The sequence below is a fragment of the Ptychodera flava genome, chromosome 3 (genome assembly GCF_041260155.1).
Source record: "Ptychodera flava strain L36383 chromosome 3, AS_Pfla_20210202, whole genome shotgun sequence".
In the NCBI taxonomy this organism is placed as follows: domain Eukaryota; kingdom Metazoa; phylum Hemichordata; class Enteropneusta; family Ptychoderidae; genus Ptychodera; species Ptychodera flava.
The window spans coordinates 24,847,189-24,908,136 of NC_091930.1; the positions used below are offsets into that span (position 1 = coordinate 24,847,189).

At 39.3% G+C, this 60,948-nt stretch overlaps 1 protein-coding gene and 2 long non-coding RNA genes across 5 annotated transcripts; 2 read left to right on the plus strand and 1 right to left on the minus strand.

Annotated features, from left to right (window-relative positions):
• The first annotated feature begins 3,533 nt into the window (after positions 1 to 3,533).
• On the plus strand, positions 3,534 to 4,969 carry LOC139129787 (uncharacterized). Its single transcript, XR_011551674.1, has 4 exons — positions 3,534 to 3,882; positions 4,037 to 4,296; positions 4,680 to 4,774; positions 4,896 to 4,969. It is a non-coding gene; the product is annotated as an uncharacterized lncRNA (long non-coding RNA).
• A 7,823-nt stretch (positions 4,970 to 12,792) lies between these two features.
• LOC139125812 (uncharacterized) lies at positions 12,793 to 17,769 on the minus strand. Its single transcript, XR_011550360.1, has 3 exons — positions 17,607 to 17,769; positions 14,152 to 14,445; positions 12,793 to 13,195 (listed from the first exon to the last, which is right to left on the minus strand). It is a non-coding gene; the product is annotated as an uncharacterized lncRNA (long non-coding RNA).
• A 3,312-nt stretch (positions 17,770 to 21,081) lies between these two features.
• Positions 21,082 to 46,449, plus strand: LOC139129788 (kin of IRRE-like protein 3). 3 transcript variants are annotated; one of them, XM_070695478.1, is made up of 9 exons: positions 21,082 to 21,217; positions 41,095 to 41,409; positions 42,018 to 42,302; positions 42,936 to 43,214; positions 43,627 to 43,932; positions 44,223 to 44,354; positions 44,997 to 45,100; positions 45,414 to 45,517; positions 46,035 to 46,449. In XM_070695478.1, the coding sequence occupies exons 1-8, from the start codon at positions 21,175 to 21,177 to the stop codon at positions 45,417 to 45,419; spliced, it is 1,470 nt and encodes a 489-aa protein (XP_070551579.1). In that variant the 5' UTR covers positions 21,082 to 21,174; the 3' UTR covers positions 45,420 to 45,517; positions 46,035 to 46,449. The 3 variants fall into 3 exon arrangements, with proteins under 3 accessions (XP_070551579.1, XP_070551577.1, XP_070551578.1); XM_070695476.1 differs by lacking the exon at positions 21,082 to 21,217 and adding an exon at positions 39,641 to 39,726; XM_070695477.1 differs by lacking the exon at positions 21,082 to 21,217 and adding an exon at positions 39,641 to 39,726 and having other exon boundaries at positions 44,226 to 44,354.
• Positions 46,450 to 60,948: the final 14,499 nt, after the last annotated feature.

Below are 60,948 nucleotides of genomic sequence, written 5' to 3' on the forward strand. Positions count from 1 at the left end.
GCTGTAGGGTGGAGGGACGGTGTACAAACATTTTCCTGGAACCATCAGACCACGGAATCAAATATACATTTAGACATAATTGAGAAATAGGAAGGGATAAATTCTTTTGAATGTCGTCAGAAAGAAAAGCAATATGTGAAAATCATTGTAAATTTAGAATACTGGGGGCTATTTTGAATATTTAATGAGGTCATGTGACCAGTATTTGCATATTTTTGAGGCAATTGTAATACTACAATTCCAAAAATATCTTGTGATTGTGGACAAAGTTTGATAAATTCAATAGTCAGAAAATATAAAATAGGATACCTTGAACTGTCTGTTCCCATATTCAAGGGCGCTGTGTGTAATTCTTCACTTATGAGTGAAGACAAAAAAATTTGTGTAAGTTTTATCAAATCTGTGTAAAGTTTTTCATAATATGTAAAGTTTACATCAAAGTCCATGGTCATGGCACTATAAATAGTGATTAAGCATTGGGATATGATACAATATCGATTATCTTTTACTGGAAAATTGGAAAACATGTAAAAATAATGATAAATTTATATTGTTGGCGGCCATTTTGAATACATAATCAGGTCACATGACCATTATTAGCATATTTTGGGACAAGTGTGTCATTGTCATTCAAAATATACATACTTACTGTGGGAAATATTTCATAATATTAGTTGCTGGATGTTATGTTACGTTATGCTTTGACCGACCTAACACTTAATATACAGAGCCTTTGTTTACATTACACTTAGCAGGTCAAAATGATACAAAATATCAGTGTTTTTTGAAAATTTTTGTCACTGTTTCATTTCAGTCCATACTGACGTGATAGAAAACAGGTTTCGTGATGAAAAATGATGAATAAATGAGGAATTCCTATGAAAATAAAGAAATATATTTAAAAAAATACAATATTTTATATATTGGCGGCCATTTTGAATACTTAATGATGTCACGTGACCATAATTTGGATATTTTTGGGACAAGTATTTTATGGTGATTCAAAAATTATAATGGTATGGTGGACAGTCTTTGTTAATTTAAGAAGTCAGACGTCATGCTAGATGGTACTTCCAAATGTCAACTCCACCACAGGGCCTTGGTGTGCAAAGGGTTAAAGTGGAAAATAACGTACGAAAGATTGCAGTATTCTAGGCAACTTCTATACGTATGATATGTGATTCTCTAAAGTTGATTGTCGATAATTTACGGTAATAAGATGGGAGGGGCACGTTAATATGTCAATGCTGACAGCTGATATTTTCAAAATATACTGAAATAAACACTGACGTGAAGCAGTCAATTAAAATACTGAATGATCATTTATTTTAATCATGCCATAAACAAGTACAAAATAAAGCTCTATCGACAGACCAGCCACTTTTCCTTGTATGTAAAAGGTGACAATTCATATCTACTGAGCCATTGGTTGTTTTCATAGATCTATTTCTTTCCCGTTGTCTTCCTCCTTTGAATCTACGCTATCGCCCAATGGTAAAATTTGTCTAGCCAACGAGCTAGGATAAGCTGCCCTGCGATACTAAGATTAAGGTAAATTTGATTCGCTATCCTACTGGTTATACCTGCCATCTGCCATTATCATTAAATGATAACAGCCATAGAAAGATAGATAGACAGACAGACAGACGGATGGATAGATAGATAGATAGATACATACATACATACATACATACATACATACATACATAGACAGGCATACTCAGGCACTCTTTCCTCTCTCCCTCCCTTCCTCCCTCCCTACCAACGTAGATGCATGCATACATACATACACACATACATACATACATACATACATACATACATACATACATACATACATACATACATACATACATACATACATACATACATACATACATACATACATACATACATACATACATACATACATACATACATACATACATACATACATACATACATACTCAACAGGTCACATATACTTCCGCTTTAGTAGCTAAACAAGTCATCGTTGATGACACAGTCCCCGCTTGTCCATTTTGTTATAATCTTTGGTGTCTAGTAGTCTGTGGGCCGACCTGGGCTATCGTTTCAAAAAGTTCTCTGAACTCTCAAGTTTAATCCCAGTCAGCCGAAATGTTGAATTCCCACCATAAAGAAATAGAAAATCGATAGTTTTACTAACTCAATTTGTGCGGTTTCGTGAAATTAGGCGGAAAAGTTAAAAATATATAATATATGCTAATAAGTGTCAAAGGTCATCATCGATGTTAAAGCTTGTGAGCAACAAGCGTTTTCATTGGCGGCTTTGTCAATAAGCCAATCACGTAGTCCGATACATACAAATCCAAAATGGCTACCTCCACAAGTAGGGAGTGCGTGTGTCACGTCAGTGACATACAAGACGAGCCGATCAAGGCTTTTACTGACCGCTCTTGGGCAAAATTAATGGAATGCGCGAAGATTTGGAAAAGCTCCGATGGGTTGGAGCAGGAAATTGCACTGCAATTGGATCCTGAAGCAAGAGATCAGACCGGCTATCACCTTGTATGCTATCAGCGTTTCACTAGTAAACGCCGGCTTGCACAGGCAGAGAAACGCAGAGAGAAAGGTAAGCTACGTAAAACGCTTGCCACAAGTGAACCGACGGAACTGAATGATGACAGTGAACAACAAGTGTCTCCCGTAAAACGATACTTAAGGTCAAACCCTAGTTCAAGATCCATTTCTTCAGCCAAGCGGAGAAGTATACACGTACTGCCACCGATGTGTATATTATGCAAGGGTGAGAAACGAAGGGTTGACCCGATTTCAAGAAAGAGGTCAAATGAAAGACTTGTCACTTGTGAAACCGACGGACGTACATTACTTAAAGCTGCCGAATTTAGGAAAGACGAGAAACTTCTACTGCAGTTGAGAGGTCAAGACTTGGTCAGTATTGAAGTGAAGTATCACAAATCATGCTATCAAAGTTATGTCAGATGTGTCACTTATTCATACCAGAAGAAAACAGAGGAAGAAAGTGGTATCATGTATGCACCATCCTTCAAAAAATTTTGTGATGAAGTAGTGCAGAGGAGACTAATAGATAATAATGAAGTTGTTCCAATCAACGTGTTGAGAAATATCTTCGTTAAAATGATCAATGACATTGAAGATATTGATGCATCATCATACAAAAAAGTGTATTTAAAAAAGAGACTCAAACGACGATTTGGTGATAAAATCAAGTTTCTTCGACCACACATGCACAAATGTGAACTGGTAATGGCTCACAAAGAATCAGATTCAGCTGGCCGGATCCTGAACATTACTCATACAGATTCTGAAAGCGAAGAAGATGAAGCAGAGTCACAGTCACTAACAGCACACTCTAACAGTCAGCAGCATGAAATGCTTGAGATGATTCACTCTGCCATGAATATTCATGCCACTCTAGAGAAAGCTCAAGGTGTTGCAGAGTGGCCTCCTCGGGCAGAAGATCTAACAATCCAGAGAAGTAGAGATATTGTACCTACCAAACTTTTTAATTTCCTGGCATGGTGTACTGGCTTATCACAGGACTTCCATTCACAAGAACGTGTTGATGTCCAAGCTGATGTTGAGAACAAATTGTTATCAATTTGTCAGGACATGATGTTCTTGTCTTCTCAAGGACGGAAACTCACCCCTAAACACTTGTCACTTGGTATGGCAGTTCGTCATGTGACTGGATCTTCATCATTGATAGGATTGCTCAATGGTTTAGGGCACTGCGTTTCACACTCAAAGGTGTTAGAGCCTGACACAGCACTAGCTATCCAACAACTCCATGGCGATGGTTTGCCACCAGGTTTTTGTCAAGAAGTCTTTACAACATTGGTATGGGATAATAATGATTTGGTGAAGAGACACTCAGTGGTAAGTACAGCTGATTACTCAGGTCTCAAATATCACTGTGACAGTAGTTCTGCATTTGTTTATGTATTTGGTAATCTGCTACTGTTAATGTTATCTTTTTTTTCAAGTAGATCATAAGTGTTAACAACATCTTCTGATACAATTTCTTTTTCAGGGAAAGGAACAACTCACAATACAAATGGAATTATAATTCAGAGGAGTCTTGGAGATGATACAGATGACAATGACAGCAACCTTTTGATATCAGTAACAGTCACCAAGTCAAAGCAAAGGACGCTTCAAGTTCCACCCACCAATATTATTGAATACCATGGCAGACCACGCCATGGCCCTGCACCGTCAGGTTGTACATTATGAACTATAAAATCATCACAGTCATTGTCTTCAATGCAGGCATGGTCAAACATTATCGTTGTAAGTAGCACAATTAAATGCACAACTCATTTTACATATCAAACTTTTACATGCACAGTCCCATACATTCAATGTGTTTTAAACCCTTCCCCTTCATTAAACAATTTGAAAAGGTGTGTAAACAGTAAACAAGATATTTTGCACATGTCCATCATAGTATCAGTACTCCTTTTTATATATCCCCTCTATTTACACATTAAATTTTCCCTTTGTTAAATAACTTAAGATTAAATGCACTGTGACATTCATACTTGCATTTCCCAAGCATTATACAAATAGTGCTGACATATGGGACAAGAACTGTTGTAGTTTTACAATATTGTTACGTCACTATAATGTTACACTGCCCTAGAGTAAAGCAATATTTTTCAATGTACCTGTAGGTTCTAATGTGGATGAAATTTTCCTGAATCAGGGCAGAGAAAAAGAAATCCCATTGAACAAAGACTTGGCATTCTGGTTATGCAAGACTGTACAGGTTTGTATACTTTGTAACTATATTGAGTATTTTCAGAAAACATGTCAATTGTATGAATTTGATAAATTGTTTTGTATATTTGCCAGTCATACTGTGTTACTTTTATTTTTTTACTTTGAAGGTTGAGGGAGAGGAATGTAACCTTTTACCCTCATGGACTGGATTTAATCAGAAACTTTCAGGCAGTGTCACCCCACCTGTCGGCAAAATTGGTTATCTGCCGGTGATTGACGCCAGTCCAACGGACAAGTCTACCGTAAACACAATACTCAGTAGAAGTGTTGACACCACCAATAAGCTCAGCCTGCAAAGTATTGTTGTCACCATGGATCAAGCAATTTACTCGAAAGCACAAGAGATACGCTGGCAGAATGAAGAGTATACACAACGTCTAATTCTACGTCTTGGAGAGTTTCACACAGCTATGTCATTTCTGTCTACAATAGGAAAGCGCTTCAGAGATGCTGGATTAGAAGATATAATGATAGAATCCGGTATTTTAGCCCAAGGCTCTGCAAATGGTGTTATGAGTGGCCATCATTACAACAGAAGTGTTCGCTGCCATAAACTGGTCGCTGAAGCTATGCACCGTATCCGCTTCAATGAATTCCTTGACAGCTTGACTGAAGAGGAACATTTAAGAGTGATCACCAGCCTTATCCAACTTCGTGAAAGCTACCCCCATTCGCTAATCGATGAAGTGGAGACGGAAGAAATTAAGCAATTACTACAGAATTACACAGACCATGTACAGAAGTGCTGTGAAAGTAACATCAATTATGCTTTCTGGAATTCCTATTTGGAAATGGTACAGCTTCTACTCCTCTTCATTCGAGCAACACGTGAGGGGAACTGGCATTTACATCTATCCACACTAAGAAAGATGTTACCGTGGTACTTTGCGTATGGTAGAGTTAACTATTCGCGCTATCTTCCAGTTTATCTACAAGAATTGTCAGCCTTGCCTCAAACACACCCAAATGTATATGAGAAATTTTGTGAAGGTGAGTTTGCTGTGCAGCGATCTGACGACCATCCATTCTCAATGACGCCATGTGATCAAATTATTGAGCAAACACTCAATCGTGAGTCAAAGACAAAGGGTGGTCTGGTTGGTTTCACACGAAACAAGGGTGCACTCCACCGATGGATTCTCAGTCATCCAGCACGTTCAGCTATTGCAGCAGGTTGCTTCACCCAAGCTGGTAAGACAGACAAGCAGTCAGATCACAAAGACCTGACACAGTCTAGAATGAAGAAAGATGAGTCTGATGTACAAGAGGTGATATCCACCTTGCTGTCGATGGGGTCACCATTTACTGGTGATAGTGATGACCTGCTTGTTCATCTTACAGCTGGTACATTGGCTGGTGAAGAAATCACAACAGATCTCACCACTGCATATTTCAAAGGTGAAGAGGCTTACCAACAATTTAATAAGATCACACACTTGAATGGATTTCCCTCCTTTCAGGAAAAACATGCGAAAAAGCATACTTTTTGGTCAAAAATCTCACTTGTAACCGCATATTTTTGGGAATTTTTTTTTCCGTGTACACACACTATTAACAAATATTTGAAGCTCATACCAAAGTATTTCAAAGACCATAAACAACTCAATGCTATTTCTAGAGCCTTTTTCAAGGTTTGGCCCACAGACTATAGGTAGCTGTGGTCTACGTAGCTGTTGAATGATATTGATGCGGGGTGCATCAGGCTTGTGACTTGCATAATAAAGTAATCTGAGGAACGTTCAATAAAATTGACCCCTCTCTGCCGGTAATGACCATTGAAGGAACTTTTGATTATATCACACATAACGATGCCCTCACTGCCTCTAGTGTCATGATGGCACATACTATACGCATGTTTTGGTGGAATTTTTGAAATGGTATAGGATCGGGTATGCTGTTGTAATTAGCCATTTCGGATCATATAATGAAACAAATTAATGTGCACAAGAATGCAGCCATATCACGTTCAAACAAAATCAGTCCATCGAAGGACAGTGACCTATGTTTATGTTTTAAAGACATAAAAAAATCACACCAAAATTGAAATCAAATGGCTGTCTATTGACCATATGGATCATAGCACAAAATTAGTAGACATGCATATGTATGCCATAGTACTTAAGTTTTGTACCAAGTCTCAACAACATTGGATAAGGAATAATTGCATATGATTAAGCCTCAAAGACAAGAAGAAATCCAAAAATGACCATCTAGCAGCGATATTGGGGAAAATGACAATCTGGCAACCATATTGGAACATGTCACGAAGTACATTGACATGTACATGCATGCCATAGTGCATGATCTTTGTGCCAAGTTTGGACAAAATCGGTGTAATGACCTTTGAATTAAGCTTCAAAGACATGCAAAATTCCAACAAAATGGCAGTTCTGCAGCCATATTGGCTCCTATCGCAAGGTTAATTGATACATGCATATGTATGCCATAGTTCTTTGCCTTTGTGCAATATTTGAACAAATTCGGTTCAAGGATGTTTGAGTTATGGTTCAAAGACATGAAAAAATCGCAACAAAATAGCCGCCTCACGCCCATATTGGATCGTATCGCAATATAATTCTACATGCATATGTAGGTTATAGTGTTATGCCTTTGTGCCGAGTTTGAACAGAATCGGTTCAAGGATGTTTGTGTTAATTGTTCAAAGACATGAAAAATCGCAAACAAAATGGCCGTCTCACGCCCATTTTGGATCGTATCGCAATATAATTCTACATGCATATGTAGGCCATAGAGTTATGCCTTTGTGCCAAGTTTGAATAGAATCGGTTCAAGGATGTTTGAGTTATGGCTCAAAGACATGAAAAATCGCAAAAATATGGCCACCTTGCGGCCATATTGAATCGTATCGAAAAATAAATCGATGTGCATCTGTAGGTCATACTGCTATGCCTTTGTGCCAAGTTTTAATACCAGATATGAACTGAATATGCTCACGTGTTTTACACCAGGTTCATTAATAGTAATACGCTTCACAGAACAATGAGATATATGTTATCACTATATGTAGCAGGTTTTTTTAAACTTCGCACAGTACACTCAGAGTTTAATCACTAATTACAAAAAATTATTTAATATGCAAATGAGTTGTTAATTAACTTGACACTGCTCAATGCTTTATGGGAAAATAAGATATCCATCAGATCAACATTTGTAGCACGTTTTATTTAATTTAAGGCTGTTATTTTAGAGTAATGTCACTAATTACAAAGTTCATTAAATATGCAAATAAACCCTAAATTAACTTGACACTGTTCAATGATTCATAGCACAATTAAATATTTATCAAATCAATATCTGTAGCACGTTTCACAAAATTTTGGTGCCGAAATTTCAGAGTTATATACCTAATTACAAAGTTTATTAAATATGCAAATGAACCCTTAATTAACTTTACACTACTAAATGCTTTACAACACAGTTAGATATCTGTCGTATCAGTATGTGCAGCAGTTTTCATCACATTTGATGCAGTTATTTCGGAGTTATATGACTAATTATAAGACTTCATGAAATATGCAAATGAGCTAATTATTAACTTGACATTGCTCAGTGCTTCTCAGTACAATAAGATATTTATCAGGTCAACATCTGTAGCAAGTTTCATCAAATTTAACGCTGTAATTTTGGAGTAATATCACTAATTACAAAGTTCATTTAATATGCAAATGCCCCTTTAATTAACTTCACACAACTAAATGCTCTACACCATAATTAGATATCTGTCGGATCGGTATCTGCAGCAGATTTCATCACATTTTGTGCAGTTATTTTGGAGTTATATCACTAATTACTAAACTTCATAAAATATGCAAATGACCTATTGTTAACTTGACACTGCCAAATGCTTCTATGTACAATTAGATATTTATCAAAACAATATCTGTACCCAATTTCACTGACTTGGGTGCCGTAATTTAAGAGTTATATACCTAATTACAAAGTTCATTAAATATGCAAATGAACCCTTAATTAATTTCACACTACTAAATGCTTTGCACAAAAGTTAGATATCAGTCGGATCAGTATCTGCAGCAGATTTCATCACAATTGGTGAAGTTATATCGGAGTTATATGACTAATTACAAACCTTCATAAAATATGCAAATGAGCTATTTATTAACTTGCCACTGCCTAATGCTTCTAAGTATAATTAGATATATATCAGATCAATATTTGTTGCCAGTATCATCAAGTTTGGTGCAGGAATTTCACAGTTATGACACTAATAACAAAAGTTCATTAAATATGCAAATGAGAAGATAATTGACATGACACTCGCAGTATCATCATAATGTTCTTAGATTGTCATCTGTGAAAAGTTTCATGAAATTTTGTGCAGTATTTCTTGATATATGTCTACACTGTCATTACCGTCTCCATAGGGAAACCATTGTACGGAAAAAAACGATATTGCATAACTTCATTAATATGCAAACCACACTAACCAAAATCTAATCAGTTCTTGCAAGTAGCATATGGTACCAGTGTACAAAATCTGACTTGAATCCGTTCAGGCGTTTTTGAGTTATCGTGTAAACAGACAGACAGACAGACAGACACACACACACACACACTAACACACACACACACACACACACGGACAGACAGACAGACATCGCTATGACAATAGCCCACGTGTTTACACACGTGAGCTAAAAATTGGTGCTGCAGTGTCTGAGAAACGGCTGCGGACGAAGGACGGACGCACGGACGGACGCACGGACGGACGGGACCCAATCTGTAAGTCCCCGCAGGACTTCGTCCGCGGGGACTAACAAGTCAAATCACTAACACATCAGATTATTCTGACTATTTAGCTTAGTTTAGTTTAGTTTTGTTTAGTTTAGTTTAGTTTTAATTTTGTTTACTTTAGAATACTTCAGTATAGCTAAGGTTATTATGAAAATAACGCAAAGAATGTATATCGACACATAGATTTAGTCATAAGCGCGCGTTTAGCGCGTCCGGCGATGCGTTGCACTAATGTCTGAATGCTTACTTTGCGGTATTTTCGTAATAGTTATTATTATATTACCATGCCCTGTCCGTCGCATTTTGATTGGTCGAGCTAAACCACGTGACTGACCAAAAATACACAGTAATGGTTAGATTACATGCCCGTGAATATGAATAATAAGATTAACGACTCAAAGTATCGTAATTTTACAGCTCAAACGTAATTCATAATCAATCACAAAATAAAATGGAGCACTTGTAGGTCAATTTAAGTTACTTTTTTTCTGAAAACATCTCCGGCTTTGCCAATTTTTGACAGCGCGCGTGACAGTGCGTCGCGTATTGCTCAGTTTCTGGGGCCCAGTTGTCGTTCGCTTCTGAAATTTTCGGAAATTTTGAAGGTTTCCTTGCGTTCGATGATAATATAATGGAAATAACAGACTCCGATCTGAGCATTAACGTTTATTTGTGGGCATGGACTCGAGGAAAGCCAAATTAACGGGCTCGGCAAGCCTCGCCCGTTAATTTTTGGCTTTCCTGTCGCCCTTGCCCACAAACAAACCTTAATGGTAAGCGCGTCGCACGGTATTTCTATATCATACATCTCCTTTTTTATCAAAAATATATGTACCCATCGTTTCCGATGCATTATTCCATACACTTTAAAGGCATATTCTGCGAGCGGGTTAAGGGTAAGCGCGATCTTTATTTACATCGCGCGCTCATCCAACATCGGATGTACGAGCCGAGCAGCGATGTCGTGCCAGATTTGTACAGTGCCGTCTTGGTGAACTGTCGTTATTACCTCATAATATTTTTCACCTTCAAACATCCGTAATACATTTACTTCTGTTTCTTTTATCAGAAGTTATTTTCAAAGTACAGTATGGAGTTTCAGTATGGAGCCATTCAATGATGCAATGTTTATCATCAAATATGAAAGTAAATGGGTTACTGCATGCCCGTTACGTGCCCGTTTTTACGGAAGCTCGATTCTATTGTTTGCGAAGGCAAATGTATAGTAATTTATTTTATGTTATTATATTTTATTTTATCTGAGTATCTACCTGTTGATTGCTGGTTGTCTGCAATACATGTACATCAGAAAGAATGTTGTTATCCTCTATTTAATAAATCAACTGACCGTGTATGCCAATTATTCTCTCAAATATATGATAATTAACTAGTCAAAATCTAGTAGTTACCTGCCTCAGATGATCAGTTGGTAAAAATACTGATGACAGCTATCTAAAATTAGGTCATTCTAATTTGAAATGGAAGTCAAGGAGCGATCAATTTTTGTACTTAGTTAACGAGTAAACACACACTTTGTAATACCATTCCAAAGTCAAAAAAATATCTGCTAATGCTTTAAAACTGGGAAAAGTTTTTAAATTATTACAAAATGCGGTAACTGTTATTACAAAGTGCGAATTATTACAAAATGCTGATACCCTTGTTACATTTTGCGTAGACAATTTTTTATTACAAAATGCTGATACCCTTGTTACAAAACGCGTAGACTGGTTTATTACAAAATACTGCAAACGTTATTACAAAATGCGTCAGTTATTACAAAATGCTGATACCCCTTATTACATTTTGCGTAAGTTATTACAAAATGCGTCAGTATTACAAAATGCCGCAGTACAGACCGCTATAATTATCGAAACGGTTCGTAGACTCCAATGGAAATAATCTCAATCAGTGACGGGTGATTTCAACGACGATTGTCTGCCAGTGTAGTATTGAGTGAACCATAAGTCGTTGATTGTTAACCAGGGCAGCAGAGCGTACGTTTCGATGACGTCACATAGTAGGCGATCTACTTTCGAAAGGCTGTAGATATGACACCGTAATAATGCAATCTTTACGAACGTCTTTTTAATTGATTTAAAATACCATCTACCTGTGAAATTGCCGATGAAGAATCTGGAGATAGTCCCTGCCTCTGAAATCAGATATCAAAAACCAACACATCGGAAGATCGGTCAATATTTTGTTCGGTTAACAAATAACCTTTAACGTTTAAATCGTTCGTGAAATATTTCGAATTGCAATGAAACTAATTAGCAAAATACGATCAATAGGCAAGGCTGCGTTAAAATAAACGGTGGCGCGCTAGCAATCTTAGGAATGATTTTCCAAACGGCGTCGGCCGTTTGCCTGCAACTCTATTCAACTACTGAATGCTCTTCAGTGAACTGGGTGATCGTTATGAAGTTACAGTGGGAAACTTATATATCACTCAAATATTATTCAATGATTTCATGATAAATTATCAATGGTAGAATTTGCTCCTCTGCTTTTGTTCTGCTAATGCACATTGTACTACAGCTAGCTGGCAGTCGAAGTCTGTGACGTTAGTTGCCGAGCAGTTAACCGAAAGGTCATCTAGCGTGCAGTGACCTCTGACCTCGCTTGAAGTGATAGGTCTCCCGGGATAGCGATAGCCGAAACCGCAAAGATGCCTCAACAAATGCCATTCCGTGGAAGTGGAAGACAATCAGATTAGTATTAATTTAATATTTGCGATTAGTTACTTGATGTCGGACATTCATCTCGTAAGGAAATGGGCGACCTCACAACACTGGGTTCACAGTTCCTCAGATCATCAACTTGTATACTCGTTGTAAAATGTTATATTAAAATCATTGCCAAACCATTGCTGTGGACTCTCACCAAACCAAACATTTTCAAATACAACCAGGACATCAAGCGAGCGATGCATTGATGATGTTCTCTTTTTAATGCTCATCTTACAATTTATAAAACTTGGACTTTTATTTTTACATGATTGCAGGAATGACATCAATTACAAGCAAGTCTATCGTTTACCCTCCCCCCCCCAAAAAAAAAAATGTACCGGAACGACTAACTGAATAAAGAGTTCCACAGTGGTCTAAGGATATTAACAAAAAAACAGTACTATGATATATATTATATATATATATATATATACATATATATATATAATATATATATATATATATATATATATATATATATATATATATACATACCACAATAAGTTAATAAACGGATGAAGTTTACAAATTCTTGTCTAGGCATACTTAGACAAACTCGTATTGTATCGGTGGCGAGTGGCACTAGCTGCAGCCACTGAAGAGTTTAAAAGGAACAGGCGTCTGGAATATTGTAACTATCAACATCCCTTTGCTATAGCAACGGAGTCCGCAACACTTGTTTATTGTCAGTCTAGGATAACGCTATATGACAAATCTCCGTGACTGAGCGTGGAGAGTGGGGGGCGACGTGAGGTGCTGTACAACTCATTCAGGTACTTTGATCTTGAATGGTGCTATTGACACTGTGTATATTTGCTGATGAAATGCTTGCAGTTGGGACAACGATGTGTGACTTCCTGATATTTGGACATCAAAACGGAATGAAACAACAGCACCATAACCTGAGAGAGAGAGAGAGAGAGAGAGAGAGAGAGAGAGAGAGAGAGAGAAGAGAGAGAGAGAGAGAGAGAGAGAGAGAGAGAGAGAGAGAGAGGGGAATTATTTGACGTTTTTGGCTTTTGAGGTGACAAAATTCATAGTAAAGTCCAAGGACAATTGCATCTTTGCATAGTTTTCGAAATGGGTGCCCAGGCTGTTGGAATGGACCGTTGGGTGAAAACTATACTTGCCAATGCTGTTGAAGCAGCGCACTCTCATGACCGAGCTCGATTACTTTGCAGTTAACACTTGCCCATTGTGAGTCAATTCAACTTTTCGAATTTGTTTCTGTTACCATGCCACAGTTCACGTTTCTGTTGCTCAAGTTCGGTTTTCTGATAGTAGGCGTTATGACATGAACAAAATTTAAGTACTTTTCAAACACATTCCAAATTAAGGTAGTGTGCGCCTCGGAAATGAAAGTCGTAAACTTTTGCTCAAACTTGCCTTAAGGAATTTTTCAACCATTCTCTTTACAAATCAAAAGTAAAAACCAGGTGTCACCGTGCATATTTTGTACTAGATATACAAATAACCAAGATTAATTAACCGGAATTTGAAATTCAAAATGGCCGCCATCTCTGTGTTAACTCTATGGAGAAAAATAACATTTTTCAGAATTTAGAAAAACTAAGCCGGCGAAAAGTTTTCTTAAACCAGGAGTTGAAAATAAACCCACTCAAGTGGTAGATCAGAAAACATTTGTAAAAGGTTTAGAGTCCGAATATCTGTCCCTGAGTCGCATTCTACCTTAACTCTTCTCTATACATAATTTGAGGATGTAGGGCTATAGGGCACACAACACTTTTAAATTTTTTCATAAATCGGGACGATTAAAAGGTCTAATTATCCCAATGGTTCAAATCGCGTTCTAGACAAACAAAAAAGATGTCATTTTCTAAGTTAAAACTTTGCTCACCCGCAAAGAAACATGATAATACACCACTTCCACGCCCCTGAGGTGGCAGATCTCTCTCTTTCAGTCAAGATGCTCTGCGCACACTTTGGACATGTCATGGCGACTCGCGACACTCCGAGAGAAGGAACTGCGGAGATCGTTGTGGTCGTCGTTACATCTACGTCTGTGTTGGTGGGTTCTGTGGCAGAAATGCCGGTGGTTGGCAGTACGCATGACCGGAAGAGGGCTGCTGGACCGGCGCGGGGTCGTTGGCGGCCGGCGGAGACGGCTGACTTGGCCCGTCAACTGGGGGTTCTGCAAAACGAACGAAGGCAAAGTTATCGAGTAGACCTTGCTGATTTCAAACGGAGTAAAGCAAAAAATTACCATATTCATCAAAATACTGACTGCAGCTTCAAATCTGTGACAAGCCTCAGTGAATAATGTTAGTTGAGTCATAGTTATTTCAGCTGGAGGTGTCGAAAATATTTGTAGTTATGGAAATTGAAGTCAATTACTTCTTTGCTCATTTCGATATGTGTTATCATTGTCACCCATGACGATGCCAACGTAAAAGTTTGCATCTCCAGTTTTTAGTTCTGTGTTTGTCTCTCTATAGGGTTTTAATTTTAATCGACTAAAGGGCGGTCAAAACACAACCAAACTTTATTTTCAGAATTTTCAGCCGGTTCGCAAATAAATAAAAAAATCTTTAAGAAAAAAGCCCTAGGGTCACTATTAAAAGAATGATCCATCAAGTCTTGGAAATTGCAAATTCTCATTTCAAAGTTACAAGACGGGGGGAATGTACTTAATGTTGACAGCCGATGAAGAAACATAGTTGTCAACGTAGATTTTATGTTCTTAAATATCCTAATTAAGCTAGTAATCAAACTCTATAACTGAACGCTCTCAATTACCTGAATCATGATTTGATTTTGTTGGTAATAGAATGTTTCTGATCATAAATTTATGTTTTGACAAGGAAATGTGAACGCTTGAATACTTAGCGAAAAAAATGGGCTGCAAAACTTTGCATGGAGCCAGGTAAGGTGTTTTAGCGAAACAAAATGATAGTTATCAGTTCATTCGCCCCTTACCCCTTATAGCACAAAATTACAGATTTGACTTCCTTTCAGTTACAAGCTAGCCATGCTTGCTCGTTCATTGTCATAATTTCCGAAAGGGCTCAATATTCGCACGTGACCTCAGACGTTTTCATGTATAGAAGTTCTGTGAGGCAGCAGGTGTGTTTCATTTCACGCGCTATAGTTAATCAAAGACATACGCGAGATTTTGCGAGACCTTTGGTAAAGTATTTCATTTCTCAATATACTGGTCTATTTCTTTTCATTTCCAACAATCTGATTACGTAGTGTAACACCCGCACATGAAGCTTAACGCAAACTAACGGCAGTTGAGCTATCTCTCAATAAATAGCCGACTGCCAAATTTTCCAGCAACAAGGTTTCGTGCGACTTAATTGTCTCCGAAAATGTGTATCTTAACATTCGATCAACGTCATACGATGTTGATGATGCTCAAGTGAATTTCAATTTTCACAGTCTTTGACCCTCCACTTTAAATCACTGTGTACAGTGGATCGCTGCATAATCACAGAATACTCGAGTAATTAGTCCCCACGGACACCGTCCGGGGGGACTTATAGGTTTGGTCATGTCCGTGCGTGCGTGCGTGCGTCCGTGTGTGCGTCCGTCCGTGCGTCCGTCCGTTCACGCAGATATCTCAGAGATGCCTGGAGCGATTTCATTCAAACTTGGTACAAGGATTACTTCATATGTCATACAGATGCACGTCAATTTGTTTTTTGATACGATCCAATATGGCCGCCAGGCGGCCATTTTATTATGATTTTTTCATGTACAGAGCCATAACTCAGACATGTTGCAACCGATTTTATTCAAAGCTGGTACAAGGACATTGACCAATGTCATAGATATGCACATCAATTTGTTTGTGATACGATCCAATATGGCCGCCAGGCGGCCATTTTGTTACGATTTTTTCATGTACAGAGCCATAATTCAGGCATATCTCAACCGATTTTATTCAAACTTTGTACAAGGACATTGACCTATGTCACACATATTCACGTCGATTTATTTTGTGATACAATTCAATATGGCCGCCAGGCGGCCATTTTATTACGATTTTTTCATGTACAAAGCCATTACTCAGGCATTCTTTAACTGATTTTATTCAAAGTTGGTACAAGGACATTGACCAATGTCATAGATATGCACGTCAATTTTTCATGTGATACGATCTAATATGGCCACCGTGCGGCCTTTTTTTAACGATTTTTTTCATGTACAGAGCCATAACTCAGGCATATCTCAACGGATTTTATTCAAACTTAGTACAAGGACATTGACCAATGTCATACATATTCACGTCGATTTGTTTTGTGATACGATTCAATATGGCCGCCAGGCGGCCATATTATTACGATTTTTCATGTCCTGAACTACAACTCAGACTGTATCAAGCGAATTTATTCAAAAGTATTTTTATCACAGACCTAATGAGAGGACTTATCCTCTCTGAGGACCTGTAATCAAAGTACCCATTAACAAGTGGGGACTGTGTCATCAACGATGACTTGTTTTCCTAATAATATGTGACTTGCATTGGATCGAAAGTGCAAGCTTCTCTGTACGTATTATCATGCACTATGTAGGTTGACCCCATTTACAATGTTATATTTTCCTGTGTTCCAGATTTAAGTTTAGCTCGGTCTAACTATAAGTTTTGCTCCATGAAAATACGATCATCCCCCCTGATAAAAACAATCAGCTTACACTGTACATAAACAGATCAGCGATGTCATTGCATTTGTTACATTATCTTGATATTCCTTAAAAATTTGTCTTGCTAAAATGTCACACAGTGTGACCTTATTCTCGGTCTCCGTTACTCAAGGTCTTAGCCACGGTCCCTCTCATTCTGGGTACCCTGACGTGGCTTAACTATATCGTTGCTGGGAGAGATACTCAGGCTCCAACACTTAACCTTGATTGAGACATTGGACTCATCAATTCTCACTTGAATCTCTGTTAGACATATGCTCCGCATTTCCATTGAGTATGTCAAGTTTTTGCTGTTGTTATGGAGGGCCCTGAAAGGGATGTTCTCGATTTTTCTCTCCCAAATGTACATTCGATTTGATCATGAGGACTCTAAAGAGTGTCATGGTGTCAAATACGAAATTCCGGGGGAGGGGCGGGGAGAGGGCGCCAATAGCGTTTACTTCGGGAAGCAACAAACATACCTGCCAAATCGATTGCTTGAAATGACAATCAATTAGACAGGTTCGCTGTCTCCGCATAACGCCTTATACAATCCCTGGTTGGAATTTTCAAAGATGCCGACTTTGGAGGTATCCCATACTGTACCTCATTCCAATGCCAACTTCCTCCCCTCTGACATGTCTTATGTATGCTAGCCGTTCTTACCTATAGACGATGGCTTCTCATCCATCTTGTCGTAAACGTACTTCAGTGTAGCATCAGTGAGGATTTTATGACATTGTGCATATAGGGGTCAAGATATGTGTGCGACTGCGGACTCACTTGCTCTCGGTATTTTTGCACCCGGCGATTCAGTTGACCTCCTACATCGCAGACTAAATGTCAATGTGATTGGAGACATCACGTGGTCACACTTTCCATCGTTAAATATGCAAAACAACGTCGTATCTAGATTTGCAGGAATGTTGACGTCAAGTTCCACATTGTTTTTGTTTCAGTGTGGCAAGTGTTGGTTTCTTTAATATTGCATCTCTACATCACAGTTTCCAGACCGCAAACGCGGCCCCGTATTATTAATATGGCCCTTCCCGTCGCATTGAAAGTCAATTACATAGTTACATACAATGTTCGTATGTCTTCATCACTTGCCACGGAGTTTGACCTTAAAGACTCTTTCATGAACTCATACTCTGCCATTTCTGAGTACATATCGATTACATGGAGGTCAAGACAACATCTAGAACCGTAGTCTCCTGTTCGCATAATCGTTTTATATGGTGATAATAGTCTGGTCAATTCGCTTCAGCGACGCCTTAATTTAGTGAGTGAGCAAAGCGTCGTTGAATCCGCAGACCGACGGTACGCTTGACATCGTATGTGTACTTCTTTGCGCGCCGGCGTAGATGTCCCCTTGAAATATCCACAAGTATTTATCTTAATCTAAGTACATTGTGACTTTAAAATGACAGATGATGGTCTTGAGAATATTGTGAGCCTTTACGATAAGATAGCAAAAAAACAAAAACAAAAAAAAAACAAAACACTAAATCACGAAAAACACAATCGATATTAATTATTGCAATTATTCGATGTCGCAAAAATATGCCAATAAATGCAAACGTTAAGGAATAATATAACTATCCCAAGCTATTAGTATAATCATAAACACAAAGTAAATAGAAGAAACCTGTGCTTCATTTATTAAAGTGCTGTTAGCAGATGAATAGCGCAAGCAACAAGACTTTAAAAAGCCGTTCGGATCATCGTTAGCACGCCACCAACAGGCAAAACGGTTTTTATTAAGAGGTCATTGGACTTCGGAAATGCTAACAAGGTTATCATGTTATGACACGAAACCTAAATATCTCTCAAATATTTGATGCAGTGTCGGGTGAAAGCCGCTTTTGAATTCATGTTTAAGACCAAGGCACGCTGCAAAGTTTCGAAGATACCACTAGAATAGTTTTATCCATTAATTGAAGTAAAAATAATATACATGGTCGCTCTAACTGTATTGATATCTCAACACATTTCTTGTGTAGCGTGTTCAGCATGATAGCTTGTGCAGTCTTACTTCCTCCCCACCCCCAGATTAACAGTTACGCTTGTATATATAAACACAAGTTCCGCTACGCGGTTAGACCAGCTAGCTCGGTGAGCTTCGCTTATCAGCAAGATCGTTGAGGTCGCACTATTTCATTGAAGATAGATTTGCTGGCGAACGAGGAGCTGTGAGACACTCTACAGTGTATGCCAAATGACAAACTTGTAGGTACCGTACCGCACAACTTTGAAAGACTCACTACATTAATTACCAACACGGGGTTTATAATGGGCAGGTTTCCGAACACGCAACCGCTTCGAAAATCTTCGATATTAGTGGGAACTGTAGGTTCCTACCAGACCAAGACAAGACTTCCAGAGGCCGTGATGATTCGAACCTTCGCGAATTACCGAAGGAAGAAAGTATCTCCTCCCCCTCCAGCCCCTCAAATAGTGTATTGTCGGACCTTGAACGCGTTAATTGTGCGTCTTGATACTGCTGTGCATTGAGACTTGGGCATAAACAACAGAAGGAAACAACAGAGACATTAACCTGAGAGAGAGAGAGAGAGAGAGAGAGAGAGAGAGAGAGAAGAGAGAGAGAGAGAGAGAGAGAGAGAGAGAGACGGGCCCTATATATTACAAACTGGCCCGAGTATTACTACACTGTTGAGTCAACCAACGGGTAAGAAACATTTCTTCCTCTTTATAGGCGGTTTTATTTTATTTTTATTTATTTATTTATTTATTTATTTATTTGCACAAAATGATACATAAAACACCACAAAATGAACAAAATTGTGCATGGATTACACAGAAAAGTCGAAAGACTTATTTCCACTGTGGTCCATATTAACAAAAGACTAACAAAAAAATGGAAAAAGTACAAAGTGAGAAATCCGACAACAGAGAGTAAAACAAGCACTTCCAAAAATAAGTTAAACGGACTAAAACCCTCTGCAAATCACACCAAAGATTAAATGAAATCTCTATTTATTGTAAGCCATGCAAATAGAGCCAAGTTATAGTCTTAGCGTAAGGATATGGTCTTATGTTATGGGTCTATATGAAATCTGATAAATCTATTAGAAGCCTTGTTTCGCTATTGCAACTGACAATCGTTTCTGTTGAAAGCACCAATTCAGTCAACAGCAAGAGAGAACATTACGTGTGCATGTGTTCAAAAAATTTGAATTTCGAATTTCACAGAAATGTTGATTCGCTAGAAGGTAACTTTTAAAAAATATTTAAAATACAAAAACTAGCTAAACCTGTCTTTTTATGATTGATTGGCAATTGATATAAATATACATGATGAGAATAAGGTGTTTGAAAGAACAGATGTGAATATCAAATATGATATTGGAATTTCACCCATAATGATTATTTGTAATATTGTAATATTTGTTATGATTCTTTCAAAGTTCAAACTCAAATGAGAAATTACTCGAAAATGTCAATTAAGATATATTATTGATACGGACTGTGACATCAGGGGGGGGCGTCACTGTTTTCTGTGCATGAAAAATGGGGAGGTTCACTCTTTTTCTTCCAAACACTTTTAAAGGGTAACTATTTTTCCCCTCAGGAGCTGAAAGTGCAAAGGGTTAATGAATCAAATCAGATGGGAAAAAATGGTATGGATGGGGTATCACATTTTACTATCGATGAAGTGGGTGGGGTCAAATTTAAGAAATATTAATTTAATTTGGAGGGTATAGCTTTTTGCATTTCAATTGTAGCTTTACGTTCCACCACCTCGAAACAACGAATGCTTCCTTTTATTCATCTACGAATATTTTTCGGCTACGCACTGGTGATCATTCAATTAGATGAGAAATTGTTAATCCATGAACAAGTGAATGTGTAAATGTGTTGTTGCTGATTTTATTGTTTAATTGACGCAATTATGCCCTCTATTCAATTAATTAATAACTGTACAAACACGAATAAGTTGATGATATTGCCTCAGGTAAACACAATTGTACTCGCTGTACGTGTAAAACGTTCATTTTATCAGTACGTATCGCGCCCTCTATAGATATTCGTGTACCGTGTGTTCGATTTTGTTGTCCTTCTGGTCAAGCGTGAGCGATCAGTGTTTTAGTCTGGGAATGGTGTTCGAATGCGACTGTGAGTACTTAAGGACCGCAACGACGTCGACTGTGCCGTCCATGTTACGCAACGTATTATGGTAACTTCAAAATAGCCGATTTGGATAACTTTAAATATGTGTACTGAATATTTATTTGTATTTATTGTCTTAACTTCAGGTAAGTACACAACAATAATTTCATTTTTTTTAATGCCCTTACTTTTCGACGAGCATGACTAATGAAAGACATACTGGTTGGAGAGGAACAGAACATCAATTTAGAGCGGAGAACGCATCGAAGGGACAACAATTACTTATCAGTGTTTTTCACTCTCCCGAATAAATATGTTTGAGTAATTTTGCTAAATTACTTTGCATAAATTACTATTAATGTAATCCGGGTATCATAGGATGATTATAGTGTCAGGTAGGTAGGCTGTTGGAAAATACATAATCGGCAGATACCTCGGGGTTTTTTGTTTTGTTTTTGTTTTTGTTTTTTTAATTATTATCAACGAAATCACAATCGTGAACAGAACTCTGTAACAACATGGTTCATGATTCCTTTCAACATTTTCCCCGTCCATAATGTGTCATTTTATCTATCTCATCACTAATTCCGGATTCGATACTTGTTTATACAGTTCGTAAATTGATACCAGAGGAGACGCTCCAAGCTTGAAGCCTTTCTGTGAAATATCTTATCTTACTACGAATACTGCCGTATATAATTCATATCGGCCTCCTCAAAAACATTAGAGTTCTCAAAAAACTCTAGTGTTCAAAAAGCGTGTTCTTTGAAAATCCATCCTCAAATTTGCTGCACCAAGACAGAAATGGTTAAATGCACGTCTACACTTTTCCAACCACTATCTCACATAAATTATTAACCTCGGCGCATTTTGTGGGACACACGACTTTTATTTTGTAATTGTTCACAGATACGCGTATTACCTTGCGTCGATGCGTGGAAGTAAGCCCTTCATTCATTGTCGATACCCTCTGTCATTTTTTGACCCTTGTTAAGGATGCAATATAAAGTCTCGTCCAACATTGAAATGTGTTGCACTGAAACAAGTCAATAATTCAATGGGTCTTTGAAAACATGTATGGTTTAAAATAAGTCATAAATAATGCAAGAACACACAGCGAATTCCTTGGTTTCGATGACGAGATCTACTTCAATAACTTGGTCTACATATAACCTAGTCACCCGTATCACCACTAGGCAAACGTCATAAACTGCATGCCTTATACACAGATTTGTACGTCAGTGAATTTAATCAGCTTGAGTAATGAATTGCTAGCCACAGGGGCATCCTAATAAAAAAAAACATTTAGAAACGACACCTCCAACTCCCATCCTACCCCACCACTGCTCTGATTAAAATCGGAATGTTTTCAAGAAGGTCGAAGCAGGGCAGGTGAACTGAAACACGCCGGAATTATCAAAATTTTGTCACATTATTTCCTGGTGTGAAATGCACAACAATGTTATTTTAGGTTGCAAAGTTTAAAATTAAGAACATTCTTGTCTGAATGCAGAAAATTGCAAAACGCATACCCCCATGGTGTTTGGAAACGTTCCGACCAATGTACTTCTGAAGAAACTACTTCAGGACAATAGACAGCACTGTAAATTTGGCGTTAGTCAGCCGGGTTACCGAGGAATTTGACCGGCAAAGCACCAACTCCGAACTCAAGTGTCGTAATTCACAGTTTAAAATTGAATCTAGAGTCATAAACGAAGTCTCGACTTGTTTGTTTCAAGTCAAAAGCAAACACGGAACCAGTGCTCACAGCACCGAATGAAATTTACGTATCACCGGCAGCGGCAGTCTACAGCCGCTTATGGAAGCAGTTTATGGCACATTATCTCATGATATTGCTATTTGCCGTTGGAAATATTAAACGTTTTGTGGTAAATACTACATTCGATACAATGACAATGGCGCCATTCATGTACCACATTGCATCACACTTCTTTTTGCTATTTTGTTTGTTTGTTTTCATATCTTTTTCCCTTTTTTGTCGTTCAACTATACTCGTGAAGGAAAATCATTCCGCTTATCCCGAAAAACAGCTACTTTGAGAAGCTTGGCGAATATCAACCAGTTCTGATCAACATTATCTAAGCCTAGTCTACAAGGAGTAAAATGTGCGCCACACTGCAGCTGTCCAACAGTACTGTAACATTAACGAAAGGCGTCAATACATCCAAGATCAGTTTAGAGCCCCTGTGACAAAGTCCAATCTTTCCGAAACAAATTATTTAACGTACTGAACTACATGCCACATAGACACTTTTATATTTTTATTTTTTTCTCAGTTATGGAAGTCCTAAACCCCAATAAAGTATATATTGTCAACACCGACATTATTTGAATAATAGTCACGTGACAAGATGGGGCTTCCAAAAATCGGGGTTTCCTCCCTTTCACGAAAACGCTGCAAGATTCCGATTGAATTTATGCATTGACAAGTCTCACCTGGAGACTTTTCTCAAAGTTCCCATTCAAATTATATGGCGCGACAATTTCAATTGCGTGAAAAGCACCATAGTCTTACACCTTCAATAGTGCATAACAAAAAAAAAAAAAAAAAAAAAAAAACAAAAAAAACAAAACAAGGCATGTATAGGAACTCCAAAACACGGATCTGAAGGGTATTGCTAAGGCTTGTCAATGCACAACCGGAAATCTTGCAGCGTGTTTGCTAAAGGGAGGAAAAATCGATTTTCGGAAGGTTCAAATAATGACTGAGTATTGTGCACGGTCGGATTTCCCAATATCAATGCTTTCTCATTATCAAGCGCAGTGCCCTCCGACCTCGTTTGAAGTAATAGGACTCCTTGGTTAGCGATAACGGATACCACAAAAATGCCTCAACAAATGCCATTCCGTGGAAGTGAAAGACAAGCAGATTAATATTAATTTAATATTTGCGATTAGTTACTTGATGTCGGAAATTCATCGCCTAAGGAAATGGGTTGACTACACAACACTGGGTTCACGGCTGCTTAGATCATCAATTTTTATACCCGTTGTAAAATCATTGTCAAATCATTGTCAAATCATTGTCGTGGGCTCTCTTCAAACCGAGTGTTTTCAAGTACAACTAGAAAATCAAGCGAACGATGCATTTATGATGTTCTCTTTTTAATCTAGTCTTACTAAAGTTTATACGAACTTTTATTTTACATGATTGCAGGAATGACATTAATTACAAGCAAGTCTATTATTTCACCCCAAAAAGTAAATAAACGGATGAAGTTTACAATTCCTTGTCTAGGCATACTTAGACGAACTCGTCTGTAACGGTGGCGAGTGGTACTAGCTGCAGCCACTTAAGAGTTTAAAAGGAACACGCGTCTAGAATATTGTAACTATCACCATCCCTTTAATATAGCAACAGAGTCCGCGTTTGCACGCAACACTTGTTTATTGTCAGTCTAGGATAACACTATAGTAATTAGTGTGTTATCCTAGACTGACAATTATGACGAATCTCTGTGACTGACCGTGGAGAGGGAGGCGGCATGAAGTGCTGTACAACATACCGCTACCTTGATCTTGAATGGCTTTATTGACACTGTGTAGATTTGCCGATGAAATGCTTGCAGTTGGGACAACGATGTGTGACCTCCTGATATTTGGATATCCAAAACGGAATGAAACAACAGCACCATAACCTTGACGATGGCTTGTCATCTTGTCGTAAACGTACTTCAGTGTAGCATCAGTGAAGATTTTATGACATTGTACATATAGGGGTCATGATATGTGTGCGACTGCGGACTCAATTGCTCTCGGTATTTTTGCACCCGGCGATTCAGTTGACCTCCTACATCGCAGACTAAATTTCAATGTGATTGGAGACATCACTTGGTCACACTTTCCATCGCTAAATATGCAAAACTACGTCGTTTCTCATTTGTAGGAACGTTGACGCCCGAACTTCAGTTCCATTTTTTTTTTTCAGTGGCAAGTGTTCGTTTCGTTGCATTGCATCCCTGCATCAAAGTTTCTAGACCGCGAACGCGGCACCGCATTATTAATGTGACCCTTCCCGTCGCAATGAAAGTCAATTACATACATACAATTTACGTCTGCATCACTTGCCACGGAGTTTGACCTTAAAGACTCTTTTTCATGAGCTCATACTCTGCTATTTCTGAGTGCATATAGATTACATCGAGGTCAAGATGACATCTAGAACCGTACACCGTAGTCTCCTTTCTGCATAATCGTTTTATTGGGTGACAATATTTGGGTCAATTAGCCATGGCTTCAGCGACGCTTTACAGCACGACGGAAGCGCAAGCCCCACGGCTAACCAAGGCTACAATTATTGCAGCTATAATAATTAGGGGTTATTACACGAAGTTTGGGCGATACCACGTCGTATTCGAGTGATGTGTCCGTATTTTGACGAGTTGCGCAGCAACGAGTCAAAATACGGACACATCACGAGAATACGACGCGGTATCGCCCTAACTTCGTGTAATAACCCCTTTATCATACATGCATGCTTTGGTTATGACCGTTTTCCTACAGACGCTCCGAAATTAGCGACGAAATCAACTTGAAATCGACCTTGCTTCCTCCAGGCTGTACTTATAAAAAGTTGGTTGCTAAGGAGTGATGACAACCGTATCACTTCTTGATATTATTCCGCTATTGGGCCATTCCACTTCAAAGGAGGGTTAATGGAGCATTTTTAAAGCAAACAATTTAGATATTACGATGTCGACACAGGTTTTCACAATTTGAAGAAGATTTATTTTTAGTTTAAAATGACGGTGGATGTAAAACATAGGCGGGAGTTTGTAAAATGGGTGTGTTTTCGTGTTTTGATACATAACCTCATCCCTGCGTGAAAGTTATGAGGCCGCCAAAATAGGGTCAAAACACTGGCGCCACGCTCAAACTCTATCGAGTATGAACAGCTGAGAGCACAGAGAGCAAGCAGCTCTGCGACATCTATGAATGCACATACAGTGGATATAATACCCGTACCAGTCAGTTTATCTCGAAGAATTATAAATGTTCCCAGACGTCAAATATGCCGAATTTACCATCTCAGTAAGCGGATTAGTGAAAACATGAAGTGAGTACACTGTAAGCTGTAGTGTCGTAACTCGTTCGTGATTTTGTTGCTGTACGAATAAAACATTTCAATGGTATTTCCGTCATCTGCTCGTATATTTTTGTTCCTTGCTTGCCTAAATAGAACTAAACTTCCTTTAACAACCTAAGCGAAAGTTTGACTTTCCCTGGATGGTACATTGTATCTGAAACCCGCACCGCATTGGTGCCACCAGACACGATCATGACCTGTGCACTGACAGGTACAAATCGGAAATATCATGTGCACCTTCAACCTTGTCTGTCGCGAGTATTTTCAGTGCGGTTGGATTTTCGTGGCTCATTTACGACTGTAAACGATGTTAATTCACCGCCCAGATACTTTAAGCTCATCAACAGGAAACTTGTCGTAAAGCGATTCTATCATGATGCTCTGTCAACCGATATCTTACGTGTAATCTTCAGCAGCGTAGCACCGCCACGGGATGGACCGGCCGTGAATTGACAGGTGTCGGCAAATTATACAAATTTTCAATACGTTTGTTTGTATGTTTCTGGTACAACTGTACTTGTGCCTAAGTGCAATGCCCATGAAGTGACTGTAAACAACAGAATTTTGACCATAATCATAATGACGTTTCGGATTGTCATTTGTCTTATTCGCTCAGCTGTTTTATATGTAACGGAGGTCATGCATGCGCATACAGCGAAGGTCACGCGTGCGCGTCGCTGTAAGTAGTTCGGTTACAGTGAAAATATAATTCGTATTTTCACTAGTTAAAATATGGGCTCATATCAGTACCGTCTGAACAATAGAAGAATGGCAATACAGGCACAGCATGTATGATAATAATGTTTATTACCCATTCCAACTTTTCCCCACACAGAAACTGAGCAGTTTGGATTATTCATACCTATCTTAATCCTACTGTTCGTAATGTTTATGTCGTAAACACATCTATCGCACACTTTTAACACCTTTTCCGGGTTCTTGAACCCGGTTGGTCAAAATTGGCTGTTCTGGCCTTTTTGATCACTCCTCTTAAAATACTTGGATAGTTGACTAAGAAAACAAAGAATCGCGATAAACCAGCTTGCAAACAATAGACAAATTACCATAAAAACCCTTGACAAGGGTAGTGGTGTCGTCATCGTCAACACAAAAGATTACGTACACGAATGCAAAAGGCAATTACGAAACATTCAGTATTACACACAACAACACAGTGACGACACAGAACAAACAATAAACAAAGTACATGGACTATTTAACAAAATGTACGACAACAAACACATCGATCATGATACGTAGAAGTGTCTTGATCCATAAAACATAAAAATCCGTACCCGCAGTGGTACTTATTGCCCAAAAAATCACAAACCTTCGCAAAATCTAAAAGACACACTAGTCAAAAACAAATTTTACAGAAGTAAAGAAACATAGAACAAACAAACGGACCACCAAACGGATTCACAACGAGATCCAAAAATTAATATACTTGCCTCGCTACTCGAAGAGCAAGACCACTAAAATGCATTAAAATAAATTTTCACAAATACAAACTGAGGAAAGAAACTACATTGCGACTGATGAGAAACACACTCGGGTTTCGAAACGCAAGCGTCAAAGGGCCACTCTATCAACATTGTAACACCAAAGGTCCGGCTGCGTCTCGCCATAAGCTTTCCCCACACAAACAAAACATTACCGTACACACTAATCCAAACTTCCCTACAAATATCCGAAGCGAAACAAACATTTCATTAACACAAACAATGGTATAAGAATGTAGGAACACATTTTTGCAACGAATCAAACACAAACTCGACACAAAAACATTTTGGATAGTTAGGTGGGGAGCCTCTTTCACATTTTTACACTTTATTCTAGTCATATAGCCAAATTTACTAACATGACAAAAAGAAAATGACATCGAATAATATCAATCATAAGTGTGGTTTTTTCTCCTTATTTACTGTCAAAAAACACTTGAAACATTGAATCTCAAGCAGATTTTTATGTTTTCGTTTCCGGCCTAACGGCCAGTACAGGGCAGATAGGCCTATTCTCTTCCGGACCACCCTGGCCGCTTCCATGAAGGCGCGACTGCACACAATTTTTAAATATCCGATATTTACAATCTAGTATCGAAGTTTGACATATCGACGATTTCGGGACTAGTATCGATACTAGACGATACTAGAACGAACTGCGGTTGTCCCATGGGAAGCCGAATCTGTGAAATCTCCGATATTTACCAATATTTATCGGCGATTGGTGACTCTAATATCGATACTAGACAATACTGGATTCAGTCAAATCGCAAGTAAATATCCGATATATCTCGGAGATTTCACTACCTCACAGTTCTGGCCAAACCCGACTTCCAAGGACTGACTCTAGTATCGATACTAGACGATATTAGAGTCCGTCCAATCGCAAGTAAATATCCGATATACATCCGAGATTTCACGACCTCACAGTTCTGGCCAAACCCGATTTCCAAGGACTGACTCTAGCGACGATACTAGAAGATACTAGATTCAGTCGAACCGCAAGTAAATATCCGATATATATCGGAGATTTCACCACCTCACAGTTCTGGCAAAACCCGATACTGTAAGCCGATACTAGAATGACTACTAGACGATACTAGAATGACTTGACTCGTTCCTCTGCACGCTGCATCTGTGAAATCTCCGATATTTTCCCCATCTTTCTCGGCGATTTGGGGACTCTAATATCTATACTAGACGATACCAGAATGACTTGCCTCGTGCCTCAGCACGCCGGATCTGTGAAATCTCCGATATTTACCCGATATTTATCGGCAATTTCGGGACTCTAATATCGATACTAGACGATACTAGAATTACTTGCCTTGTGTCTCAGCACGCCGGATCTGTGAAATCTCCGATATTTACCCGATATTTATTGGCGATTTCGGGACTCTAATATCGATACTAGACGATACTAGAATGACTTGCCTCGTGCCCCGGCACGCCGGATCTGTGAAATCTCCGATATTTACCCGATATTTATCGGCAATTTGGTGACTCTAATATCGATACTAGACGATACTAGAATTACTTGCCTTGTGTCTCAGCACGCCGGATCTGTGAAATCTCCGATATTTACCCGATATTTATTGGCGATTTCGGGACTCTAATATCGATACTAGAAGATACTAGATTCAGTCAAATCGCAAGTAAATATCCGATATATATCGGAGATTTCACCACCTCACAGTTCTGGCCAAACCCGATTTCCAAGGACTGACTCTAGCTTCGATACTAGACGATACTAGATTCTGTCAAATCGCAAGTAAATATCCGATATATATTGGAGATTTCGTGCTTCACAGTTCTGGCCAACCCGACTTCCAAGGACTGACTCTAGCATCGATACTAGACGATACTAGATTCCGTCAAATCGCAAGTAAATATCCGATATATATCGGAGATTTCACCACCTCAGAGTTCTGGCCAAACCCGACTTCCAAAGACTGACTCTAGCATCGATAATAGACGATACTAGATTCTGTCAAATCGCAAGTAAATATCCGATATATATCGGAGATTTCACCACCTTACAGTTCTGGCCAAACCCCACTTCCAAGGACTGACTCTAGCATCGATACTAGACGATACTAGATTCTGTCAAATCGCAAGTAAATATCCGATATATATCGGAGATTTCACCACCTCACAGTTCTGGCCAAACCCGACTTCCAAGGACTGACTCTAGCATCGATACTAGACGATACTAGATTCCGTCCAATCGCAAGTAAATATCCAATATATATCGGAGATTTCACCACCTCAGAGTTCTGGCCAAGCCCGACTTCCAAGGACTGACTCTAGCATCGATACTAGACGATACTAGATTCCGTCAAATCGCAAGTAAATATCCGATATATATCGGAGATTTCACCACCTCACAGTTCTGGCCAAACCCGACTTCCAAGGACTGACTCTAGCATCGATACTAGACGATACTAGATTCAGTCAAATCGCAAGTAAATATCCGATATATATCGGAGATTTCACCATCTTACAGTTCTGGCCAAGCCCGACTTCAAAGGCATCGATACTAGACGATACTAGATTCCGTCAAATCGCAAGTAAATATCCGATATATATCGGAGATTTCACCAACTCACGGTTCAATCTAAGTTCGATATCGTAGAGTCTAGTAGCCGTTCATATCGGATATCATATAAAAGTGCAATGTCGCGGTGTCCTCGCCGCTTCCGCGGACACACGGTGCCTTGGGGCAGCTTCTTCTACGTTGCACGTTGCACACCCTCTCAAAACCTTGTCACTCACCTATATATTTTTATTGAGTAAATGCGAATGTATTTTCAAAGAGGAGACTCGCAGTCCAGTTGCTGTGATGTACTTTAAGAAAAATTAAGACGTTTACAGGAAAATTCAGTTTAGGCTACCCTCGGCTTTTCCAGTAACCGCGAGTTACTGGTAGTGGTAGCCTGCGGTAACTTATGCACTCAAATACGATCACGGACGTACCACGCACGTACAAATACCACGATAGTAAGCTTACGATGTTGTGTGGGCCGCTGTGTGCATATTTCATTGACAGCGTTACCGACGAACATATCACTGCACACGGGCACGAGCTTTAATAGGCTGCTTCAAATTGTCCCTTTCCAATGAACGTTAGTGTTGTATTTGTAGTGACATGTGTGGAACCAACTAATTTGTCATGCTTTGTAAAGAGTAAGTGACATGTGTGGAACCAACAAATTTGTCCGCATGCTTTGTAAAGATAATTTTAATTCATTGCTCTTGTGTGGGGCGTTGTCAACCTGATGTAATCGCAAATCCTCAGATTTCCATCTGATATAAGTATGTACGTAAACAAGAAAAGTAAACTCATGAATTTTAATAGGCGGGTGGCTATGACCAATTTCAGCCAAGATTGGTCACAGCCACCCGTCTAAGTCTGTGTGGGGAAAAGTTGTCATGCCTAAATCATATTAATATTACAAGTTCAGTAATGAAGTACATCTGAGTTGTGCAGTGATAAAGGGTAAACGGAAACGGAAAATTACAAATGGTAGTCTTGTCCGTTCCCAAAGCCACTTGATGTTCGCAAGAAAAAGAAGAAGAAACAAGAAAAACTGAAGTATATCGAGGGTAGTTTAACACGAAAGTTGCTTGACTACAAAGTAACCTAATGGTAACAAAGTAACTAAGTGAATAAAGAACAACTATATAAATAAATATATAACTTAATAGGTACATTATGAGTAAGTAAGAAATACGTAAAAAGAAAGCCATAAAAAACGTATATAAGAATATATATATATATATATATATATATATATATATATATATATATATATATATATATATATTATATATATATTATATATATATATACTGAGAATCTAGGAACTTGTAGTTGTCACTCTACAGGCTGTTTCATGCGCTAAGCAATCATCAGGAGTGAAGGTTTGGCGGCAATTGAACTGTTTTATATATATATATATATATATATATATATATATATATTTATATATATATATATATATTATATATATATATATATATATATATATATATATTTAAATATGATATACATATATGTAAAGTTGAATATAACTCTTCATCAAAACACTAATCATGTAAGAGTAGACATGAAAGTGCTAAGTAACTAACTAAGTGAATAAGAACAACTAAATTAAAAAATAAATATATAACTAAATAAATACATTACCAGTAAGAAGAAAATACGTAAAAAAACTTACAAAAAATGTATAGAGAAATATATATATTTATATATGATATAAAAATATAACTCTGAATATTACTCTTCATCACTTAAAACACTAACCGTGTATGAGGAGACTTGGAAGGGAGTGTCTGAACAAACTTCTACTAGTTTTTGTTTTAATTTGTTTAGGCTATGTATTCCAATAGATGCAACCTGTAATGATATTGAGAATTTACCCAAGGAAGTGTTGACACTTGGGACATAAAGTTACCATTAATTTTATGACGCGTACTGTAGCAATGAGAAGGCAACTGACAGTATGTTGTAAGACTCTGTGGTAAGTTATTATTTATAAGATCATACATGAATGTACTGATTTGTAATTTATGTATTTGTATATATCGAGAATATTTAGTTGTTTGAACAGAGTAGCTGAGTTTGCTGTGAAGTCACTGAAAGTTATAGCTCTGACTGCTTTTTGCGAAAGAAAGATACTATTGAGATGTGAGGGATATGTTGAACCCCAAACTCCAAGACCATAAGTGATGTGTTGTTGCCGGCTATTTTAACGGTTGAGGACTTCAGCTGGGAAATTAACTCGCTGAGAGGTAACACAAGATGCTACTACACAGAGGGGTTGTAAGTTGAAATGGACGATGTTTATTGCAAACGCTGTCAGCTTGACCGACCAGAAAGTCATCATGCTCTTACATCTCAAAACTTCTCATTAAATAGACAATTTTTCAGGGCGTAACCTGAACATGTAAAATACATTACAGGAAGTAACTGTACATTGGCTAAAAGTATTAAAGATACTTGATTGGATAAAAGATAAAAATCCAAGTACTTGATTGGAAGGAAGTTTCTAAAATATTCAGAATTATTCTGCTGAGTTGGCATCCCAACTAACGCTTTTTAATATTTATAATGTTCTTTTGACAAATGCCGACTTCTAAAAATAATAGTTACTACCGTTCCATGGTCAAGATTTGTGGAGCCAGAATTTGATTATGTATGTATGAACCATTGTTTCATGCCGAAGTCAATTAAATGATGACCACCGCGATGTAGCCATATCGGTGTCATACTTCATTGTTTTAGCTTAATTGTCCATTCGAGTACCAGTATCAATGTCAATGTCAGTAAACATCTTTTGTTCGTATTCATCTCACCGGTAGGGGCATTGTTCGTTAAATAACACATTGGCAATGATACTGAGGTAATAAAAGAACTACCAGTAATAATACTCCAGTAAACAAAAGAAAAGACCCTCCACGTTGTACCGTGTGAAATTGTTTATCCCAGTGAACGTTCGTTATGAGTTCAACAAAATTGTACATATTCCCTGTAATACTTTTACTTTAAAAATTACAGTCGTAACAGTGTGGTATGATGAAAGTTTTGTATAGAAGAATAAGGATATTGCGTGGTAAAAACTGTCTTAATTTGAATAGGATGCCAACCTTTTTTCTGATAATAGAATTAATCATTTTAATGTGCTTTGACCATTTGAGATGTCTGTCCATGTGAATACCTACAAATGATGTCACTTCAACCTCATTGATAACTGTATTATTGAAATGAAGAGTACCATTCAAGGAAATGTTGTTGGTATGATTCCTGAAGACAATGTAATTTGTTTTGATGTGGTAAGTTTTGTTAGCCCTGCACCAGTCAACTACAGTATTGAGGTGAATGTCGATAGTATTTAAATTCATATTAACCTGGTTAGCAGGGAACGTATGAAATAGATTGGTATCGTCAGCAAACAATCTAAAATTGAAGTATGTGGAGGAACGGGCATGTCATTGATAAATAGTAAAAATAGGGTAGGTACAAGGACAGATCCTTGTAATACTCCACATGTTTTTTTTTTTTTTGTTTTGTTTTTTTTTTTTTATTTAGTCCATCATCCAACGGGCGCTAGCCCATTTACAGGATTAGGTACCCATAACCCACTACCCCAATGGAGCACTTAGGAGTAAAGTGCCTTGCTCAAGGGCACAACACCGAGCTAGAGTCTCGAATTCACCGTCCTCCGACAATGAATCCGCTACTCTGGGTCTTCCAGGACTTGAACCGGGTCTCGAACCCACCATCCTCCGATAGTGAGTCCGTTACCCTAACCACTGGTCCACGGTGCCTCCTCTGTAACATTTAGCTAGGTCACATCGTGTGTGTACTTCTTTCGCGCAACAAAGTATAGCGTAGATGTCGTCCCTGACGTTTCCACTAGCATCTATTTTAATTCCAGTGCCTTTAAAATTACAGATGACGGGCTTGGAAATATTTTCGAGCCTTTACGATCTGATAGCAAAACAAAACAAGACAAAAGAACCCCCCCCCCCAAAAAAAAAAAACACGACCAATACTTTATGGTTATTTTGAGTATATGATTACTGATAGCTATTGATAGTTATATTATTCCTTAATTACGCTTGCATGAGTATATTTTTGCGACATCCAAAAATTGCAATAATAGATATTAATTATCCAAACCTGTGCTACATTCACTTATAAGTGCACTTAGCGGTTGGATAGTGCAAGGAAAAAGACTTGGTTCATGTTTTGAACCGTTCGGACCATCAAAGCACGCTACCAATATAGGCAAAATAAGGTTCGCGAAGGGGTCATTTGGCCTTGAAATTAATAGCGAGGTTGTCAAGTTATGACGCAAATCTCAAATAAATACCAAATTAGTACAGTGGTTTAGGAAATCAGCTAGTTTCAAATTATAATTAACACCAAGGCACGCTGCAAAGCTTTAGTTACTAGTGTACACTGCAAACCTCGATGTAACAAAACAAGTCACTACTTGCGTTAATATCTCAAAAGTTCCTAAGTAGCGCTTCTTGCATGTTAATCTGCTTATGTCTCTCCAAAAATACATGACAGTTATATCCATCTAAACATTTAAACTCACCCGCTCAAAAGCTGTTATTAATTTCAATCAGGTACTAGCAGAATTGCGTTAATAAAATTTTTATTTTGTCGCTTTTGCTTCTTGTTTTACTATGATCTTTTTTTTTCTGCAGAGGATCGTACCTGTATTATTTTAAAACAATATTAATCGAAGTCGGTGACGTAAGTTGAAGTCACTATTAACTGAGTCTACTAAAGTCATATGGCATAGCCAATGACCTTGGAAGTATATGGGGTCTCTGGGGCTAACTATAATTGATACCGCAAAGCCATTTTGAGGAGGTAGTATTGCCATAAAAATATATTAAAGCACACTAAAATGCGTCTGAGCGCATTGTACACTGAAATAAAGATTGAAAAAATACATTACTAAAATGAGAGCATAAGAAGTCACACTAGTCCTGTTTCATAAGTCAGGTCCATGACATAGTACCAACATTAGTGATTGGTCATCTGGTAATTTAAGGTCAATTTGCGTTACGCTGATTGGTGGGACCTCATGCGTTAGGTCTCATTGCTATGTATTATTCACTTTACAGCTCCCTGATTGGTCAATGTGTGGGTCCGGTCCTCCAGCGTTCACTGCCTCATTATGCAATGTCCCACGTACTTCCTGGCTACCGCTGAAGTAATACGTTATTCGTGATTTTCACGGATCGGCCGAAAGTTACAACGAAAAATGCCCAACAAACCTTCATGCGTTAAATTTCCATGTTTTACTTATCCTGTCACTGTATGCATTACAGGCATGTTGGCTCGTTGTTTTCCAATTGTTGTTTACGTACAAAGTTCACGTTTTTCATTTTCATTTTGATTTGACGGGGGCGTTTGCCGCATCGACAACAGTGAGGCCTGTGAATGACAAGAGGGAACAATAGAGTTTCAAGAGAAACACATGGGGTTCGTTATATAATTCAGTAAGCCGTTTACCATGTTCCAAAGATGGAAAATTGTGACCGTGTGAGAACAGTTGTTCGCAGTCAACTGACTGCAGCTGGTGCCAGCCGTCATAGATTCTTGTGGGTCAGTCGTACTGGTCGTAACCTACATATACCGATCTTTGGACAGACATATATGAATATCTTTCTCGCAAACTCTTGGAGAAATGCAAAATTGACTAGATCAACCATTTCAACCAACAACCGCAGGGAAAAGGACAAAATTTATCCTGGCAATTAATTCATGTAAAGTTCACAGTATCACATAAAATGCCATGAATAGTGAAGAAACTCTCGAACAAGGTCAAATCTAACTGGATGTTTTGACAAATACTCGGCATGAGTACTTTTCTTCATATACTGGGATCGAGCTGCGACCACGTGCAGGCATCATCCAAAAGTACATGAGATTGCATAATGAGGCAGTGAACACTGGAGGACCGGACCTACACTTTAACCAATCAGGAAGCTGTAAATTGAATAATACATAATACATAATAATGAGACCTTACACATGAGGTCCCTCCAATGACTGCACCGAAAGTGGACCTTAGATAAGCGGATTAACCAATCAGAGCATGCAGTACATGTGTGTAGGACGTGTAATGTAGGTCATTTTGAAACAGGACTACTTAAATGATGAAGTGAAAAATGACAACAAAGAACTCTGGAGAAGAAGTCAAAACTGCGACTGCGCAATCTGAGCGAAATGATTAGACATAATCATAATTGACAACAGTTTTTAAAAAGATGAGTCTTTAAAGTGTATGTCCCGCATAAACAAAGTTAATTTTGCTTAAAATAAGCCATGCTATATGATTTTGTCACCCTTACACTTTATCAAATAAATGCATCACCCAAGGAAACGACGCGGTTAAATATTATAAAAATGCAATATATTGTGCGACTTTGAAGTTGGCTGCCATTCGGGTCGTTTCGGAATTCGCGGGCATTGCCACCGGAAATGACGTACTAACGAATAGAACGTACGAGTGCGTGTGTTCACCTCGGCCATAGCGAATGCTTACCGCTGAGGCTTCAACATGGTGAGAAGTTACACTTTTGGTGGCTGAAGTAACCACGGCCATTGCCAGTTATTGCATTTTAGGATGCCGTATTAGACGCATTTGTCAAAATTACAAGAAAGGGTCGGAAAAGAGGCATTCAGACAAGCGTCTTCTGCGGTGCGCATTTTCGAGTGCCTTGACTTCGCGTCGAATAAACATGATTGGAAGCCAGATGTACGGTAAGATAGACTTTAATTCATGGAGTTACTATATCGATTATGTGTAATCGCAATGCCGTAGCAGTACGACTATTGTCACCAGAAAGCGTTCGCGTGTATCATCATCAACTGTGGACAAGAGCGAGAACAGCAGCAAGCCTGCGACAGATTGCCCAAAACATGTCAAGGGGATGCGGGGGCCCATGGAGAAGTGTGGCCGTGTTTTACATCCACCAGGACTGAACACCGATTCAGCTGCTTTACGAAAGTGATTGTTAATAAATAAATGAATAAATAAATAAATAAATAAATAAATAAATAAATAAATAAATAAATAAATAAATAAATAAATAAATACAAGTACTACATCTCATGTATGTGTGACACTGTAATTCGTAACGTTGGGAGATATCTAACTTATTCCTAAAAAGTTTTCGTAGTGATTGACTGACTCTTTGCGAGACTGACCGATAGGTTGTGTATAATACAACATCGCGCTGCCAGAAACAGTGACACAAGGTGTAGCAAAGAAGATTCATACTGTTGACGAAGCAGTCGCGTTGTCGTCATCTGTTCCCTTCTGCCCGAGTAAGTCTCCCCTAAAATATTTTAGCTTCTTTCAGAATTTCGTAGTCATGAAACAATGAACACTGTGATTTATATCGCTGACACTTAATCAAGAAAAAAACCTGCGGAAGCGTAGCTGATCACTCCGTCACAGAAATGACCAGCTGAGCCGCCCGGCCTCGGGTGCCGTGTGCCCGATATTTACATCATGTCAATTTTATTTATCTCTTCCCGAGAATTTGGCTAGACATGTCTTTACGGTCACATATTTATAAAAGTGCCAATGTTCATGTGAGGTTTTATAACGCCAAACTGAAGATTTTGCGGCGAGAATACTAACTTTGGTGTTTATGCTTGCATGACCCTAAGCCTGTTCCACTTCCACTGCTGTTGAGAGGAAAGATGTGTTTTATAAACGGTGGACAAGTTTCATCTTGATCTCTACTACATTTATCTACAAGCGTCATCGTGTAATTCAAATTTTTATATACAGATTTTGAACGCGGCAATTTATGTTGAGAAGTAATAATAAGGTGGGATGGCAACTCAAGACTTTTATTTATATTTTTGTAGCTTACAGTTGTGTGTACGGTAGTGCACTGGTGTGTTTGACTGTGGTCACGGTCAGTGGGCTTGTCACAGACGCAACGGTCAACAAGAGTTCCGCTCTTGTTCTCGTTTAGGTTACATGTAAGGTCCCGACTGTTAAAATTTGCCGGCCTGTAAATTCTGAACAGCTTTGTCATATCTTCTGTGACGATGACATTCTCAGTTGCACTGCTTTCACTCATGAAGTTATCACTATCTCCATAGTAAATGCATGAAGTCCCCATCACGCGTTCTATTAGTGACGTCACAGCTACTTACGCCAAAACGGGAGGAGCTCGGCAATTTTCGGAAAAACGTCGCCATGATTGAAGTCGAAACGTGCAACTTTTCCCTTGTTTTCGTCGAAATAACATACTAGTAATTCAACCGTCTAAAATCCGCTCAAATAAGCTTCAGTTTGTGTGTAAATGTTTGTTTTATTAATACAAATTCATCGAGAACTAGAGTATACGCCTCAAGTCAAACGAAAAAGCCTCAAAATGTGGCGGGGACTCACACTTTAAGTACATTTAAAACATTCAATGTTTTTGCAGAATTGGGGCTGGATATATGAAACATGCAGCATTGTGCCTACAAGAATGTAGAATGCAATGATGTGCACTTTTGTGTGTCATTGAACTGAATCTTTCGGGCACGCCAAGGTCGTAAACTTTTGATATTTTTAAAAGCTACGGCATCTCCAAGAGAACAACTGCTTCGATCGTGTCGTTGCATTTACTTCATAAATCTACATGTATTTGTAAATATTATAAATAACTCTGAATACTATGTTTATTTAACGAGTCGCTAGCACGGTGAATGCTATGTACGCAAATGGCCGACTTGCCTTGGCGTCGGGGCGGCCGCGAGACAATACTGACACGTTCACGTGACCGAATCCGTAGTCTGGTTGGTGGAGATACCATTCGGTGTATCAAATTTCAACTTGATCGGATTTATGAATGAAAGTACCTGTAAATCATTTGTATATCTCCTGAGTGACGGACCGCCTTACTCAATAAATGAAAGTAAGCCGGGTAAGTAGAGCACAAATCGCGAAATAGCCACAAAAATCATGCAGTTTTGGCAATAATGTTGATCCATTCACATATGAAAGAAAACTAGAAAGACTGTTTATGTGATAACTATACAATCCCATGGTATTTTTTCTCTGTTTGAGGTCATCGTATATTGGTGTTTTTCGCGGACTCGCATGTAAATATATTATTATATTTTATCACTGACATAAACAATCTGCGTCAAAGGTTGAATATCACCAATATAACACACTTAAAATCATAGTTATCTTCTAATCAGCTTTAATTAAAACCAATGCCTTTTGTACAAAGATCTAGAGCTGTGCTTAAGGATTAATAGAGATGGACACTTCAGAACTGTACTGTTCGACTTGCGTTAACGTCACATGCACGCGCGCCCTCTGTCGATCATTCAGTTTTGCATTGCCCCTGTTAACTTGCTTACTTAAGTTGCAAATCATATTAAGGAGGGTAAAGCCTACCAGAGAGAACTAAGGGCAAAGCGGATAATTTAGATCAGTAACACATTCAGATATGAAGACGACAAAGTTTCTTACGGGTTTCCTTGTATTGATATCGCAGAGTAAGTAGTTACCATTCCATTTCATATATTCCAAGCCACCGATCTACCGATGGGATGATCTCACTATGTTCTGTCTTATTTTGTCAGAAATCCAAAAGTGAAATATGCTTAAAGTTTGCGCTCTGTTAGTGCGTAGAGGAAGATATAGTCTTTTATATATTTCAATTGTATTTTCATGACTACTGAGTGATTATAAAATCTTCTAACTCTTATACACGGAGACTTTTTATCTCCATTGTACAGCAATTTTGTACGTCTGGTTTCATCATTATTATTGTAAATTTTCACCACCGTGACCGATGCTCGTTCATTACTACACAATATCAAGGTCACATAGCTACTATCGAAAAAAGACGCATCGTAGGGGACACGATTATTTCATTCGCTCGTGTGAACTTCCTATAAGTTTTGTAATTGCGACTGTTTTGGTGCACTGAAAGACCATGTCTATGTATGAGAAGATAATTTTCGCACACTCTGCAGGCAGAAAACATGGTCGTGTTACAAGGCTTTTTACTGCTCCTAGTCGTACAAATATTTCTAGGGTGTGAAAATTGATGGACAATCCCGTTTAGTTGGACGCCGTTTATGGTGCAGTAACTGTCATAGGGAACAAAAGAAAGCTGTCACATGAATATTTCACTCTGAAAGCTCTGACACAGGCTATTTTGTGGTTGCTTGGAAACGAGCCCGTGTTGATCATGGGTATAATTTCACAATGTGGTGGAGCGGGGTTAACTTATCCTGACAATGAAGAAAATGCTTAATATTGATTTTCGTGACAATTTTGTAAGGGATTACCACAACAGTAGCTGACGTAACTTAACTCTTGTGTCACTGCAAGTTAAGGCAAAGGTGTTTCGCGGTTGAGATCGGCTGTGTGCATTAAATTATGCATGCTGCCGTACTCATGTCAACGTTCTCAGGTGATAATAAAATACCGTTCGTGAACGGAAGCAGAATCATCAAAATATTAAGTGTCCATGATTCAAACTTGATAATGATATCACATTAAAATACACGGCTACGCAATGTAGTAAGATAATTTAAAAAATGTAACTCATCAGCCTTTCTTTGGAAGATTGGGTGTCAGAGTTGAATACATACAGCCTGGGCAGGGGTCTCGTTTTTTAAACGAAGCAATCAATATCAATTGTAAGGCTATAAAATTCGTCTAATTTCTACTTCAGAGTATTACGACCCTACTGGGGTACCTAAGACCCCTGAATAGGATCGGCATATACACTCGTGTGTTGACACAACCAGGAAACTCGAGAATATAATCAGACTGCAAATGAGTAATTAGATAACATTTATTTATTTCATACAACCACCATGTTCAATGTCTTTTTTCTTTTTTCTTGATAGGTTTAGCTACCCACTGTTTTATAGCTGTAGGGCCAAACGACACCCTGGTTATACAAGACGACAGCGCACAGCTTAACTGCAGTTACACGGAACTCAGGACTCGCGCTGCTTGGTTTAAAGGAATTGACACTGAGAAAATACTAATAACGGAGGGAAGATTGCCAGAGTATCCGGAATATGCTGTTGTTGGCGACGAAGATCTCTTCGAAAATAATCTTTATATTTTTCAAGCAACCGCTGAATTGGACGACTTATATGATTGTAGTGATATAGCTTCACCTGGCATCTCAAAAACAGCAAACTTGTATGTGATAAGTAAGTAGAATCATGTAATCTCTACCGTACAAATTTTTGGACAATTCAACTGTACACATAAACAAGTTCAAATAGATAAATATGAATTCGGTAAATATACCACAGTCTAAGTGACAACCATTATGGCACATACACAGCGAGATATAAACAACAGTTAACACAGGAAGACCAACAATACGGTCAAGGTACTTGAGATTGAGATATCTCGATTCAATTGTCATGAATATGAAATCAATGCAATTTAGTTTTGCCAATGGTAATCAAAATACACAACACCCAACCCCCTAAACGTGGAAGTTACGTTTGTCGTGCGCGTATTTTCATTATCCAAAGTCCCTTACACAGGGATTGCGACCATCTTCAATTTCAAGTCTTGGTAAATGCCGGAAATCTGTCCCTCTAGTACCAAATTGTGCTCTGTGACCCCTGATTTTTATCCTTGCTTTCGAAAGGGAATGGTTCAAAATTTCTTTGATATTTTTTTTTCAAATTTAATTTTTCTATTATCGAGTCGCTAATTACATTAAAAGGAACAATTATTTTAAATTAAAACTAGAACTAAAATTAAAACTGACGTGACGTATCTTTGAAATATTTACGATTAACAGCCGAACCCCCGCAGTGTCTTGTGTTCCCACACTCCACATTGATGGCAGGTGAAAACGCTACATTTGAATGCGAGATTAAGCTGGACGAAAGCGCACCTGGCGAGCTTGTCTGGTTCAAAAATGGAAAAGTAATCTACAGAGAAGAAGGACAGCACAGCACAGTGAACATTTCAATGCATCGTTCTGATAACAAAGCAGTACTTTACTGTCAACTGCAACACTATACTCTTCCGCCCTGGAAGTGGTCCGAAGTATCCTGTAATAACATTGTCATGGACGTTCAATGTAAGTTGTCTTTTACAAACGCATAAAGTTTGCACAAAATTGCCGATAAAGCTGTAAAACTTTCATCAATAATATCTCTTTCTGGGAGTATTAAATTTTACCCATTTGCAAGGAAAAGGGGCAAAAAAGAGAACAAAGGGCCACTGTCTGTCGCCAGGGGTAGTTCTAATGTCCGAATTCCACGTAAAACTACGAGGTATGCCAATTTGGAATTTGCTAACTGTAGGTTGATTTGTGTGAATGCGCCAGAAAGAATAGGAAGACATCACTGCGTGGGTTTATATAAGCACAGAACACATGGAAACAAAGATTTCGTCTATGTCTGTTCTCATTTGAATAGGTTATTTTGACTTTATTTAATTTACCAATTAACAGTTTCAGGCTGAAGTTTATTTCCTTCTACAGATTTGACTTTGTTGTGTGTACCGGTACCCGATTGTTGTCTACCTGTGCTGTGCTGTCTGTGTTTGTCATATCGAGTTTATCACCATAGAACTTATGCATATAGGATGGATAATGGCTTGGTACTATTGTTTCTGATTTTGTTAGTCTTGTTCAAATTAATCATTTGCCGCAAATGTTATCTGTTTTATTTGTTTTATTTGTTTTGTTTTTTTCCCGGCAATGTGTTAGACTTGTCGCGTTTTTCAATGACGATGACTCCGAATATCAACGTCACAGAGGGGAATGACGTCAACTTTCACTGCCAGGCCGATGGTGGAAACCCTGGATCACACAACGTAACTCTGAAATTAGACGAGGAAGTCATAGCTGAACACAAAGCAGAAATCAATCTCACATTAACCAACGTAAACGGTTCAAACAGCGGCGTCTACAAATGCGAAGTTTTCACCAAGTTTCACGACGGCAGTATACATCATTGGTTCGAGGAGGAGGATCTCGTCGTTCACTGTGAGTAATGTTTCGTAGATCCATCACTTTTTCAAATTGAACAAGTAACACGGTTTTAATATTATTCTGTCAAGTACAGTCACATTTTATGTACAAAAGCCAATGTCTGCGTTTTCAAGTGAAAGTACATGAATCATTTATTTAGTTATTTGTCTATCACTTATATAATTTAACAGTTTTAGTAGTTTGATTATCTTCAAGTTAGATGTATGTTTAGATGACATTTACAACTGATTTTCATAAATTTGAAATTAGGAGACTCGGTAATTGAGATTCCGAAAGCCGGTACAAACTAGAAGACACAAAATTACGAGAATGAATGAAAACGGATAATTTTTTGATTGATTTACCCTTCTACTTCAAATGTCACCGACACGTTTGGGTAATCGTTTAAATAAAATGAATCTTTCAGATCCGCCTAAAATGAGCCCTGCTGAAAAAAGAGTATTTGAAGCACGTATAGATGATGCAGTGAATATGTCGTGTACGGCGGACGGCTTCCCTCTTCCGGCAATAATATGGTTTGATAATGGTGACGATGCTATCCTTGGAGATGATATTTTTATTAACATCACGACCTTTGTGCTGAATGCAACAATCATCACCAGCACTCTCACCGTAATTGTGGCCGATGAGTCATACTATGGGACGTATACGTGCGCTGCGTCTAACAATATACCCCCGGGTGTTGGCCAGTCTTTCGAGATTGTCAAACCAGGTATAGGTTACCATGACTTGACTTTTATACAAGTTCATCATAGATCCTAACAGACTTTCTCCGAGATTATTTCACGTACTGATGAAATGCCTGATTTCTTTGTGAAGCCTATTTCGCTGAGTGATATGTGTATTAAACATCATCTTCAGATGAAATTCTAACTCGATTGCCGTAGCTTATTTGTTACGACAAATGAGATGTCCTCTCGCATATATTCTGGAAAAAATGCTATCTTTTCCATAGTACAAACGCATCATGAAATTATTCATGTGTGATATGATATTTCATAGCAGGATCAAACACAGTCTTGATAGCGGTGACGGTATCTCTCGCTGTGGCGGCGATTATAGCCTGTGGTATCCTTGGGTTTCTCTATTATTACAAGAAGAAATATAAGAAACCAGTTGAACGAAATGATATAGGTAAAAGTTCTTTTTTTCTGAAAGAATCCTACCTCGCCATTGCTTTCAAGTAATGAAAACATGTTTCTTTCAATATCTTGAGCACAAAGTTAGCAGTCATATTAGACAAGTAGGCTCCCTAATTGCAAAATGAGAGAAACTGAAGTAGATCGGAAAACTGTGAATTTATATGCGTTATTAGTACTTTTCGCTATAATTTCCGGATTGCCAACGACAAAGTCTTGTTTCGTAGATATTCCAATACTGTAACATTACCCTGCACTGAGCTCAACAGCCGACTCGCCGCGATCTCGTACGCAGATTTTATAATCGGATTTATTTTGGGGGGAATTTGAGCCCGACCTTCAGAGACACTGTTTGTTGTGTAGGTTACCGTTGCAAAGTATTTAAAATTACCAAAGACAATGTGTGTCTGATTTTATTCAAGTTTATTTGCAAGTAAATATTTAAATCAAATGTAATCAGAATATGTTAAGCTCATGTGAAATTTTATACCTTTTTCTTTTCCCTACCAGACACAGCCACAAAAAGGTAAGTCGCACATATACTTTTAACTTTGTCATCTTTAAATCTTGCAACATTATTGTCTCAAGGAACACTTCGCATCATATATAATTATTGTTCCCACCCCAACATCCACAGCAAAGGTACAAACAGCGCCGTTGAAAACAACTATCAGTTATCTGATGAAGTTCAGGGTGATGAGGTGTCACATGTTCACGAAAGGCAGGCAAGCCAGCATACAGGTAATGTTACAATTTTTCGTGAACCTCAACTCACCTTAACTCACTGAAATTGCACAGACATTCATAATTATTGTTTTGCTGATTACGAACGAAGATAAACTCAAACTAAGTTCACAGGCAATATGCAAATGTCAGCATTTGCATTTGTAGTCGGTAAAAATTTGGGGACTGCAGCTTTCACTCTTGCATTTTCGTCGTAAATGTTATAATGGCGATGTATAGCGATGCACAGGTGTGCATGGGGATGTGTGTGTCTTCGATGATCTGTCATTTCTATTTTATGGATACATTAATTCCATTTCAAATAATGCAGAGGTAACGAATTTGTCCATCGCATCCAATTTGGACGCCCAGGCTGACAGGAGCGTGCCACTCGAAGAAAATGGAGCGATATCTGTGGTTAGTCTGAGAGAACCGGTAAGATGTGATATCACCGTTACCATTGCCCTAGCTACACTCGTCGCTGTCCACAAACATGAACCTGTAATTGATATATTTGCATACCCGAATAATAGAAGAAATGCAAAATAATGTCAAAAAATGTTTTCCTCCAAATATGTGATTTGTGAACAGGTCGATGTTTAGTAATGAGATTAAGACTTGGTGTGCCTCATAAACATAAGACGAGAAAGCGTAAACAGAACCGTCGTCAACATTGACCAAAGGATGATGATATCAAAATATGATGTCAATAACACACTGAGTGGCAATGAGAATGGCATCTGAATTGTAAAATATTTCTAGTGACTTAATTTACTAGCGTTATATAAGGAACATGACAAAAATATCTGTGAAAATGGGAAGCTCATAAACTAATATACTTTATAGTTTCCTCTTTCTGAAGATAAATACGGTTTTAGCATTGGTCTTGTGTGCATTTTTTGCCCTGACAAGACGGAAAGGCGTAACATATTATTTTTGTATTGGTATTTAGGGTTCTACTGAGGGTATCCAGTACGCAGAGTTAGATTTATCGGGCGGAGAACAACGTCCGCAGAACCTGACACCCGTAGAGAGGACTGAATACACCTCCATACAATTACCCGGGAATACATAAGATTTGCACGGATGCCAAACGTCACCCTTCCCCGGCACCTAACATTTGCCCTGTACAATTTAATGCCATGTGATAGTGTGTTGAAAAGAAATGTAGAAAACTCTTCTCGTGTGACCAATGGCATATGCAAAACTAGAATAGATATCGGAATAGGTCACAATATTTTTTAGAAATTTTACCAGATACCGTCATTTTTTTAATCATTTTATTTTTATCAGACATTTTTTTCTATCAAAAGGCAAATACATTGTTTAAAATTTGTTTCATAAACGTATTATAGATATATTTTGTATATAGCTTTGATATCTATAAATTATATTGTATAAAATTGAAAATATCCATATTAACATATGAAATAAGTTTAACTTTGTAAAAAACATTGTACAGAAATGTCATTTTGTCTTGTCTATTGAAATGTACTTTTATTGAATCGTAGAATTTTGTTATTGGTTTATAGCTATACATTTGCAGCGAATTTTATATTGATTCCTTTATTTTTGAATGGGGTCAACTCCCAGTTAAGCCGTCTCTATGTGAATGCAGGTCAACCAACAACTTAACGATACTGCGCTGTGCTAACTGGTCTTTAGCTAATCTAAAAATGAGTGAAATAATAATGTTCACCAATTCCTTATCTGAATATTCACATTTATCGCACTGTTTTCAAATTGATTGAAATCAGCCCCGGTTTCTTTTTCACCATAAAACTGGACCCTGTCGCCTTCTGACCAAACACTCGGACATACTTAATATACACTTTGCACAATTCTCTAATTTGATACTCTAGCCAATGACAAAGTAATTATTTTTTTAAAATTTCAGCAGGTTATGTATTATTGTTATCACTCGTGATAATTCAGTCATCAACTCAGATATATAAATTAGAGTAACAAATACGAATACAAGTTTATTGTGACTATTTCCGACAATCTAAATAAATATTAGTCACGTAATGTGCTTGTTCAACTTTATCTGTTTGTAATGGCTATTGGTGTAATATTTCTGCCATCTCCCCTTCCTTCATTAATAACTCGATGAATATTCATTCCATTCAACATTCATTCATTTATCCATCAATCCATCCATACACTTGAAGCCAACATATCATGACATACATTAAGTAATAATCTAATTATAGCTTTCCTTTACTCTGATATTTAGACTTTTCGGTCATTGTGGAACCAGGCAATCAAATTACAGGTCTTGTATTTTCGTCATGGTTTTTTTTTCTAATGCAGTATACTGGTTTTGTGCTAGGGTTGAACCCAAAGAGAGGTCACTTTGTAGCTAAATAATTTATACGTATTGGCGCTCAGACCGCCTAAGAGCCGCGTATTTATCACATTGCTGGGACGCCGACAAGTAGGAGAAGGAACTCAGAGGTGGAAACTCGAAAGAGACGCGCAAACAGACTTGACCAGTTCAAGTCTCAGTATATATCAAGTGTTAAGACACGTTACCTAGCAACAGTTTTTAAATTCTTATACGTGTAACTCGACATTTTCAACACCTATGGCGACAAATGCCCTTGCAAAAGATTAAAGATCTTTAGGCATTAATTTGTCCTTCATGTACGACCTTGCTGGAAAAAAATGATATTATCAAACATAAGAGAAAACAACCTGTCACTTCTCGTAGTTCACATTTAATGGATGTGTTTACAGGGGTATAAAGTGGCCATTATGTGGTAGCGTTAAATTTTTTAACTTATGGGAATTTAAATACCTGTTAAAATGATTACGAACCACGGTGGGTGGTAAGATGTTTGCTGAGGCTGACCTCGGCCTGTAAGCTTTTTTCATTTATATAGATTTCGTATAGCAGTTGTTATTTTAGAAGTAGATTTCATCACTCTTTTCTGTCTGCATTTGTTATTGACCGCCTTTTCAGCAGGTTCGAAGACGATAGGAAGATTTTTTTTGTCGAATACAAAACATATGAACAAGCATGCAATCACTGAAAAGTGGCCATCGACCAGCCGTTTATTTCAGAAACTACAGATGAAGTAATTCTTGTATGTTTATGTAATCCACAGCCAGAACAGGTGAATTAACTCTGCTGGTGTAGGACAAGTGTCTACAAACATATCCAATGAGCATAATAATGATACATTTCTGATACAATAAAACACGTTGGAATGCCTACCTGCGCCAAAAACAATCGCTCTCGAATATTTTTTTATCAAAAACAGCATTGGACCTATATGATTGTAACATGATTGTAGTCATAGTAATACAGGTCAACGAGATATCAATTTTAAAACGCACGAAATGTTGACACGGGCTTGACCAATGTAATTCTAGTCATGACCTTTGCACGAAAATTATTGCCCCCTCACCGAGGTGATGGACAAACAGTCGTTTCTACGCTACAATATCTGACAGTTGTGTGCAATTATTTTACTATCTATTTGTTTTATTAGTTCCCATAATAGCAATATAACGTCAGGTACACACTTATGTTGTTGACTTTTTACATGTTTTTTGTTGGTTTTGAACCAACAGATAAAATAACAACAATTAAATTACGAAATGATTAGACATGTTTGCGTTGTTGGGACTCAGCATTTCTGCCCGACTTAGTGAGCTTTAGTATCGAGTAGGTCTGTTCCATAAACGGATTAGCTCAGTAAACAAAATGAGCCGTAGTAGATATTCTGCTGTTTCTTCACCCTGCTCAACTATTTCTTGACTTTACGGCCATTTCATTAGACTGGCTCTAGTCGCTCTACGTGACAGTCTGCCCATGTACAGTGTATTGATGACAACATACTTGGAACAAGTCTGCCTTTTCACCTGAAGTTGCTGCATCTTTGGGCTCATGCAATTCGTGAAAGGCACTTCACTTGCCCTTCGGTATAAACAGTTTGTCTTTTTGTTATGTTCTTCAGTGTAAAATGAATCACAGTTGTATTGAACACATTTCAAAGCAGTATATTGAATGTCTTCTTGTGCAATGAATTTATATTGCATGTGCATTTACTCGGGGAAAAAGTAAAACATTTTATTACGATTATCGAAATCAAATTGCTCGCTTCCACGCCAGCAGAATTGTAAACCGATACAAAGGGAAAACCGGAGTGTGCACCGTCGGTGGCGCTCTAACAAACTGATAAAACGATAATATCCCACCTTGTGTGTATATGTTATTGACATCATCACATGCTGTATCATCAATGCATATTATCATGTCAGCGTGTTTTCAACTTGCTCTTTTCAAATATCCAGTTTTCAAATGCTCGAGAGTATGTAACAACGAAGTTCAGGTAGCATGCTCTCGACTATGTTTATATATATATATATATATATATATTATATATATATATATATATATATATATATATACATATATTCGTACAGCAGAAATAGGATTCAAAAAAGACGCCAGACGTAAGTTCTGGGATAACAAACTAAAACTACGCCCGTTCCATACATCATCAAATCATAGAGATCCATTTCTGCCTCTATGATCATGCAAAACGACTTTGAAAAGGTTTAAAGTTGCAGTAAACGGTCTTTGAAAACACTTCACTTTGCACGCGTAGTGTTAAGTATTGGTTTAATACTGATAGACGTTTGACAATGTAAGAAATGTAATGGAATTGCAATTGAATTGTCAAAATAAAATGGCTTGGAAGGGCAGCCAATATTGGTTCAGAAATATTAAGGAGCCTTTTTATTAGTTTTAAATTTCGCCATAGAATAGATATAAGGCAGACTGTAGGCTACGAAAATGCTACCTAGAAGTGCCTTGATATAGGCAGTCAACTTTGCTCATGTGATCCTTACTATTTTCTCAAGGCTGAATTCACCTAGTGTTTTTTTTTTCAAAACATTTGAACTTTTTGAAAAATATATAATTTGTGTAAACGCTGAAGTAGTTAGAATGTCTCTTTGTGGGTTGAAAATTTTAAATCATAATCGCTTATTAAATGTTGGCGTTTTGAAGGTTTAGTCAGTCTAGTCATGCTAGTTATGCAACTTAAGACATGTGAAACCGAGATTCACTCCTGTCTGATTTGTCGTAGGTATGGTGATTTAAGAAAAAAATCCCTCCCACTTTTCAACCGCTGGCTGCGCTGCTAACGAGAAACAGTGTCATTTAATCAGCATCGTGACTACATTGTAATGAGCACAGTCACCTGACAAGATCATGTGATCAGCACATCTATGTAGTGTCAAGCTTGGAAATTAGATGACAAAACATCGAACGTTGAAGTTATTTGCAGGGCTCACTCTACTCTTAAGTTTCAGACTTTGTACTTCCATGATGCGTTTAGTTGCGAAATGACGATTGTCGTCAATGGTTTTACCTCAGACCTGAAACTATCCCTCCCTTTCAAATGTACGGCAATGACTCAAAAATTAATGATTTTTCGCTTTTCATTCAATGTCAACATACTATGCTTGGTTTGGAAACAATAGAGGTAAAATCACTCTAAAGGTAAACGAAATCTAAATTGGAAGGTAGCTCCAAGTTGGAAATTCGGATAGTTTTCAGTCGGATTCGAACCCACGATATACGGCATCAGTCGCCTAGCTGAGAGGCCTGAGACAGAACCAGTCGGCTAAATCTCCACTCCCAAAAAGAGTGGTTCAATAGCGGCTAAGTTGTTACATTTTTCTGACTGAGGCCGCTCAACACGTTGTAGAGTTCGTGAAGCACTCACGCACGCATGCTCACTATCATACATCGCACATACACACTTTATCGAAGCAAGAAACGAATTTCATCGCTTTAACTGGCGAACGATAACCTCGGGACAATTCTGTCCACCAGCAGTGTTACCTACCCAGGGTAGAAAATACGGATAGTTTTCATTCGGATTCGAACCACGACATACGGCATCAGTCGCCTAGCTGAGAGGCCTGAGACAGAACCAGTCGGCTAAATCTCCACTCCCAAAAAGAGTGGTTCAATAGCCGGCTAAGTTGTTACATTTTTCTGACTGAGGCCGTCTCAACACGTTGTAGAGTTCGTGAAGCACTCACGCACGCATGCTCACTATCATACATCGCACATACACACTTTATCGAAGCGAAGAAACGAATTTCATCGCTTTAACTGGGCGAACGATAACCTCGGGGACAATTCTGTCCACCAGCAGTGTTACCTACCCAGGGTAGAAAATTCGGATAGTTTTCAGTCGGATTGGAACCCACGACATACGGCATCAGTCGCCTAGCTGAGAGGCCTGAGACAGAACCAGTCAGCTAAATCTCCACTCCCAAAAAAGAGTGGTTCAATAGCCGGCTAAGTTGTTACATTTTTCTGACTGAGGCCGCTCAACACGTTGTAGAGTTCGTGAAGCACTCACGCACGCATGCTCACTATCATACATCGCACATACACACTTTATCGAAGCGAAGAAACGAATTTCATCGCTTTAACTGGGCGAACGATAACCTCGGGGACAATTCTGTCCACCAGCAGTGTTACCTACCCAGGGTAGAAATTCGGATAGTTTTCAGTCGGATTCGAACCCACGACATACGGCATCAGTCGCCTAGCTGAGAGGCCTGAGACAGAACCAGTCGGCTAAATCTCCACTCCCAAAAAAGAGTGGTTCAATAGCCGGCTAAGTTGTTACATTTTTCTGACTGAGGCCGCTCAACATGTTGTAGAGTTCGTGAAGCACTCACGCACGCATGCTCACTATCATACATCACACATACACACTTTATCGAAGCAAAGAAACGAATTTCATCACTTTAACTGGGCGAACGATAACCTCGGGGACAATTCTGTCCACCAGCAGTGTTACCTACCCTGGTAGAAAATTCGGATAGTTTTCAGTCGGATTCGAACCCACGATATACAGCATCAGTCGCCTAGCTGAGAGGCCTGAGACAGAACCAGTCGGCTAAATCTCCACTCCCAAAAAGAGTGGTTCAATAGCCGGCTAAGTTGTTACATTTTTCTGACTGAGGCCGCTCAACACGTTGTAGAGTTCGTGAAGCACTCACGCACGCATGCTCACTATCATACATCCCACATACACACTTTATCGAAGCGAAGAAACGAATTTCATCGCTTTAACTGGGCGAACGATAACCTCGGGGACAATTCTGTCCACCAGCAGTGTTACCTACCCAGGGTAGAAAATTCGGATAGTTTTCAGTCGGATTGGAACCACGACATACGGCATCAGTCGCCTAGCTGAGAGGCCTGAGACAGAACCAGTCAGCTAAATCTCCACTCCCAAAAAAGTGGTTCAATAGCCGGCTAAGTTGTTACATTTTTCTGACTGAGGCGCTCAACACGTTGTAGAGATCGTGAAGCACTCACGCACGCATGCTCACTATCATACATCGCACATACACACTTTATCGAAGCGAAGAAACGAATTTCATCGCTTTAACTGGGCGAACGATAACCTCAGGGACAATTCTGTCCACCAGCAGTGTTACCTACCCAGGGTTGAAAATTCGGATAGTTTTCAGTCGGATTCGAACCAACGACATACGGCATCAGTCGCCTAGCTGAGAGGCCTGAGACAGAACCAGTCGGCTAAATCTCCACTCCCAAAAAGAGTGGTTCAATAGCCGGCTAAGTTGTTACATTTTTCTGACTGAGCGCTCAACACGTTGTAGAGTTCGTGAAGCACTCACGCACGCATGCTCACTATCATACATCGCACATACACACTTTATCGAAGCGAAGAAACGAATTTCATCGCTTTAAATGGGCGAAAGATAACCTCGGGGACAATTCTGTCCACCAGCAGTGTTACCTACCCAGGTAGAAAATTCGGATAGTTTTCAGTCGGATTCGAACCCACGACATACGGCATCAGTCGCCTAGCTGAGAGGCCTGAGACAGAACCAGTCGGCTAAATCTCCACTCCCAAAAAGAGTGGTTCAATAGCCTGCTAAGTTGTTACATTTTTCTGACTGAGACCGCTCAACACGTTGTAGAGTTCGTGAAGCACTCACGCATGCATGCTCACTATCATACATCACACATACACACTTTATTGAAGCGAAAAAACGAATTTCATCGCTTTAACTGGGCGAACGATAACCTCGGGGACAATTCTGTCCACCAGCAGTGTTACCTACCCAGGGTAGAAAATTCGGATAGTTTTCAGTCGGATTCGAACCCACGACATACGGCATCAGTCGCCTAGCTGAGAGGCCTGAGACAGAACCAGTCGGCTAAATCTCCACTCCCAAAAAGAGTGGTTCAATAGCCGGCTAAGTTGTTACATTTTTCTGACTGAGACCTCTCAACACGTTGTAGAGTTCGTGAAGCACTCACGCACGCATGCTCACTATCATACATCGCACATACACACTTTATCGAAGCGAAGAAACGAATTTCATCGCTTTAACTGGGCGAACGATAACCTCGGGGACAATTCTGTCCACCAGCAGTGTTACCTACCCAGGGTAGAAAATTCGGATAGTTTTCAGTCGGATTCGAACCCACGACATACGGCATCAGTCGCCTAGCTGAGAGGCCTGAGACAGAACCAGTCGGCTAAATCTCCACTCCCAAAAAAGAGTGGTTCAATAGCCGGCTAAGTTGTTACATTTTTCTGACTGAGACCGCTCAACACGTTGTAGAGTTCGTGAAGCACTCACGCACGCATGCTCACTATCATACATCGCACATACACACTTTATTGAAGCGAAAAAACGAATTTCATTGCTTTAACTGGGCGAACGATAACCTCGGGACAATTCTGTCCACCAGCAGTGTTACCTACCCAGGGTAGAAAATTCGGATAGTTTTCAGTCGGATTCGAACCCACGACATACGGCATCAGTCGCCTAGCTGAGAGGCCTGAGACAGAACCAGTCAGCTAAATCTCCACTCCCAAAAAGAGTGGTTCAATAGCCGGCTAAGTTGTTACATTTTTCTGACTGAGGCCGCTCAACACGTTGTAGAGTTCGTGAAGCACTCACGCACGCATGCTCACTATCATACATCGCACATACACACTTTATCGAAGCGAAGAAACGAATTTCATCGCTTTAACTGGGCGAAACGATCACCTCGGGGACAATTCTGTCCACCAGCAGTGTTACCTACCCAGGGTAGAAAATTCGGATAGTTTTCAGTCGGATTCGAACCCACGACATACGGCATCAGTCGCCTAGCTGAGAGGCCTGAGACAGAACCAGTCGGCTAAATCTCCACTCCCAAAAAAGAGTGGTTCAATAGCCGCTAAGTTGTTACATTTTTCTGACTGAGGCCGCTCAACACGTTGTAGAGTTCGTGAAGCACTCACGCACGCATGCTCACTATCATACATCACACATACACACTTTATTGAAGCGAAAAACGAATTTCATCGCTTTAACTGGGCGAACGATAACCTCGGGGACAATTCTGTCCACCAGCAGTGTTACCTACCCAGGGTAGAAAATTCGGATAGTTTTCAGTCGGATTCGAACCCACGACATACGGCATCAGTCGCCTAGCTGAGAGGCCTGAGACAGAACCAGTCAGCTAAATCTCCACTCCCAAAAAAGAGTGGTTCAATAGCCGGCTAAGTTGTTACATTTTTCTGACTGAGGCCGCTCAACACGTTGTAGAGATCGTGAAGCACTCACGCACGCATGCTCACTATCATACATCGCACATACACACTTTATCGAAGCGAAGAAACGAATTTCATCGCTTTAACTGGGCGAACGATAACCTCGGGACAATTCTGTCCACCAGCAGTGTTACCAACCCAGGATAGAAAATTCGGATAGTTTTCATCGGATTCGAACCCACAACATACGGCATCAGTCGCCTAGCTGAGAGGCCTGAGACAGAACCAGTCGGCTAAATCTCCACTCCCAAAAAGAGTGGTTCAATAGCCGGCTAAGTTGTTACATTTTTCTGACTGAGGCCGCTCAACACGTTGTAGAGTTCGTGAAGCACTCACGCACGCATGCTCACTATCATACATCGCACATACACACTTTATCGAAGCGAAGAAACGAATTTCATCGCTTTAACTGGGCGAACGATAACCTCGGGGACAATTCTGTCCACCAGCAGTGTTACCTACCCTGGGTTGAAAATTCGGATAGTTTTCAGTCGGATTCGAACCCACGATATACAGCATCAGTCGCCTAGCTGAGAGGCCTGAGACAGAACCAGTCGGCTAAATCTCCACTCCCAAAAAGAGTGGTTCAATAGCCGGCTAAGTTGTTACATTTTTCTGACTGAGACCGCTCAACACGTTGTAGAGTTCGTGAAGCACTCACGCACGCATGCTCACTATCATACATCGCACATACACACTTTATCGAAGCGAAGAAACGAATTTCATCGCTTTAACTGGGCGAACGATAACCTCGGGGACAATTCTGTCCACCAGCAGTGTTACCTACTCAGGGTAGAAAATTCGGATAGTTTTCAGTCGGATTGGAACCCACGACATACGGCATCAGTCGCCTAGCTGAGAGGCCTGAGACAGAACCAGTCAGCTAAATCTCCACTCCCAAAAAAAGTGGTTCAATAGCCGGCTAAGTTGTTACATTTTTCTGACTGAGGCTGCTCAACACGTTGTAGAGATCGTGAAGCACTCACGCACGCATGCTCACTATCATACATCGCACATACACACTTTATCGAAGCGAAGAAACGAATTTCATCGCTTTAACTGGGCGGACGATAACCTCAGGGACAATTCTGTCCACCAGCAGTGTTACCTACCCAGGGTAGAAAATTCGGATAGTTTTCAGTCGGATTCGAACCAACGACATACGGCATCAGTCGCCTAGCTGAGAGGCCTGAGACAGAACCAGTCGGCTAAATCTCCACTCCCAAAAAAGAGTGGTTCAATAGCCGGCTAAGTTGTTACATTTTTCTGACTGAGGCCGCTCAACATGTTGTAGAGTTCGTGAAGCACTTACGCACGCATGCTCACTATCATACATCGCACATACACACTTTATCGAAGCGAAGAAACGAATTTCGTCGCTTTAATGGGCGAACATAACCTCGGGGACAATTCTGTCCACCAGCAGTGTTACCTACCCAGGGTAGAAAATTCGGATAGTTTTCAGTCGGATTTGAACCCACGACATACGGCATCAGTCGCCTAGCTGAGAGGCCTGAGACAGAACCAGTCGGCAAATCTCCACTCCCAAAAAGAGTGGTTCAATAGCCTGCTAAGTTGTTACATTTTTCTGACTGAGCCGCTCAACACGTTGTAGAGTTCGTGAAGCACTCACGCATGCATGCTCACTATCATACATCACACATACACACTTTATCGAAGCGAAAAACGAATTTCATCGCTTTAACTGGGCGAACGATAACCTCGGGACAATTCTGTCCACCAGCAGTGTTACCAACCCAGGTAGAAAATTCGGATAGTTTTCAGTCGGATTCGAACCCACGACATACGGCATCAGTCGCCTAGCTGAGAGGCCTGAGACAGAACCAGTCGGCTAAATCTCCACTCCCAAAAAAGAGTGGTTCAATAGCCGGCTAAGTTGTTACATTTTTCTGACTGAGCCGCTCAACACGTTGTAGAGTTCGTGAAGCACTCACGCACGCATGCTCACTATCATACATCGCACATACACACTTTATCGAAGCGAAGAAACGAATTTCATCGCTTTAACTGGGCGAAAGATAACCTCGGGGACAATTCTGTCCACCAGCAGTGTTACCTACCCAGGGTAGAAAATTCGGATAGTTTTCAGTCGGATTCGAACCCACGACATACGGCATCAGTCGCCTAGCTGAGAGGCCTGAGACAGAACCAGTCGGCTAAATCTCCACTCCCAAAAAAGAGTGGTTCAATAGCCTGCTAAGTTGTTACATTTTTCTGACTGAGACCGCTCAACACGTTGTAGAGTTCGTGAAGCACTCACGCACGCATGCTCACTATCATACATCGCACATACACACTTTATTGAAGCGAAAAACGAATTTCATTGCTTTAACTGGGCGAACGATAACCTCGGGGACAATTCTGTCCACCAGCAGTGTTACCTACCCAGGGTAGAAAATTCGGATAGTTTTCAGTCGGATTGGAACCCACGACATACGGCATCAGTCGCCTAGCTGAGAGGCCTGAGACAGAACCAGTCGGCTACATCTCCACTCCCAAAAAAGAGTGGTTCAATAGCCGGCTAAGTTGTTACATTTTCTGACTGAGGCCGCTCAACACGTTGTAGAGTTCGTGAAGCACTCACGCACGCATGCTCACTATCATACATCGCACATACACACTTTATCGAAGCGAAGAAACGAATTTCATCGCTTTATGGGCGAAAGATCACCTCGGGGACAATTCTGTCCACCAGCAGTGTTACCTACCCAGGGTAGAAAATTCGGATAGTTTTCAGTCGGATTCGAACCCACGACATATCGGCATCAGTCGCCTAGCTGAGAGGCCTGAGACAGAACCAGTCGGCTAAATCTCCACTCCCAAAAAGAGTGGTTCAATAGCCTGCTAAGTTGTTACATTTTTCTGACTGAGGCCGCTCAACACGTTGTAGAGTTCGTGAAGCACTCACGCACGCATGCTCACTATCATACATCACACATACACACTTTATTGAAGCGAAAAAACGAATTTCATCGCTTTAACTGGGCGAACGATAACCTCGGGGACAATTCTGTCCACCAGCAGTGTTACCTACCCAGGGTAGAAAATTCGGATAGTTTTTCAGTCGGATTCGAACCCACGACATAACGGCATCAGTCGCCTAGCTGAGAGGCATGAGACAGAACCAGTCGGCTAAATCTCCACTCCAAAAAAGAGTGGTTCAATAGCCGCTAAGTTGTTACATTTTTCTGACTGAGGCCGCTCAACACGTTGTAGAGTTCGTGAAGCACTCACGCACGCATGCTCAGTATCATACATCGCACATACACACTTTATCGAAGCGAAGAAACGAATTTCATCGCTTTAACTGGGCTGAACGATAACCTCGGGGACATTTCTGTCCACCAGCAGTGTTACCTACCCAGGGTAGAAAATTCGGATAGTTTTCAGTCGGATTCGAACCCACGACATACGGCATCAGTCGCCTAGCTGAGAGGCCTGAGACAGAACCAGTCGGCTAAATCTCCACTCCCAAAAAAGAGTGGTTCAATAGCCGGCTAAGTTGTTATATTTTTCTGACTGAGGCCGCTCAACACGTTGTAGAGTTCGTGAAGCACTCACGCACGCATGCTCACTATCATACATCGCACATACACACTTTATCGAAACGAAGAAACGAATTTCATCGCTTTAACTGGGCGAACGATAACCTCGGGGACAATTCTGTCCACCAGCACTGTTACCTACCCAGGGTAGAAATTCGGATAGTTTTCAGTCGGATTCGAACCCACGACATACGGCATCAGTCGCCTAGCTGAGAGGCCTGAGACAGAACCAGTCGGCTAAATCTCCACTCCCAAAAAGAGTGGTTCAATAGCCGGCTAAGTTGTTACATTTTTCTGACTGAGGCCGCTCAACACGTTGTAGAGTTCGTGAAGCACTCAAGCACGCATGCTCACTATCATACATCCCACATACACACTTTATCGAAGCAAAGAAACGAATTTCATCGCTTTAACTGGGCGAATGATAACCTCGGGACAATTCTGTCCACCAGCAGTGTTACTACCCAGGGTAGAAAATTCGGATAGTTTTCAGTCGGATTCGAACCCACGACATACGGCATCAGTCGCCTAGCTGAGAGGCCTGAGACAGAACCAGTCGGCTAATCTCCACTCCCAAAAAAGAGTGGTTCAATAGCCGGCTAAGTTGTTACATTTTTCTGACTGAGGCCGCTCAACACGTTGTAGAGTTCGTGAAGCACTCACGCACGCATGCTCACTATCATACATCGCACATACACACTTTATCGAAGCGAAGAAACGAATTTCATCGCTTTAACTGGCGAACGATAACCTCGGGGACAAGGTAAAATAATTATGCAATCACTGCACTCGTATTTATTGTTCTCCTGCACAGTCGTCTAAAATTACTCCCCAAATTATGCAAAGCTCTTCAAAGGTGAAGATGTCGTACAGTGTGATTTTTATTTAAACCTATATGGAATATTTTTAATGTAGAGAATTACGATGAATAATTTTATTTCATGCTAAAAAAATCGAAGTCTTCATCGATATTCTAATATAGAGTAACAAATTAAATGGACAAAGTCGGCCATTTTTCATGAATTTTGTTTGATACGACATACTAACTATATTGTTTGACATGTTGAAAGATACTGAATGAATGAGTGGTCATATTTGAGCCCGGTTTTAGACATGATACATGAAACTATCGCAAAAATGAATTAATGGTCATGACCATTAATTCATTTTTGCGATGGTTTCATTTAATTTGTCTAAAACCGAGGTCAAACATATGCATTGTCACCCATTTATTCACTATATTTCAACATGTCCAACAATATATTAGTATCTCGTATCAAACAAAATTCATGAAAAATGGCCGACTTTGTCCCTTTAAGATGATTGATCAGTCGAGCAGGATAGGCTGACAGCAAAATCTAGAACAAGTAATAAATAAGGAAATAAAGAAGCATAAATAAGGTTAATCTGTCACCGTACATGTCTACGTACACTTTGGTTGTAGAGTGTTCAACTGGACTGAATGCTCATTCCAATACATGGTTCAAGCTCACAAAGACTATTTACTACACTGTTACTGATTTTACTATTTATAAGCTTGCACCGTGCTGTGAAACTGAGTATTTTACAGGCCTTAGCCTTGTACGCTTAGAGATATTTCAAGCCAAAGATCGTAGATCTGGTATGTACTTGACAAGGAAAAGGCTATAAATAGAGACGCGCAATCAAATCTGGCCTGGTGAATTTGACTTTTCAAGTGTCATAAGAATCATAGCAACAGACATGGGATTTAGTAAACACGCAAACCCACTCGTCCACTCCTATAGGTGACACCTTTTAATATCACCATGGGAATTTTGAAGCGTAGATTTGTCCTGTATGGAGTCGTGATTATATACATAAAATAACTCGTCGATTGCCATGCAATACACCGGTTTGCGTTTTTTTTGTTTGGATTTTTTGTCGTCTGGCATCACATTAGCTCAACATATTACTGAGTTCAAATACGGTCACATAGGGTAAGACATATACTGAGACCCGTGATGGTGGCATGAGATGATATCACGAGGTCATTGATCTTTTTAGAAACACAAGGTTAAGCTCCGGTGAGTCGTGGAAACGACCTTCTTTGAGCTTTCCGTGGTTGCCTCAGTGGGCTAATCTGCTCATGATTCTAACTACTCTGGAATGCCTGATGTTACCGGGGGTTTGTTTTGTCCCGGCGGTCGTCTTTGCGGGCCTAAGTCTTGTCAATGCCACTGCTCCAGTGCATAACGACTTTCAGAAAGCTTAGATGCGATTGCAATTTTGCGCTATAGACAAATGAACCAGAAGATTGGCCAACTAGCCGTAAGCGGAGACAGAGCATTGTTGCAGCACTCCCCCTTTGACGGCAGTTGACCTTAATTCATTCACAACATATTGACTAATGGTTGTATTGAGCAGGCCGTAGTAGGGTACAAAGTGCGACGTACGTTATGGCAAGGGCCACCAGACCATCGCTAATTTGAGTGAATGTACATTTGCCTGAAAGAGCGACTTTTTGCTATACCAAAATCAAATGATTTTCTGAAATCCAATGCCTGAGATCGAGCATTGTTGGCGAGAAGAACAACTAGCATGCGTACGGTGCCCGACTATGGTAAAAAGAGCGACACAGATGATAAAAAAATGACGAAGATGCTTGTTTGGTGAAGCACAAACCAAATACTCAAAGTTGCAGTTTCAAATCTAAAAA

What these genes read in the sequence shown, in the direction of transcription:
- LOC139129788 (XM_070695476.1), top strand. Translation starts at nt 39,678, where the DNA reads ATGAAGACGACAAAGTTTCTTACGGGTTTCCTTGTATTGATATCGCAG. An exon ending in CCTTGTATTGATATCGCAGA is followed by an intron (nt 39,727 to 41,094) that starts GTAAGTAGTTAC and finishes TTTTCTTGATAG; the next exon opens with GTTTAGCTACCCACTGTTTT. An exon ending in GGAGGATCTCGTCGTTCACT is followed by an intron (nt 43,215 to 43,626) that starts GTGAGTAATGTT and finishes TGAATCTTTCAG; the next exon opens with ATCCGCCTAAAATGAGCCCT.